The sequence below is a fragment of the Sminthopsis crassicaudata genome, chromosome X (genome assembly GCF_048593235.1).
Source record: "Sminthopsis crassicaudata isolate SCR6 chromosome X, ASM4859323v1, whole genome shotgun sequence".
Taxonomy (NCBI): Eukaryota; Metazoa; Chordata; class Mammalia; order Dasyuromorphia; family Dasyuridae; genus Sminthopsis; species Sminthopsis crassicaudata.
The window spans coordinates 14,339,491-14,411,579 of NC_133623.1; the positions used below are offsets into that span (position 1 = coordinate 14,339,491).

Sequence of the window (72,089 nt, forward strand, 5' to 3'; positions counted from 1 at the left end):
GGGAACCGTAATCAGGAATTTTCATGACTTGTCTTGTGTGATCACAAATTTAATGCTGTAGGAGGATTGTGTTGTTGTTTTTTTTCTTCGTTTTGAGGATAATTTATTTGTGAATAATCATTATTGGATCACGCTTAGATGTGACCTGAATCTGCCCAAACTGGAAGGTTCCTTGGTCCTATAGGAAGTTAAAGAAACAAATGCAGAGGAGGAAGAGCACTTGGAAAGTACATGAACACAGGACATGGCAAGTTTTAAGGAACAGAAGGAAGGAAAGTTTTGCAACTCCCTTTGCCTCAACTTTGAAGGCAAAATCTTCCCCAAGTTTTCTTCAACATAATCCCATGGCCTAACCCAAATGCAAGCAGCAGGACCAACAGCATGAGGAGCATTGCTTCTTTGGCCGAATGGACTGCAGCAAACTGAAGATGGTGACATTTCCCTGTAGTCATCTGAAAGGGAGCTGCAGCTTCAAGGAGTGGTTTGGGGTAAGACAAACAGGAAGGCTCCATTGGGAGGAAAGGTTTAGAGCTTCTCAGGAATTGGAATCTTCATTCAGTCACATGAGGTCATGTTTATAAAACACTAACAATCTAGATGAAGCCAAGGTAATGATGATACAGGGTACTGAACAGCTGGATGATTTGAATGGTTCCAAATATCTAGATATTGAATGCTCTATAAATGTCCAGCTCTTCAGTATTCTACAGAAGACTAAATATCCAAATAATTGCCTAAACATTTGTGGCTTCCTTTTGTTTCAGAGAACAATAGGCTGGGATACTATGTCAATAAAAGCTATGTTTTTAAGCCATTGGGCAGCCTTCACATCCATATATGTGACATGGACTCAGTTTCTTAAACTGTGGGTCATGACCCCATATGAGAGCTTACAACTGAATCTGAGGGCCAAGAAATTATGATTTAGTAACATTAAAAGTTTGGTCTTTATATCTGTTTTATATATCTATATAGGGTATATATATAGGGTAGAGGTTGCCCATTACATTTTTTTAGAATTCTGGCTATACCTGGGTAGCTCTGAGCCCACAGGTATGTCATTCTGGGCTGATGGAACTGTAGAAACTTAGAAGTGGACTTCTATTACTCAGGCATTTATACATATGAATTAAAAATTCTTGGTATTATATATGTAGGTGGTTCCAAACCACAAAGCCTGAGTGGGGATGCTCCTATTCTTTCACCCCTTCCAATGAGCCATGTGCTCTGAGACCCACTTACTTTAAGGACAAACACAAACAGTAGCTGCTGGCTAGTCTTCATGTGCTTCTGAGCCTAGAGACTAACTGTCCAGAGTGCTAATGTCTAGGTAGCCTTTTCTACCACAAAATGAAGATGGAAAGATCCAAGCCATTTGGTGCTCTATTTGAGGAATACAGCAGTGAAACATATCTATGTTTTCAAGATGTCACATTTGTGCCATACAGGAAATCTGTTGATTTGTGTTACTTCTTTGGGATCTATTTGTTGAAGTGCAATCAAAAGATGACATTGTCTTAATGGTAAAACCATCCAAAATCACTCTGGGAAAAGGCTTTTCACATTATGTGCACTCTGTGGTGTTCCTTGAGTTACAGAAAGTATGGCAATTTTCACAGTATTTAAAAAATTATACCCTCAGGTGAGAAGGAAAGGTTAAAGATGCATTTATAAAGATGTTCTTTTAATTTTATTTTTATATATACATTTAGTTGAAATAATGGACTACAGTACAAAAAGCAATCTACATTTCTAGCGAGGTTTAGCACACTCCCATCTTCTTTTCTAGACCCACCTATATATAAACTGTCCTAGTAAGAAGAGAATTTCTTTTGAAAATCTTCAGGGAAAACTACGTGGATGCTCATCAATTGGAGAATGGCTGAATAAATTGTGGTATATGAATATTATGGAATATTATTGTTCTGTAAGAAATGACCAGCAGGAGGATTTCAGAAAGGCCTGGAGAGACTTACTTACATCAGTTTATACTGATGCTGAGTGAAATGAGCAGAACCAGGACATCATTGTATACTTCAACAACAATACTATATGATGATCAATTCTGATGGACGAGGCCCTCTCCAACAATGAGATGAACCAAATCAATTCCAATAGAACAGTAATGAACTGAACCAGCTACACCCAGCGAAAGAACTCTGGGAGATGACTATGAACCACTACATAGACTTCCCAATCCCTCTATTTTTGTCCTCCTGCATTTTGGATTTCCTTCAAAGGCTAATTGTACACTATTTCAAAGTCTGGTTCTTTTTGTACAACAAAGCAACTGTTTGGACATGTATACATATATGTATTTAATTTATACTTTCACATATTTAACATGTATTGGTCAACCTGCCATCTGGGGTGGGGGGAAGGAGGGGAAAAATTAGAACAAAAGGTTTGGCCATTGTCAATGTTGTAAAATTACCCATGCATATATCTGGTAAATAAAAACTATTTTTTAAAAAAGATATTTTAGATAGAATAGTACTGTGCTATAAGAAATGATGAACTGATTGATTTTAGAAAAATATGGAAAGCTCTGCATGAAATAATGAAAAGTGAAATGAGCAGAGAATCAAGAGAATGTTGTATATAGTAACAGCAATATTGTTTAAAGAATATTGTGAAGCCTAAGTTATTCTGAGTATTATAAATATTAAAATCAACCAAAAAGGAACTATGAAGGAAGATGCTAGCCATCGCTAAAGAACTGATGAATAGAATTACACACACTATGGTTTTTACATATATTTAGAAATCTGCATCGTGGGGGAAGGGGGGAATTGGAACACAAGGTTTTACAAGAGCTAATGTTGAAGAATTGTCTATGTATATGCTTTGAAAAATAAAAAGCTTTATTAAAGAAAAAAAGAAAAAAAAAAAGAAAATCTTCAGTGAAAGAAAATTCCCAACCTCCCTGGTTTTTTTTTCCCACTGAATCTAACCTCTTTGCTTCTTGTCATCCACATTACGAAAGCTTTATACTCTTATTATAAACTCATAAAGTCATTATTCAGCTTGTCTATTATCTGGGCACTTTGCTTTCATTTCTCTCCTTTTACCTCCTTCTCAGATGTTTTCCTGTTAATTAGCAAAAAGCAGACAACGGAAGGGGCATCAAGAGAAACTCAAATAAATTTAACTTTTGTTACTTGTTAATAACTGGTAAAAAAAAAAAAAAAAACACATGGAAAGTGGGTCAGAAGCCTTGGGTTGAATAAGAGAGTGAAAATCAGGACCAGAATCAGGAGAATAAATTCAAGTGAAGCTTGGCACTAGGCCAAAGGCCAAACCCAGAAACCATGGTCATCTATTCAAGCAAGGACAAAAAATTACGATTAGTCCAAAACTCTAAAGTGAAATGTGTGTGTGTGTGTGTGCGCGTGTGTGTGCGTGTGTGTGTGTGTGTGTGTGTGTGTGTGTGTGTGTGTGTGTGTGTGTGTAGGAAATTAAATTAACAAACCAAATAATTCTCAAAGATATTGTGTTGTAAATAGCTAAATTTGGGAGTCCTTTGACATTTAACTAGCTGGACAAGTCACTTCCTCTCTCCTATTGTCAATTCCCTGATCTGCAAAGTGGAGATAAAAAGACACTTAGTACCTCTCTTACAGGCTAGTTGTGAGGGTTCTAGTAATATATATATAAAATGCCTCAAAATCACATCTTACAGTGCTTTAGAAGTGTCAGCCATCAATATAAGACATCTTGCAAAGTGTAATACAGCATGTGCAGAACATGGGAGAGACTTTGGACAGAATTCAGAGCCTAAGCCATAAATAAATCTTCCTGGGGCACTGAGTTGAGGGGTGGAATGGGCATGGTAGAACAAACCAAGAATTTGAGAAGGGAATAGGATCCTTCTAGGCTTTCCTAGAACCTGATCGAGTATAGAGTGTATATTTGGCTCCAGTAGATGGGTTCCATAGTGGGTTTCAGACCCAACAACAGTTCTAATTGTTAGACAAGGAAAGAATAAACCAAGCAGTTGTTGGGAATTTTCCTAGGCCCCAGCAACTAATGGAATCTCTCTAGAGATTAGTTGCTGTAGCTTTGTCTTCAAAAACATTACTAAGCAATGGTCAGAGGCTTTGAGTGGAAAGGAGAGTGAAAATTGAGACCTTCTGGCCTAAGGGACTTAAGAATCCAGAATTCTTCTCAGGGCTGAAAAGGAATGCTTGTCCCTCAAAACTACAAATGTCAGGATGTCGGTCAATTCTAAAACTCTTGTTATTATTATGTAAGTAGATTTAGAACATATATCAACAGAATATACAAATACCAGGCAGTCAAGGAAGGAGGATAATAGCAGTTGGACAAAAGATGGGAGAAACTATATCTGGGAAGAGGAAGGTGAGAGAAGAGGGTATAACAGGCATGGGTATAGTATGTTAATAAAATAAGCCCATTTATGGGTACAAAGGTATAGGGGATAAAGATTTGAACTTGGAGTTATAAAGACTTGACTTTGTGTCTTGCTTTGGAAAACCATTGGGTGTATGGCCACAGACAAATTACTGAGCTTATGCAAGCCTCACTTTCATCATCTGTAAAGTGGAGATAATACCTATAGGACCCTTATCTCATGGACCTTGTGAGCTTCAAATAAGATGAAGGAAGGCTCTAGATCAATCTTAAAGATCTCTAGATATGTCCTGTTATACATGTAAGTGTATATACAGATACATACACACATACACACACATATAAGATCTTTAAAATAAAGTTAAAAATAAAATCTCAATACCACACAACACAAGTCTCTAGAGTTAATATACTCTGGACAAATTAACGCATATAAATTAGGATATTTTCATATGCTGTTTCTAGCACATGTTGCTATGGTATTTAATAACCATTTTAGCTGGCATGTAAACACTAGAACAGCTTCATGATTCAATTCTGAACACTAACACCCACATAAACCTATGCAATTTTCCTGCACACAAAAAGATGTCTGGGACTCATGAATAACTAAACAGTAGGATATGTTTTCTTTGTGTCATTTTTCTAGGTAAATAATAAAAAAAAGCTTCAGTTAGTCAACAAGATTTTATTAAGCACCTACTATGCATCAGGCAATGCACTGATACTGCACTGGGGATACAAGGAGAGGCAAAACACAGTTTCTGCTCTCAGTACAGTAGAATGAGCATTGGACTTCAAGTCATGAGGGGTGTGAGTTTGAATTTCCCCTTTAATGCCTGGGTTTTCTGTCTGGGAGATAAGCCTCTTAGCACCTACCTGTGAGTCTGTTGCCTCATTTGTAAAATGGGAGCAATACCATTATAGTGTTTTACATTAGAATATCTATATCCTAGGTTTGATAACCTTTAATTTTGAGAAAGTATTTTGTAAACCCTCAAAACACAATCAAAATGCCATCATACTTGAGGATAACAAAATGGTTTTAAGGCCTAATCACATACTTTAATGTCAGAGAGAGCCAACTAAATATTTATCCCACTTTGGCTTGTCACAAAATCTGAAGTTTTGTTTTGTTTTGTTTTTTTTACCATTATTTGTTTCTTTAGGTCAGGTCCCACATGTCTTGAAGGCTTCTGTTGAAGTGTGATCATTAGAGTTGGTGATGAAAATATACCACAGCATAGAATACTTTCTTGATGAGCTAAATGTCATTGAGCACAAAGGGAATTGGAGCCAGAGGGACAGGCCCAAGGCATGCCACTGCTATGGTGCTGTTCAGGATCCAGGGGAACGGGACTGTTGTGAAGAAAAAAATGGGGCAACTAGGTGATGTTCAGGCATGGAGTTAGGAAGATTTGAGTTCAAATCCAGTCTTAGACACTTACTAGCTATGTGACCTTGGGCAAGTCATAATCCTATTTGCCTCAGATTCTTTTTTTCCAGATGAATTTTGTGATCTTCTAGCTTTATAAAATAATATTTTGGCAGTTTGATTAGTATGGTACTATATAAGTAGACTAATTTAGGTAGAATTGTCATTTTCATTATATTTGCTCAGCCTACCCATGAGAAACTGATGTTTTCCAATTGTTTAGATCTGACTATTTGTGTGAAATATTTTATAAGTGTATTCGTATAGTTCCTGGATTGGTCTTGGCATGTAGATTCCCAAATATTTTACATCATCTATAGCTATTTCAAAGAGAATTTCTCTTTTATCTCTTGCTGCTGGGCTTTGTTGGTTACATAGAGAAATGCTAATGATTTATGTGGGGTTATTTTATATCTTGCAACTTTGCTAAAGTTGTTAATTGTTTTGAGTAGTTTTGAGTTGATTCTCTAGGATTCTATAAATAATATCATTTGCAAAAAAATGACAGTTTGGTTTCTCATTACTTGCTCTAATTCCTTCAATTTCTTTTTTCTTTTATTGATAAAGCTAACGTTCCTACTATAGTATTGAATAATAGTGCTAATAATGAGCATCCTTGTTTTACTCCCTGATCTTATTGGGAATGCATCTAGCTTCTCCCTACTATAAATAATGCTTGCTAATGGTGTTAGATAGATAGTGCTTAAAATTTTAAGGAAAACTCCATTTATTCCTTTGCTCTCTGGTGTTTTAATAGGAAAGGGTGCTGTGTTTTCTAAAAAGCATTTTCTGCATCTATTGAGATAATCATAAGATTTCTGTTACTATTGTTATTGATATGGTCAATTATGCTAAGAGTTTTCCTGATATTGAACCAACCCTGCATTCTAGGTATAAATCCCACTTGATCACAGTATATTATCCTGGTGATACCTTGCTGTAATCTCTTTGCTAATATTTTATTTAAAATTTTTGTACTGGGACAGCTATGTGGCACAGTGGATGGAGCACCAGCCCTGGAGTCAGGAGGGCCTGAGTTCAAATGTGAACTTACACACAATACTTCTTACCTGTGTGACCCTAGACAAGCCACTTAACCCCAAATGCTTCAGAAAAAAAGAAAGTTAACATTTTTTGCATTGATATTCATTAGGGAGATTGGTTTATAATTTCCTTTCTTTATTTTGGCTCTTCCTGTTTTAGATATCAGCACCATATTTGCAGCATAAAAGGAATTTCCGGGACTCCTACTTCACCTATTTTTCCAAATACTTTATACAGTATTAGAATTAATTGTTCTATTATACACAGCAACAAGAAGATCATGTGATGATCAATTCTGATGGACTTGGCTCTCTTCAACAATAAGATGATTCAGGGCAATTCCAAAAGACTTGTGATGGAGAGAGTCATCTGACTCCAGAGAGAGTACTTTGGGGACTGAATGTGAATCACAATATAGTATTTTCATCTTTTTGTAGTTGCTTGCTTGCTTTTTGTTCCTCATTGTTTTTCCATTTTGATCTGATTTTTCTTGTGCAACATGATAATTGTGGAAATATGTATAGAACTGCACATGTTTAACATATATTGGATTATTTGCTGCCTAGGGGAGAGGGTGGGGAAAAGGGAGAAAGAAAAATTAGAAATACAAGATTTTGCAAGGGTGAATGTTGAAAATCTATCATGCATATATCTTGAAAATAAAAAGCTATTATTTAAAATAAAGAATTAATTGTTCTTTTAGTATTGTTGTGATATAAAAATGAGGTAATATATGGGACATAATTCAGTCATCAGTTGCTTCTTTCTTAAAAAGGAAATGACCTTCTTTAGATTGTGAAGGACAAAGGAGGTAACATATTACAGTACCTCATAACTTTGGTTTCTGTTTTTGAAAAATGAAAAATGGGGGCAGAGCCAAGGTGGTGGAAAAAGCACACATGACTTTCTAGGCTCCTCTCATACCCTCACGACCAATTATTAAATTTAGCCTCAAAAATAATACTTGACTGGTAAAATTCACGAAGATTAGAAGTACAACAACTCACCAGCCGAAGATAATCTGGAAGTTCACCAGAACAGCTTTGTCCTGAGAGGCTGGAGCAGATCAGCACAAGCAGAGAGATAGGAGAGGCTAGCTTCCAGAGAGGACCAGGGGTGGGAGTAGCAGATGCATTTACATGTGAATTCTACCAAACATTTAAAGAACAATTAGCCCCAATCTATATAAACTACTTGAAAAAATTGGGAATGAAGGAGTCCTACCAAATTCCTTTTATGACACAGATATTGTACTGATATCTAAACCAGGTAGGTTGAAAACAGAGAAAGAAAATTATAGACCAATCTCCCTAATAAATATTGATTCTAAAATCTTAAACAAGATATTAGCAAAAAGACTACAGAAAATTATCCCCAGGATAATACACCATGATCAAGTAGGATTTATACCAGGAATGCAGGGCTGGTTCAATATTAGGAAAACTATTAGTATAATTGACCATATTAATAACCAAATTAACAAAAACCATATGATCATCTCAATAGATGCAGAAAAAGCATTTGATAAAATCCAACATCAATTCCTATTAAAAACACTTGAGAGTACAGGAATAAATTTTCCTTAAATTAAACAGTAGCATCTATTTAAAACCATCAGTAAGCATCATATGTAATGGGGATAAACTGGAACCATTCCCAACAAGATCAGGAGTGAAACAAGGTTGCCCACTATCACCATTACTATTCAGTATTGTATTAGAAATGCTAGCTTCGTCAAAAAGCTATTAGAAATAATCCACACCTTTAGCAAAGTTGCAGGATACCAAATAAACCCAATAAGTCATTGGCATTCCTATATATCACTAACAAAATCCAACAGTTACAAAGAGAAATTCCATTTAAAATAACTACCAATAGTATAAAATATTTAGGAATATATATGCCAAGGGAAAATCAGAAACTATATGAGCAAAACTACAAAACACTTTCCACACAAATAAAGTCAGAGCTAACCAATTGGAAAAATATTGAATGCTCTTGGATAGGACGAGGAAATATAATAAAGATGACAATACTACCTAAACTAATCTATTTATTTAGTGCTATACCAATCAGACTCTCAAAAAATGATTTTAGTGACCTAGAAAAAATAACAACAAAGTTCATATGGAAAAACAAAAGGTCAAGAATTTCAAGGGAATTAATGAAAAAAAAAATCAAATGAAGGTGGCCTAGCCATACCAGATCTAAAATTATAGGATTACAAGGTGAGAATTCAGGTTGTCTAAACAATTCTCTAGCTCAGAGTTCACACCTTTAGGAATTTACACCTTTAGATTTCTGAAAAGGAGCTTACATCTTTACATCTTTACACCTTATACCTTACACCTTACATTTAAAGGAGTTTACATCTTTAAAAAGGAGTTCTGAAAAGGAGTTTACACAACCTTTAAAGGGAGCAAGTTCATTGCTTGAAGGAGTTCCCACAAGCTCCTGAGTTCTCGCATGCCCATTCTCTGGGAGAATAAAAGAAGACAACATTGGGCCTGGAGAGTTAGTCTAGATTGGGGAAGGACAAGAGCTGGAGGAGATTCAGAGCTCCCAAGAAACCTGCTCACAGAGAAAAGATTTTACAGAAAAGAGATCCTCTCCCAGAGAAGGATTATAATGAAGAGACAACAGGACCTTTACAAGCAGCGGTTACCAAAACTATTTGGTATTGGCTAAGAAATAGACTAGTTGATCAGTGGAATAGGTTAGGTTCAAAGGACAAAACAGCCAATAACTTCCATAATCTAGTGTTTGACAAACCCAAAGACCCCAGCTTTTGGGATAAGAACCCACTGTTTGACAAAAATTGCTGGGAAAATTGGAAATTAATATGGCAGAAACTAGGCATTGGCCCACACTTAACACCATACATCACGATAAGTTCAAAATGGGTTCATGACCTAGGCATAAAGAATGAGATTATAAATAAATTAGAAGAACATGGGATAATTTACTTCTCAGACCTGTGGAAGAGGAAGGACTTTATGACCAAAGAAGAACTAGAGATCATTATTGATCACAAAATAGAAAATGTTGATTATATCAAATTGAAAAATTTTTGTACAAACAAAACTAATATACACAAGATTAGAATGGAAGCAATAAACTGGGAACACATTTTTATAGTCAAAGGTTCTGATAAAGGCCTCATTTCCAAAATATATAGAGAATTGACTCTAATTTATAAGAAATCAAGCCATTCTCCAATTGATAAATGGTCAAAGGATATGAACAGACAATTCTCAGATGAAGAAATTGAAACTATTTCTAGCCATATGAAAAGGTGCTCCAAGTCATTATTAATCAGAGAAATGCAAATTAAGACAACTCTGAGATACCTCTACACCTGTCAGATTGGCTAGAATAACAGGGAAAGATAATGCGCAATGTTGGAGGGCATGTGGGAAATCTGGGACACTGATACTTTGTTGATGGAATTGTGAATACATCCAGCCATTCTGGAGGGCAATTTGGAACTATGCTCAAAAAGTTATCAAACTTGCATACCTTTGATCCAGCAGCATTACTACTGGGCTTATAGACCAAAGAGATTTTAAAGAAAGTGAAAGGGACCTGTATGTGCAAGAATGTTCGTGACAGCCCTCTTTGTAGTGGCCAGAAACTGGAAACTGAGTGAATGTCCATCAATTGGAGAATGGCCGAATAAATTGTGATATATGAATATTATGGAATATTATTGTTCTGTAAGAAATGACCAGCAGGAGGATTTCAGAAAGGCCTGGAGAGACTTACATGAACTGATGCTGAGTGAAATGAGCAGGACTAGGAGATCATTATATACTTCAATAACAATACTATATGATAATCAATTCTGATGGACATGGCCCTCTTCAATGATGAAATGAACCAAATCAGTTCCAACAGAGCAGTAATGAATTGAACCAGCTACACCCAGTGAAAGAATTCTGGGAGATGACTATGAACCACTACATAGAATTCCCAATCCCTCTATTTTTGTCCACCTCATTTTTGATTTCCTTCACAGGCTAATTACACTATTTCAAAGTCTGATTCTTTTTGTACAGCAAAATAACTGTTTGGACATATATACATATATTGTATTTAACTTATACTTTAACATATTTAACTTGTATTGGTCAACCTGCCATCTGGGGGAAAGGGTGGAGTGAAGGAGGGGAAAGTTGGAACAAAAGGTTTTGCAATTGTCAATACTGAATATATCTTATATATATATATATGCATATATCTTGTAAATAAGAAGCAATAATAAAAAAAGAAAAATGAAAAATATATAAAAAGCACCTTTAGAACTGGATTATTATGAAGTAAAAATGATGACAAAATAGTACTGACCACTGGCTTCAGTGTCCTCTTTTTTAAAAAGGACGTGACAACAATAGCCCTCTCACAGAATTACTGAGGTAAAAATGAGATAATATATAGAAATTACATCAGAGCATGAGTTTTTTTCCTTCTTGAAAAGGAAAAGACTTCAGTGATCCCTTGTACAAAGAATACAAGTAGAACCAATGAGGTAGTCTATGAAATACATTTCAGAAGTTTAGTTTTCCACTTCTGTAAAATGGACATGAAAATAATGATCCCTTCCTCATGTGATTATTTGAATATAAACATAGGGTGTTATATGGAAAGTAACTAAAACTTTATTTACTCTTCAAGAAAAGAGACATAACAACATAGGCATTTTCATAACAAGATTGCTCTGAAGTAAAAATGAGGCAATCCTGTTATGAAACTGCCTATTTTGTCACATCTTTGTGAAATAAAAAGGGCAAATATTTGGATGGAATCCTTATGAATATATTTTTCTCATTAGACAAATTTACATGACAATAATGGCACATCCTGACAAGAATGATGTAGAATAAAAATAACGAAATAAATGAAAAAAAATAACTTTAGTTTTCTCTATTGAGAAAAATTATCCCTTCCTAAAAGGACTTGAAAATGAGGTAATATTTCAAAAGTACCTTAAAGTATTAGTTGTTTCTTTACTAAAAGGAAAATGACTTAGTGGCCCCTCTCTCAGAGGTGATTTGTGAGGTAATGATGAGATAATATGTAAAAAGAACTTCAGAACTTTTTTTTTTTTTTTTTTTGTAAAACGGACATCAAAGAAAAAGTCATTCACATGAAGATTAAAAGTGCTCTGAGGTAAAAGTAATGTAACATATGAAAGACGTTTCTTTGTTTCCACTTTAAAACAGACAGAAGAACAATATGTCTTCCTCAGATAGTTTTTGAGAAGTAAAGATGAGGAAATCTATGAAAAGCACCTCAAGTGCTTCTTTTTCCTCTTTTGTAAATGGACATGGCAACAAGAGCCCTTCCCCAGAGGATTTTTGTGAGGTCACAATGATATAAAAAATGTGAAGTACCTGAGAGCTTCAGTATATTCTTTCTTAAAATAGAGCTAACAAGCACTTTCACAGGGTATTTTTGGGAACCAACTTGAAAACATACCTTCTTCAGATAGTTTCAGGAGGTTAAAATAATCTTGGAAAAGTACCTCAAGTACTTCAGGTTCCTCTTTTGTAAAATGGACATGAAAATAGTGGGCCCGTACTCACAGGCCATTCATGAGGTAAAAATCAGTGATATTGGAAAACAGTTTCCATAGCAACTTTCCTCATTTGAAAATTACTTCAGGACTTTCTTTTTTTGTAAAACTGACATAAAAAACACCAGTTATTCCTTCACATAGGAAGGCTAGGATTGCTCTGAGGTCAGAATAGGTTAATGTATGAAAATACTTTAGAAGTTTATTTTCTTAATTACAAAGTGGACAGAAAAATGAACAGGCCTGCCCCAGATAGTTTTGGGGAGGTAAAAATAATATTTGAAAAGTGCTTCAATATCCTCTTTTTATAAAAGGGAAAGGACAACAATGCTTCCCCAGAGGATTTTTGTGAGTTAATACTAAGGTACCAAATTTGAAATATCTGAGATTTTCAAGAATTTTTTTCTGGAAATACCCAAGTTCCACCCCTTCCTTAGGGTGTTTTAGTGAAGTAATAAAAAAAAAAGGTAACATAAAAATTATTGTAGAACTTCAGTTTCCTCTTTTGAAAATTGAACAGGAAAATAATGAACCCTTCCCAATGAACCTTTTCTTATGGGATTTTTGTGAGGTAAAAATGTAATACTGGGAATCTGTTTTTTTCTTTCTTCAGAAAAAAATGATACAGTGAGCCTTTCCCTAGAGATTCTTTGTGAGGTAACATTGAGGAGGGAGATGTGAGAAAAGTCTCTCAAAACTTTTCTTCCTCATCAGTAAAACTAGCTTGAAAACTGAATATTTTAGTGAGGTAAAACATGAAATTTTCTTCACAGCTTCATTTTTATACTTCATAAAATGGCTATGACAACACTGGCTTCTTCCTCAGAGTATTTCTGTGGTAAAAAATGTGTTAATATATAAAAAATATCAGGATCTCAGTGTCTTCCTTTATAAAATTTAAATGACTACAGCAATCTCTTCCTTACATTAGATTGTCATGAGATAAAAATGGGATAACATAAGGAAAACATATTAGTGTTTTTGTTATCTCATTCATAAAATGAACATGACAACAGTGATCCCTTTCTCAGAGTATTTGAGGTAAAAATCAGATAAGATGGGAAAAGTACCTCAGCTCTTCTCAGTTTCCTCTCTGGTTAAAAAGAAGAAAGAAAAAAAAATTGCCCCTTCCTCACAACATTGTGGTAAAGATAAAAATCTGCTAAGGTATATAACTCCTCAAATGTGAGCTATTATTGTGCTTCATGGAATATATTTTATTCCTGGCTTGTTGATAAACTTAGTCTGTACAAAATCCAGATTGCCTCATTTATCTTAGATAAATATACCCACCTTCCTGTCTAATTCTCCACTAATCATTTTTGTTCTACTCATCCCCATCCAATGCTTATTTTGCTTGCAGGAGAGATGGGATATCAGATGAGTTTAGGAAGTATTTTGTATCCCTATGTTCTATTCTCTGAAGCCTATTTACTCATATTTCCCCTGTGGGGGTCTTTTTTACAGTGATCGTTTTAAAGCCTCCTCTTTATTTCTTTCTTTTGTATGGGAAAGTAGGGATAAAACTTCCCTAACTTTGCATGATCCCGTTAAAATGTTTCCTATAGGTCATTTTCTACGCTTCAGCCATTTTATTATAGCCCCAGGTTGAGGCATAAACCCTTCAAGAACGCGCCACAAACCAAGCCGGTGATTGGTGGAACTTGGACTCTGAGAGCTTCTGATTTCTAGCCACTGGGAACGCCCTCGCGCGCGCACCAATCAGAATCGAGCAAAGGCAGTTGGTGGCCTCAGAGAGCACGAGCATTTGAAGGAGTAGGAGCTCAATCTTCTGGTTCCGTCTCTTAGGTTTTTTTCCCTTCTATTAACTCTTTTTCTCCTCAAAAACCATTTTTAACTGCTCGATTCCTATTTCATAACCTCTGCTGACTCTATAACTGCCTTAACTTTGGGAAATTATTTGAAGTTTTCTGAGGTGATTTTCGCCATGGCCTCTACTAGTTCCCACAGGCAACCGTTGATTGTGGGAGGAAAATATAAAGTAATTAGAAAGATCGGTTCTGGGGCTTTTGGGGATATCTATCTCGCAACCAATCTGTTAACTGGTCAGGATGTAGCCGTGAAGTTTGAATCTCTGAGGACCTCGCACCCTCAGCTAATGTATGAAAGCAGGCTCTATAGGATCCTCGAGGGTGGCGTGGGGATTCCTCATACCCGTTGGTTTGGTCAAGAGAAAAATTACAGTGCTCTTGTTATGGATTTACTGGGGCCCAGCTTAGAAGACCTTTTTAATTACTGCTCCCGTAAATTCAGTTTAAAGACCATCTTGTTGTTAGCTGACCAGATGCTTACCAGAATTGAATATATACATAGCAAAGATTTCATACATAGAGATATCAAACCTAATAATTTCGTGATGGGCTTGGGGCGTCACCGCAATAAGTTGTTCCTGATTGATTTTGGTTTAGCCAAAAAGTATCGCGATGACAAGAACAATAGGCACTATCCCTTCCGTTCAGATAAAAATCTAACAGGCACTGCTAGGTACGCCAGTATCAATGCCCACCTAGGTTTTGAACAAAGCCGCAGAGATGACCTTGAGGCACTTGGCTATGTATTGATATATTTCAAGAAATCAGTCCTTCCCTGGCAAGGAATAACAGCACCAGACAGGGAGCAGAAATATGATAAGATTCGTGAAATAAAAATGAATATGCCTATTGAGACATTATGCAAGGGCTTTCCACCGGAATTTGTCACATACATGAAGTACTGCCGCGCCCTTCAATTTAATGAAACTCCAAATTATGCATATCTCAAGCAATTATTCAGCAATCTTTTCAATGCCATGACCCCACCACACAAGGAGGGTGATCGTACCTTTGATTGGAGCATCGTGAAGCAGAGATCACTGCAGGCAGGTAATTATAGAAATCCCTTCGCGGTAGATTTCTAAGCAAAAAAGAGCAGATTACACATCAACTGATCTGATAAGGAATTATTTTCCTTCAAAAAATGTTATTATATATAAACTTTTACAAATTGTTAGGCAACTCTTGATTATTAAAAACAAAGAGAAAGAAAAAGAAGAAAAAAAGCCAAAACTCCCCTTTCCCCCCAAAAAAGCCAGAAAAAACCTAAAATCAAAAAAAGAAAAAAAGAAAAAAACAAACAAAAAAAAAAAAAAGAAAAAAAGGCAAAAAAAAAGAAAGAAAAAGAAAGAAAGAAAAGAAAAGAAAAGGAGAAAACACCCTAATTTCAAAAAGAACACAATTGCAGAAAATAATTTGATTTCAATATGAACTGGTGTGGTAGATAGACAAGATTTCTAAACTTGGCACTGATAAAACAAAAGAGCATAAGTTATTACTCTCCAATTCTAGAAATACCAGAACATCATGGACATTTGCCAATGGTTAGGGCAATCTTTTACAACTTAATTTTAATATTAACTGTCTGTGGCATGGAGCATGTGAGGTTCAGGGTTTTGGGGGGATTTGGGTTTTTTTTGTATTTCTTTAAAGTGTTAAGGTTTACTAAGTGGTTTTCACAGGCCATTTTTGAAATATATTGCTTTTTGGGCACAACTAAGCAGACTCAGATTTTTCTTCTTCCTAGAAGTTTAGAAGTCAACCTCCTTTAACATACTAAATTATATATGCAAGGCAACAGCTAGAGAAGCCTTTTTTTTTTAAGTTCTGAAAGACTGCCCACTTATCGTGCTAGAAATAACATTGTCTTAGATGAAGATTTAATAAAAGGACTTGTTGACTTCTTCTGAGAACTCCAACTCTACAATGCCCTTGGAATACAAAAGAAAAATAGCATATTTGCCTCAGGAATTTACAAAGCATTGCAAAATTGAACCTCCAGGTAAGTTGCTTAATAAATGTAATCTTTTTAAAAATTATTATATTTGAAATGGAAACTTGTTTTTAAAAGTTAATTTAAAAATTAATTTTGTATAAGAAAAAAACCTGCTTGCTAATTTATGAGAGGAGCAATAGCTCCTTAATTCTTAATAGGTTGTTTTAGAGATATTGACATTTTCCTTTGAAGATACTTTTAGATTTAGTGTTGCTACTCTTTCCTTTTGGGAGACATGGTTTTTTCCCTGCCTCAATAGAGAATGCATACTTGCTTTACATATATATACGAATAGGTCTTGCTGTATCTCAGCACCTAGTATTGCACCTGTCAGGATTTGATATAGGCAGTTCATGTTGTTATTGACTAAACAGCAATACTGATTTGTTGTGGTCTTTTAGAAAATTATAACAGAAGTGTTGAAAGGCTTTTGAACAAAGAAGATTTCCACATCCTTGTGAAATGATTGTGATCCAACTGATATGGGCTCTTAATTTCATGTGTTCAGAGCTACCCCTAGCCCCTTAACGCTGAGTGCTCTTAATTTCTTTCTGGTCATTTATCTATCGGTAACTCATCAGAAAGAGGGATAAAAGAAGCCCACAGTTCTGATTGCTGGTAATACACTGAACAGATCAACTTATGCATTTTATAGCATGTCAGCTTAAATGTAAAAAAAAAAAAAAAAAGCAACAACAAAAACCCTACTGTCTGAAAATGCTACCAGGTGCCTCATGTGAAAACTTGGAGTCCTGGGCATTAAATCTCTGAAATCCTGAAATATGTAGAGATTTGTTTGGTGTCACTTAATTCCATATTATATTGTTTTTAATTTGAAAAAAAAAGTGTTCTGCAATAATTTCATGATTTCTGTATTCAGCCATTTAAGTTTTATTTCGGAACTCTAGTTTTAAAAAATAAATGAGCTTTTGGAAACAAGCAGTGTTTTAGGGATTATTTTTTTTCTGCCTGGTTAAAGTATTAATTAGCTTGGTTCCTTAATAGGAAATTAGTCTCTTTTTAAAAGTTCCTTTTTACATATGATTTATGTAAAAGGGGAAAAAAGAGTTTGACTTTGGTAATAGCTAGAAAAATATTTTACAGGGTTTATACTTTTATTCACTATGCACCTAGAAGATGTACTTTTTCTAAAATATATTTGTTCTGGGTTTGTCATTTGTTTTTAATTTAATTTTAATCAAAGTTTTTTTATTTAATATTCTAACATTTTAAAGCAAGATGCGAGTATATATTCTGAATGTTTTGCTGTTTCATCTGCAGCTACAAGTGGAATTGCATTTATCATCGGACCTTTGGACCTTCGGACCTTTTCTTCAGTTTGACAAGAGAAGAATCAGAAATTTGGTGAATTTGCTAACATCACAACTGGAGACAAAAGCTCATCTAGACAAAATGCAAACTACATCCTTCCACAAAAATGATGGTTCCAGTTGAAAAGACAACATTTCACAATTAGATAATCTGGACACTTGTACTGTGGTTTATTTTGCTGAATTCTAATGTAACCAAGGGCATAGTCGGGGAAGAGATTGGGAAGGTTAATACTATTGCTGCTATGTTGACCTGATGGAGAGGTTATTTTTTTGAAATGTTGGAGATTTGCCATTTCAATTTGTTTATATGTCTGTATTTGGAAAAATAATAGCAAGCAAGTGTAAGCATAGGGGGAAACTAGTTTAATCTCATAGTATTGTATAAATGTTCTGATGGTCTGTACATTTATTCTACAGGGTTTTATGTGTATTTTTATTTATCACTTGCTAAGAAAAAGGAGATCTAGAAGAGTGTGTTGAAAACTGAGCTTTTCTTCTTCGAGGGGGCTCATTTTCATTTTTCTTATTTCAAGTGTTTAGTGGGATTCTCAAAGTCGCAAAGGTTTTCCTTGGGAATAAGATCTGTTCTTCAGTGAAAGTGACCATTTTATGGCCAAAAGGATTCACTAATGCTGTTCTTTCTATTTGTTTCATTGCTTCAGTTGCTATGATGATAAAGTAAATCTGCATCTATCACCAAGTCTCCAAGTGACAAGCCTGGAATATTTTTTCCATCTTGTCATCTGCTCCTCAGCCCATGCCCAGTGTACACATCTGCCCTGTTAGGCATATAATGAAGCCTCATTAATACAGAAAGTAATAGTCATTTGGATTAGTCCAAAAGTGACTTGTATGAAAGACAACTGAAATGGGCTTGAATATAAAACTAGGTTAGAGTATAAGCTAAGAGTGCCATGCCTACCTAACTTTTAAGAAACCCAGTCATATAGGAACCCATTCAATATTTTAAAATGTTTTGTTATTATCAACAGCTTTGGGAAGGCTTTGAGTATTAAGATGGTGTCCTAAGTTCAATGTATGATTTGTCTTCCCTCACTTAGAGATAAGACATTACATGAAAATTTCTTTGGTAACATCAGTCTAGCATGCCACAAACTCCTGGAACACACTGTGGTTCCACTGTCATGCCATTTATTACATAAAACTTTATAACTTTAAGTACATTCAGATAAACATTCTGTATGTGCAAAACATTATGTAAATTTCCATGAAAGAGATCTAAAACAAGTTAAACATGATAATAAAAGGATTCGTGCTAAAATATATTATGGAAAAGTCAGCTTTTCATACCTTGTAAGGTAGCTATTTCTAAGAACAAGCATCTACTTTTTTGTTAACAAATGTAAATTAAAACTATATAAATAGACATTCTAAATTGACAAAAATAAAAATCTAAACTTGAGTACTTTAATCTCTCTTATTCATGAGTTCACTGATGTGGGTATGCCTCTAACGTGACAACTTGTAATCTTTCCATGGTCTTTTATTGTATTTCTGGCCCAAATCTAAATTTGAGGGGAGTGGGCAGAAGCAGGTAAGGAGTAATCCAGCCTTTTTCTCATTTTCTTAATGTTACAGGGATCCCAATGGAGCATGAAAAGTCTACATAGGTTATCCCAATTCCTGATTATTACCTAGGCCACTTTTTCCACTGGGGTATCTCTGAAATGACATCTTTTGCACTGCTGCTGTATACACTTCCATGACTATCAAATAATGTGGTGATTTGATCTGTATATTTACTGTGTTGTTCAAAAATTTCCCTACTTCCTCTTCTATAACAAGAGTATAAGCTACCATAATTTTCATTGTTGTCTTCTTGCAAATGCAAAATGAAATAGCCAAATGTTTCATGAAATATTTCTTGTTGTCCCACTAGTAATTCAGTCAATAAATATTAAGCACCTAACATAAGCCAGGCACTGTGCTAAGTGCTGGGAATAAAAAAAAAAAGAGAGAGGGAGAGAGAGACAAAAGACAATCTCTGCCCTCAAAGAGATCACAGTCTAATGGGGCTGACATAAGGCAAACTATAGATAAACAAGCTACATGCATAATCAAGAGTGGGAAGTGGGAAAACATCTGAAGTAACAAGGTTTTTTTTCTCTCCCTTACCTTCCCTATATTTTACTTTTTAAAAAATTTATTTTATTTTAAGAAACAGAATAAGCAAAAAGAAAAACAGAAAAGTAACACAAAACAAAATGAAACAAAACAAAAGAGAACATTATCAAAACATCAGGGAGGATTCAAAATATATGACAACGAATACCAATTTAAGAAAGCATATATATATATATAAGTAAAAGAAATTATATTCACAAGTGTTCATCTTTTCTTTACTTCCTTGTAAATTGTTCTTTTGTTCTCTGCTGCACACCTTATTTACTTTATTCTTTTTTCCCCCTTTCACTCTCCCCTATCACCCCCAAGCAGGCTATAGTTAAGAAAGGATACATTTCGATATATATCTACATACAGATGGATACATACATACATATCTCTCATTCCTCCCATCACCACACTCAAGCAAGCTAGTTAAGAAAAGATATATTTATGTATAGATATGTAAATATATACATACATACACACACATACATACACACACACATACCCAAATACACATATGTCTTTCCTATCCCTGCTGACTCATTAAATTCTGCTGCAAAACCTGCCACACTATTACTTAACCTCCCCCCACCCAAGGATCCTTCCCTTGTCTTCTTCCCTCACCCTTTGCTTCCCCATCCACCTATCCTTGCCCGTTTATTTCTTTATAGATTTTGGAGGGTGTTATAGCCTTCATAGTGTTATGTTCATACGTGTAGTGCTGCCTAATGAATCCATTCCTGATGTGAGTAGGTTTTCAGAACTATGTGCCCTCCTCCCCCTTATAATGCCTCTGTATCTATTCTTCCACTGCACCTCCTTTCTATAACATGGTTACTATTTTTAGCTATGTCTACCAATCTTTCTTTGGAGCTTACCCTGTTGATGTAAATCTTAAACATAAAGTATATATTTCCCATGTTAAAAAACATAGATAACTTGTCCATGTTTAAACAGTTTGTCCATGTTGAGTTCCTTAAAACTAATCTTTGATATTGGCTCTTATATGTTCAATTTTCTGTAAAATCCTGGTTTGGTTGATAGAAAGTCCTGAAAATCTGCAAGTTTGTTGAATGTTTGTTTTTTTCTCAATGAAAATTTTAGATAATTTTGCTGGATATATTTTTGACCACAGGCCTAATTCTTTTTGCTTATCTACAGATATGATTTGAAGACCTGCAGTTTTTTATTGTAGTTGCTGATAAGCTTGTACAATTCTAATTGTAACTCCAGCATATTTGAATTGTTCTTTTCTTGTTTCTTGCAAAATGTTCTCTTTGATCTGGTGGTTTCAAAATTTGGCAATAATATTCTTATGTGTTTTCCACAAAGAATCTCTTTGAGGTGGTGACTCGATTTTTTTCTATTTCTACTTTTCCTCAGGTTCTATCACCCCAGGACAATTTTCTGGATTATTTCCTACATTGTTGTTTCAAGGTTCTCTTCTTGGTCACAAGTTTCTGGCAGTACAATTATTATTTTATTTTCTCTTTTTGATCTGTTTTCCAGATATCTTAGTTTTTTATGAGATATTTCATCTCATATTTGAAATATTTTCATTTTCTCATTCTTTATAATGTTTTGTTTTTTGTTGGTCTCTCATAGCTTCACTGGCTTTCCCTTCCAATTTTAATTTTCAGAGAATTATTTTTCATGTTTGAGACTCTATAGCTCCTTTTCTATTGGTTAGCTTTTTTCCATAATCTTCTTGTTTTTCTTGGATGGTCTTAATTTTTTTCTTTAGTTTTTCCTCAATGTCTCATTTTATTGTTTAATTCTTTTTTGAATTATTCTATAAATTCTTTCTAGGGAAGGGAGCCATTTCACGTTACTCTTTGGGGTAGAAACTTTTTTTTTATTAAAATGTTTTCCTCTGAAGATGAACCTCCATCTTCCTTGTTCCCAAAATATGTTTCAATGGTGGGGTTCTTTCTTCTTTGCCGGTTCAAATTTTTTTTAATAAGAGGTATTAGTGTAAGCACCTGTAATCGTGGGGTTGGAGAATGGTGCCTCAAGCTTCCCTTCAGCTCTCCACTCTGACCAGGAACCCCAAACCAAGATCTACCCCCTCCCGCAAATGCCCACAGTCATCAGTGCCCCTGCCCTGTTGCTTCTGCACTCACTTGCTGCTGGTTCCTTCTCACTCAGGATCGCATCTCAGCAGCATAGATGGCCTGGTGTTTGAAGCTGACAGCCCCAACAATAGGCTTTTTACTACAAACATGGTATGAGGTAATGAGGACTAGTACCAGAAGAGTATCAGCGTCAGGGGAGAAAAGAGGGTATGTTTGAGTGATCTTTAAAGGATGAAATTGGCAGGCTTTGGCAAGAACTTAGGGGGTTGGATGATAGTGGGGAGTCCAGGTTCAAGCCCGTGTAGTGAGCTTAAGAGCCTGGAAGGATGGCGCCCCCCTCTACAGTAATAGGAAAAGAGGTTAGGAGAAAAGATCATGAGTTATGTTTTGAACATATTGAGTTTAAAATGTTTAGTGGACATCAATTCTAGATATCTGAAAGGCAATTAGAGATGGAAGATGGGAAGTTAGGAGAGAAGTCAGAGCTGATTAAATAGAATAAAAGTAAAAAGTAAAATCCATGAAAATTGATAAAATACAGTGATATGTATATGTTTTATATACATACAATATACTTACTTATATACATACAATCTCATTGAATTTTAACAATCACCTTTTCAGTTAAGTTCTGTCATTATTAATTCCATTTTAAAGATGGGAAAACTGAAGCTGGGAAAATAAGTGGCTTCGCCCATAGAATGCTCTATCCACCTTATTACAAAGCCATATTATTCAATTCTCTCCTGAATTAACTCTGCCAGCTCCTTTATTTGCCTCTCCATGGTGGAAGTATCAATCAGTCTTTCACTTCTCCTTGTATCTCTAAATATAGTTGTATTTAGATACAATTGCTCTTTGTCTTATTTCTCTGTTTCATTTATAATATAGTCAAGACATACCTTTAATTTTTTCCCCCTGAAGTATGTCTCTTTGGCCACTGGGGAAGAATCTCCTATTTTGAGAACAGCTAAATGAATATTTGCATTTGGTTTTTATACTAATTCTGACCTTTTTTACACCACTTTCCCATAGAAGCCAATGGAGGCCATATACTGAGGACCATGTTTTATTTTCTTTATTGCATGGGTTGCTGTGAGCAAAGAATTTATTACCAGGTAGCCAATCTACTGTTGAAACTCTCTATACTAAAACTGGTCTTACAAACAGATATGTCTCTTACTGGTCCATACTCAAAGCCTTTCCTACATTACAGAGCCTTCCAGAGCTTGTGCCCTAATGATATAGATTTAAAGAACATAGGGTGACACATGCCCACCATGCTGAGTGATCATTATAGAACCTTTGTGAAGAATAATTCGGAATAGAAGAGCTGAAAGGGTGACAAACTTTAAGCATTTACGCAAGCAAAACACTTTGCAATTAAAGGGACTTCTGATGATTTGTAAGATGGATGAAATGAAAGGTCTAGAAGGTGTTTTTTAAAGCTAAAGTGGTCCTATTTTAAGGCATTTTAAATAGTAGTGTGAAATTCATGGAGTGGATATGAATCTTAACTAGAAAAATAATTGAGAACCTTAATGCATCTCAAATATTTGTCCCAAGATTAAATTAAAGAATATGGTATTAAAAGTTGCATTAATAGTTAACATCCCTTCCTCTCACACTTCCTAGCCTAGTGAAAAATGTGGGGATTTTTATGAGATGATCCCAAAGCTCCTTAAGAGCTTTATATTCCGGGAGACTTTTCCTTCCAAATAGAGAAAACCTTACCTAGACACAGATCAACCATTTTCCTCAATCATAATTTATGTAAGATCCAGCAAATGAAATGGAAGCAAGACACAGATTCCCAATAGGCCAAAAGCATACAAGAAATTCCCAGCATTCAGTTACCAGCCTCCTCCTCCTCCATTTTAAGGAGAAGGTTTAGTGTTAAATAATATACCCCAAAGGCCTAAATTTGTACTAAATTTGCATTAAGCTGAGTTGGTTATACAGTTAGATAGTGTTATAGAAATGTAATTTATGATTGGTGTATTAACTTGACACATTAAAAGAAGACACCTTAAGACTGATTGATGAGAACATACTTAAGAAAACCTTGCAAAAAATTAAGGAGTAAAACCCAAAGTAAAGGAAATATTTGACTGTTCTGTAATAAACATTCTTACTCAGAGGCACTTCATTTGGAATACAGGATATTTCTTCAGACTGACAATCAGCTACCTTCACAGAATTAGTTCACAATACATTGTTTTAGAGCTTATAACTTTTCTCCCTATTAATCTTTTATTGCAAAATCTATTCTTCTTTCCATCATATGCCCTCTCATTATTCTATTAATTGACCATTGTTTGATTTGACACTCTTCACATAATTATTTGGCAAGAGTCCTCACATGGATTGAAAATTGACTTGAGTATGCAAAAATGTTTGTGGCAGCCCTTTTGGTAGTGGTAAGAAACTGGAAACTGAGTGGGTACCCATCAGTTGGAGAATGGCTGAATAAATTATGGTATATGAATGTTATGGAATATTACTGTTCTGTAAGAACTGACCAGCAGGATGATTTCAGGGAGGCCTGGAGAGACTTACATGAAGTGATGCTAAGTGAAATAAGCAGAACCAGGAGATCATTATATAAGACAACAATAAGATTTTACAATAATGAATTCTGATGAACATGACTCTTTTCAACAAGGAGATGATATCAGGCCAATTCCAATGATCTTATGATGAAGACAGCCATCTACACCCAGAGAGAGAACTATAGGAACTGAGTATGGATCACAATGTAGCATTTTCACTCTTTTTGTTATTTGCTCGCATTTTATTTTCTTTCTCATTTTTTTATTTTTGTTTTTTCTTGTGCAGCATGATAATTGTATAAATATGTATACATATATTGGATTTAACTACATTTTTAACATGTTTAACATATATTGGATTACTTGCCATCTAGGGGAGGGGATGGGGGAAAGGGGAAAATTGGAACACAAGGTTTTGCAAGGAACAATGTTGAAAAATTATCCATGCATATATTTTGAAAATAAAAAAGCTTTAATTAAAAAAAGAAAACTTAAAAAAAAGAAAAGTGGCTTGAAGATGAGAGACAAGATCTGGTCTAAGAATTATTGATAGATTGGATAAGAAACCAATTGGTGGATCAAGTTTGCCGGGAGCCCAGCCAGACAGGAGATTAGAGGTAGGGGGCATTCTAGCAATTTTTTCTCAATTCATTCATCCTTTTTCTAGCCCACAGACAATGAGAAATTGGGCTGAGGGTGAATCCACAAAGTTAAAATCCCAGTTATTCATCCACCTTTGAATCATACATTGGATATGCACAGAAATATCCTGTTTGGCTGGCAAAAAACAAGACAGATGGTGGAAGGAATGCAGCATGTAGAGATAAGTTTTAGAAGTTTGCAATTTTTGATGTAATGGCTCCTTTCTCACTTGTCCCATAATGTTCACTTTTTTACATTCTACATTGTATTATGATCATTTATGAGCATATCTTTTCTCTTATTAGGCTATGAACTTCATATAGGCAAGACTTCATCTTACTCATATCTCTGCAACCCAAAGTACTCCTGACACAGTCTTTGGACCACAGTTAACTACTTGGTAAGTAGTTTTTGAATTGAATATAGTTATCATGGTATAGAGTGGTAGTATACTTTACAGAATTATTAGCATAATTTTAGAAAAGTAAATGATGGCTAAATGTTTGTAGAGAGGAACAAATGTTTTTATGAGGAACAAAAATGTATAGACACATGGGTTGTTCCAAAAGTAAGTCATTACAAATTTGAATTCTTAAGGAACTGCACTGAAACTTTAGGGGTATCCTGAATTTAAGGCAGAACACTGGGCCAACTATATGGAGTATTCACAGTAAGGAATAGAGGATAGCAGCATAGGGACTAAGCCTATGATTTCAGTACACCTTTTGTATTATAGCTTTTTATTTACAAGATATATGCATGGGCAATTTTTCAGCATTGACCCTTGCAAAACCTTCTGTTCCAACTTTTCCCCTCCTTCCCCCCACTCCCTACCCCAGAGGGCAGGTAGATCAATACACGTTAAATATGTTAAAGTATATGTTAAACACAATATATGTGTGTATATATATATATGTATATATATATATATATATATATACACATATATATATATATATCCATACAGTTATTTTGCTGCACAAGAAAAATCGGACTTAGACATAAGGTAAAAATAACCTGAGAAGGAAATAAAAAATGCAAGCGGACAAAAACAGAAGGAGTGGAAATGCTATGTAGTGGTTCATGCTCATTTCCCATTGTTCTTTCTCTGGTTGTAGCTGGTTCTCTTCATTATTGAACAAATGGAACTAATTTGGTTCATCTCATTGTTGAAGAAAGTCCATCAGAGATAAAGAGATCCATAAGAATTGATCATCATATAGTATTGTTGTTGAAGTATATAATGATCTCCTGGTCCTGCTCATTTCACTCAGCATCAGTTCATGTAAGTCTCTCCAGGACTCTCTGAAATCATCCTGCTGGACATTTCTTACACAACAATAATATTCCCTAATATTCATATAACACAGTTTATTTAGCCATTCTCCAATTGATGGGCATCCATTCAATTTCCAGTTTTTAGCCACTACAAAAATAGCTGCTACAAACATTTTTGCCCATGTGGGTCCCTTTCCGTCCTTTAAGATCTCTTTGGGATATAAGCCCAGTAGTAGCACTGCTGGATCAAAGGGTATGCACAGTTTGATAACTTTTTGATCATAGTTCCAAATTGCTCTCCAAAATGATTGGATGCATTCACAATGTATCAGTGTCCCAGTTTTCCCACATTCCCTCCAACATTCAGCATTATCTTTTCATGTCATCCTAGCCAATCTGAGAGGTCACCACACCTTCTAGATGAGGAAATGCCCACCACTGCTGGTGATTCTTGATTCCACAAATTTTAGTCTTAAAGAGTTGCCTGGAGGCACTAAGGTTATAGTGAGAGGCAGATAAAGAATTATTTTTAGAGTCAAGCCCCATGTCAGCCATGTAATGGCTGTGTGACCCAGGGCAAGCCACTTAACTTTCCAGTATCTCAAGCATAACTCTGCATTGGAAGGGTGAAGTTCCTCACTGGAAGTTCCCTACAACAATAAAATGACAGGTCCAGGCCAAAACAAAAATAGTCTCATTAGACTTGGTTGCAAAAGATCAATTTCCCACATGCAATACTGGCAACTCAAAGTTAGAAACCAATTTGTCTGAAAAAGATCTGAGAGTTTTAGTAGACCACAAATGGACAACAGAACACACCAGGGCAATGTGGCAGCCCATAAAAATTTAATGCAATTTTAGCCCTACAACTTTTCCAAGAATGATAATGAGAGTGGACAGTAAGAGTATTAGTGTGCAATCTATCGAGATGTCAGACTGCATCTAGTCTGCACTGAGAGTTATGGGACACCCTGTATTTAAGAGAGAATGTTAGGATAGAATGTTCTGGCCAGGGTGAGGCAATCCTTTTAGAAAGAACATAGGTAAGCTTGAGAGTACCCATAGAGCAAGGGGGTGGGAAAGAGTCAGTCTGAAAATCATGTCATATAGAATTGATTATTTTTAGCCTGGAGAGATAGCTGGAGATAGAGAGAAGATTTGATGAGCTGTGAAGTGGAGGAGTAATTAGACTTGTTGGATAAACCTAGGGCTTATCAATAGAAGTTGCAAAAAGACAAATTTCTCAGCAATAAGAGCTACCTATTACTGGCATGGACAGCCTCTTGTGGCAAGTGGGTTCCTAGTCAGTAAAGAAATGCAAGAAAGGTCTGGATGGCCACTTTGGGGGCATGTTATCTAGCGGATTCTTTGTCAGGTAAGGTTTAGACCAGGGAAATCCTCTTCCAAATTCAAGATGTTGTGATGCAATGATTCCCTAATGAAAGGAGTAGTGTATGCTCCTTAAGGTGGTGCCAGTGTGATAAATGATTATTTAACAGAATTATAAGCAAAACAGCCTCTTCTCTTTGAAGCCCCCTCATGTTGTCCCTGGCTGCCAAGGCCCCCTAACCAGGGCAAGATTCCTAAATTTGGAGCCGGAAGATTATCTAGTCTCATCATACACATAAAATTGAGGCCCTGAGTGCCTTGCCCTAAGCTATTAATTTTAGTAAGTGACAGTGCTGGGGTGGAAACAGAATTAGGACAAAGCAATTTTAAGGGATGTTAGAAATTTTCTAATTTAGATTGGTGAAGGCTTGATAGTGGGGTTTCTATGCTTTAGTGAAGCTGGGATGAGAGCAGGGAGATTCACTGGAAATTTACTGATGCCAGATCATAGTCAAACATTTATTTGTGACAGTGAAAAAGGTTTGCAAAATGGCTGAGGTATGGGAATGGCTCAGTTCAAAGGGCTTCATCTGCAATATACTATTGGTAATGATCTGCCATCCTGATTTCAAAGTGATCAAAGTGGTTTTCCCTTAATTGATTGACTTTCTCTGAATGGCTCCGAACTCTTTTACTATGTGGTTGAGTGGGAGGAGATGTGAGCTAGATGGAAGAAGTTGGGGTGACAGAGACAGGCTGAATGAAACAAGACAGAGTTGAAGAGCAATGGTGATGGCTTTCTTATTTTTAAAGACAGAGAACTATAGTGATTTAAAAAAAAAAACAACTCTAGAGCAACTTGTTTATTGAAAACTAGCACCTTTATTCCACCAATGAATTATCTATCATCTTGTATCATCCAAGTGCTGATGTCTTATCATCTTGGCTGGAAATATTTGCAAACAGTAAATATTGTCATTCTTTGTTTCTGTGCATTTCGCTTTTTTATGAGCCATTTTTATTGACAATATGTCATGCGGTTTTGCTGTGACATTGTAATGTATCATTATATCTGCAATTGGCCACTGAAATATTGATTTAGGAGCCAAAGGCCTAAGAACTATGTAGAAGTTATGTACGCTATTATCCCTTTCCTTGTCTTCTTACTGTTTAAAGGACAGTCTTTTACATAATTACTGTTATTGCATGTTGATTGAAGCTTTTCCCCTCCCTCTAAGCAACAAATCAACTTGTCCTGACCTGCAAGATTTTTACTCTGAAACATAACAATATATTCTAAATTTAGAAGAAGTGAGATTCCTCACAGCTTGTTGGTCAAGATTCTGTCTATCTTTCTATAACTATCACCAAGATATCTCTTTCTCTTCCCTCCCTCCCTTCCTTACCCCCCGCCTCCTCTCTCCTCTCTTTTTCTCTCTTTTGCTTTCTGTTTTCCCTCCTCTGTCTCTCTATTAATTCCCTTTCTTTTCCCCCTCCCTCTCTTCCTTTTTTCTGCAAGTGAGTGAATAAATGAATAAAAAGCATTTGTTAACAACTTATTCTATACCAACATTGTGTTAAAGTCCTGGGGATACAAATCTAAAAGCGACATATTGTTTAGGGTTAGAGAGGGCATTCTTTGATTATAGAGCTGAGAAGTGAGGCCATGTGAACACCTCTTTCAGGATCAATGGCAGAGTTGATTTGATCATGGTTCCAGAACTGGAGGGAAGGGAGGGAGAAAGCAAGGCAGCTATCTTGGTTGGTGAGGCCAGAGAATAGGGGGTGAAGTGAGGCAGTCACTAGCCAAAGACAGCCAGACCCAGGACAGAAATGGGACTAGAGCCAATTTTTGGTTTGCTCTTTCTCGTTAGCTTTATTAATATTGGTCTTGAATTTGTAGCCAAATAGATCTTACTAGCACTATGCTTCTCTTACTAAAAGACTCCTTCCTTGGCAAAATCTGCTGATAATAGAAATGACACTTTCATTTCTTGAGCAGAGGGACCAGGAGCAAGAATTCAGATATTCTCATTAGGCTTCATCATTAGAGTAGAAGGAAATGGCAAATCACTTGAGTATTTTTGCCACGAAAACCCCAAACAGGGTCACAAAAAGTCAAACAATCGAAACAATTGAACAAAAACAACAATGATTACACAGTTGAAACCTCTACTCTCTTGTTCACTGCCAAAGATGACAACTTGATTCCAGGAAGAGATTCTTTAACCGTATTGTTTTGAGGACCCCTTGAGGCTGTCTTACCTTGTTTCATCTGAGGATCATACAATCATTTATAGCTCAACAGCTACTAACAAAAAGGTCCCCAATTAGCAGATAAGAGAGATGGGAGAGAGCTCAGAGAGTCCAATTCATTTTTTTTTTCCAGATGAGGAAACGGGTTCCCGAAGATGAATCAGTCTGCTCAGGGCCATCCAGCTATTAAGTTTTGGATGGAGGATTTGAAACCAGGCCTTTAGTGAGCTAGATTCCGCTGCAGCTTCTGAATTCCTCTTTGCCCTATGCTTAGATCACACTCGCTGGCATTTCTGGTTTCCCTACCATCCTCACCTTTGGTTGGATTTACTCTGGTGCCCAAAGGGAAGGGAAGCCAGTTCAACTGGAATTCATGTTGGGGAAGATAGCAAGTAAGACTAACAACACTCTTGGTATATGTTCTGGGAACAATATGAATGACATAAATAGGCAAGGCCCAGATAAATAGATGCTTTGTACGTTTTTTGGATGTGAGTTGGGACAAGATAATCTCTGAGGTTTCTTTCTAAAGAAGCAGAATGTCTTATAGCAGTTGCAGTGTTCTTGGACATGTAATAATGACATTAATGGTGAGAAGATACTAGGTAGGGGGAAGTCCTTAGTAATCTTCTCTCCACAGAAAGTAATAGCCTATTCCTTTTTGAAAAATGAAAAGAAGGAAAAAGGTTTATAATGATTTTCTTCAGCATAACTTTGAGCAAGTTATTTTCTCAAGGACTCCTGCTGCTGTGAGTACTGTCATCCTAGCATATACACAGTGATACTTCCTACATTTGGAAAGAAAAAAAAACCTTAATTGTATAATATTTTTAAGTACATTAATGTGACTAGGCCACAGCAAAATACTTCATAAAATTCCTTTATAAGCTACCAGTATTAAATTGTCTATGAGAAAAGTAGAATTATCTGCCTCTTTTTAAGGAGAGTCATTGAATTTGATGTCAAGGAAAAAAAATTGGGGTCAGATCCTGCTGGGATTTTGACTATGACGTTCCTGATTGAAGTCAGTGGGAGTTTGGTGTGTGTGTAGAATGATGACAGCATATTCACTTTGATGACTTGGCTAGATTCAACATTGGCTTTTGAAGTGCCTAGCAAGAGTGATATCTGAGAGAACTTTTCAGTGGAAGACCCTTTGTCAAAATAAATTGTGCTTTGCACATCTCTGTAAGAAGATTATTACTCAACTCATCTTTCCTTTGATCGATCTGGAGAACACTGGGAATAGACAGTATTCTTTAGCTTCTCCTGCCATATTGAGAGAACTAGATACTGCATTTAATTCTACTTATTGTGTAAACATTCTTGTATTCCTCATTGATGGTATTATGTATCAGAGTTCAGAGTGGTTATCTCTAGCAAACAGAAAGCTATTTCCCTAGCTATGGTTATGCTTAATGGTTCATAAATGTCTGCATAATAATGCTCTCATTTACTTACCCTTCTCGTTTATTTTCATCACTACTAGTTATTCTTTAAGGTCTCTTGTACAATGCAAATTAGTTATACAATTTTCCCCATTCTCAGAGTACTGAATTGAGATTAGATGATCTGGCTGCTTTAAACTAGAATTCCATGTCAGAGGTTTCTTAGAAAAGCGTCTTACTGTTTGAAAGCTGTTTGTCCTTTGTCAGCCCCCAACAAGCCATATTATCATCATTTCTGTCATTAGTCCATATGTATGGGAAATAAATAAAAAATGGAAAAGGGTTGAATTTTGAGTCTAAGACTAAGGATGGAATTCTGCCTCAATCACCAGTGTGACCTTGACAAAGCCTCAATTGCCTCCCGACACTGAATCAAGATAGCTTCGAGGATTCTTTCCAGCTCTAAATATATAATCCAATAAATTCATGTCAAGGGAAACACAGCATACCACTAACTCTCAAACACTTAACTTGATTCGACTAATTTAGGGATGACGGACACTAATAGTTAAGGGAAGCAACTTGAAGACTTTCTACCTTAGTCCTTTGTCATTGGGGAGTGAAGCTCTGTCAAGATTAAGAATAGCTCATTAGAAAACAGGAACAGTGAGTTTGTTATTAAGGATCGAAAGTCCAGAAGAAGTGGTGTCAGGGGAGAAACCTGAGCCAGGAATATGAAGCAAGGTATTATAGTGGTTGGGCTCAAAACTAGGAGAAGTAGAGTTCCTCTTTGCAACTGAAGTACTCCAGGCATAGTGTTTCTTCAAGGAAGCAGCAAAGATATCTCAGGGGATAAACAGCAAGTCTGCAATCACATGTGCTTTTGTCTTTGAACTCACAATTCACTGATACTCAGACAGGTGCCATAAATTGGTAAGGACAAATATTTGGAAACAAAAAGAATGGTAGGTTTCCGAGATATAGGTTAAACTGATTAATGGAAACCTAGTTGAAGCATTAAAATGACTGAAATAATTGAACTAACGAGCTGTGACCCGTTTCATTTTTGGTCTTCTTAACCACAGGTTGTGGTTCAAGTTCTGGATTCAGTAAAAAAGACCTGGGTTCGAATCTGCTTCTGACACACAATATTCTCCAGAATGAATAATAGATTTCTGCCTTCCCTGTCTCCTTGGTTTTCCCTTCTCCTACTGCTTCACATATGCCCAAGACACCCTCATACTTAAAAAAAACCTTCACTAGATTTGTTCTCCTTATATTATTGTCCTACATCTTTTCCTTTTCTCAAACTTGGAGAAAAACTGGGTCCTCACTGCCTCTACTTTCTCTCCATTTACTTACTCACTCCCCCACCCTTTGCAATTTGACTTCTATCATTATCATTCAATTGAAACTATTCTTTTCAAAGTTACTAATAATCTTTGTCTTTTTTATTAAAGCTTTTAAATTTTCAAAACATTTGTATGGATAATTTTTCAACATTAACCCTTGAAAAACCTTGTGTTCCAATTTTTTACCTGTCTTCCCCCCACTCTCTCCCCAGATTGCAAGTAATCCAATATATGTTAACCATGGTAAAAATATATGTTAAATCCAATATAAGTATACATATTTATACAATTATCTTGCTGCACAAGAAAAATCCAATCAAAAAAATGAGAAAGAAAATAAAATGCAAGCAAACAACAACAAAAGGAGTGAAAATGCTATGTTGTGAACCACACTCAGTTGTTCCCACAGTTCTCTCTCTGGGTGTACATGGCTCCTTTCATCACAAGACCTTTGGAACTGGCCGGGATCATCTCATTGTTGAAGAGAGCCACACCCATCAGAATTGATCATCATATAGTATTGTTGTTGAAGTATATAATGATCTCATGGTCCTGCTCATTTCACTCAGCATCAGTTCATGTAAGTCTCTCCAGGCCTTTTTAAAATCCTCCTGCTGATCATTTCTTACAAAACAATAATATTCCATAACATTCATATACCTTAATTTACCCAACCATTCCCCTGCTGATGGGCATCCAGTCAGTTTCCAGTTTCTGGCCGCTACATATTTGCACATGTGGGTCCTTTTCCCTTCTTTAAGCTCTCTTTGGTATATTAGCCCAGTACTACCACTGCTGGATCAAAGGGTATGCACAGTTTGATAATTTTTTGAGCATAGTTCCAAACTGCTCTTCAGAATGGCTGGATCCATTCACAACTCCACCAACAATGTAATTAATAATCGTTCAATTTCCAAATCTGATAGTTTTCCTCAGTCCTCATAGTTCTTGTATAGTATATGTTCAAGATTGACATCAGCAATAGGGTAGCTCAAAAGAAAGACTGAGATAGATAAAAATAGTCATGTTATACAAATGAGGTGCAGAGGAAGAATAGATATAGAGGCATTAAAGGTGGTGAGGAAGGCTCATAATTCTGAAGACCTACTCACATTGGAAATGAGTTCAACAGGCTACTCTACAAATATACCATGAACGGCACAGCACCCTCCAAAATCTATAAAGAAATAAGGAGGGAGGGAGGGAGGAATGGGTGGATGGATGAGAAACCAAAGGGTGAGGGAAGAAGACAAGGGAGGGATCCATGGATGGGGGGAAGTTAAGTAATAGGAAGGCAAGTTAAGAAGCAGAATTAAAGCAGAGATGACTCTCTTTGCATAGGGATAAGGAAGATATGTGGGGGAGAAATGGCTGTGTGTGTGTGTATGTGTATCTGTATGTATATATCTACATAAATATGTCCTTTCTTAATTATAGCTTGCTTAAGGGTGGAGGGGGAATAAAAGGGGAAAATAAGAATAAAGTTTAAAAGGTACACAGCAGAAAACAAAAAGAATGATTTACAAGGAAGTAAAGATGGATTCTCACTAATATAATTCCTTCTACTAATACATATACTTTCTTGAACTGGTAATTTGTTGTTACACATTTTGAATCTTCCCTGATGTTCTGCTGGGCATGTGACAATGTTCTCTTTTATTTTATTTTGTTTTGTATTTCCTTTCTCTTTTCCTTTTTTTTTCTTATTCTCTTTTTTAAAAAACAAGGTTCTTGACCTGCCTGCTGCATTTGACACTTCTGACTCTATTCTTCCTGAATTCTCTCACTTTTCTAGTTTTTTTGACTTTTACTTTTCAGTCTTCTGTTGTGGTTCACTATCCATCTCATGCTTCCTAAGTATGAGTATTCCCCAAGCTCTCACATGGATTCCCTTTTCTCTGAGTACATGCACTCTTGGTGAACCTTCTCCACTTCCATGGGTTTAATTATCATCTAAATGCAGATGACTCTCAGATCTATATAACTAGCTCCACTCTCTCCTGAGATTCCATCCCACATCACCAGTTGTGGAATTTCACCAGTTGGAAATTTCAAACTAGACATCTTAGAGGCTTTCCAAGCTCAACATTTCCAAAATAAAATTCATTAGCTTTTCCACAAAATCTCTCCCTTTTCCATCCTTCTCTATTTCTGGCAATACTACCAGTTGGGATCTTCCAGGTTCATTGTTTTAGATGCCTCACTCTCACTTCCAGAGTCAATCAGTTGCCAAATTTTGCCATTTTACCCTTCACATCATCTCTCACATTTACTTAGGTGGCTGCTAACTTGGTTCAAACCTTCATTATGATGAGAATTAGATAAGGAGTACCCAAATGAAATTAGGGTTAATTGAGGTCTAGTGGCAGCTTTGGGGTACAGGGAGTCAAATAGAGCTCTCCTGCAGTCCCTTTGGATTCGGTGCAAGGATACAAAGTTAAATGAAGTCTAGTAGCAGTGCAAGAATTCTCTGTAAAGGAATTTACAGACCAGAAAACCTAGATTGATTTAAAAAAAAAAGGTTTATTATGGGGTTTGGAAGTAAGGTTGAAAGGTAGAAAAACACCAGGGCTAGGACTGGCACTGGCAGAAATCCTTAACATGGCCAGTGTAAGGATGCCATGTTTGGGACTCCTGCAAAGAGTGGACTTCAGGGTTCCCCTTTTAATCAAAAGGGGCTCGTGGGTGAAGTCCCAGATTGGCTCCTAGGTGGGTTTCAGCCACGGTTAGAATTTGAATAGAATTCAATGGGTTTTTAGATAAGGAGGAAGCTGTTTGTGCTTGGGGTGGGGGTTGGGAAACCTGAGCAGATCATTAGAATGGGGGCTGGGACAGCCCAAGTTAGCTCAGATCCGATGGGGGCTGGGAGAGTCTGGATATCTCCCGTTGGAATTCATGGGGGTTGGGAATTAGAAAGGAATCTTAACCTACATCAATTATCCCTCACTGAGACTACTGAAATGGCCTCCTTACTGGTTTTCCCACCTCACTTAGCTCCCTACTTCAATCTATCTTATCCTAGTGATGTTAAACTCAAATAGAAACTGGGCCATTAAACCATGCCCAAGGATCCCTGCAGGCCTCATACTGGCTTGGTTTTAAAATGTAATATTATCTGTGTTTTATTGTATTTTTATTTATTGTGTTAAGTATTTCCCAACTAGATTTTACTCTAGTTAGAGCCTTGTGCTTGGGTGTGTTGTGGGCTCTATGTGCTGCATCTGACATTTTCTTTAAGCCTACCTATGGCCATATCACTTCTCTACTCAGTCACTTTTAGTGGTTCTATATTACCTCCAGAATCAAATCTCAGCTCCTCTCTTTGGCTGTAAAATTTTTCCAGTCTCTGGATTACTCCCTTTCTCCACTCTACAATCCAACCAAATGGATCTTTCTTCTCTCCCTTGCACACAGCACTCTACCTCCCATATCCTTACCTTTGGCTTAGTCATCTCCCACTTCTCTACTTTCTCTTATAGAGCTTTTCTCTTCTTTCAAGCCCCAGATTAAGCATCACTATGTTATTTTTTTCCTGATTCCCTTAAATGCTAGTGCCCATCCTTCCTACCTTATGTGTATTTTTTGTTTATCCAGGATTTTTATATTTTATATATGTGTATATATATATATATATATGTGTGTGTGTGTGTGTGTGTGTGTGTGTGTGTGTGTGTGTGTATTTTGTCTCCACTGATAGGTGAGCTTCTTAAAAATAGAGATTAAAAATAGTGAAACAATCTTTTTTTTTTTTGAATTTGCATTCCCAGCACCTAGCACTAGCACAGTACCCAGCAAATAGTAGGCATTTAATAGATGCTTGTTGATTGGTTGATTGGCACTTCTTAGCTGTGTGATTATGGCTATGTCAAATTACTTCTTAGGGGCAGCTAGGTGGCGCAGTGGATAGAGCACCAGCCTTGAATTCAGGAGGACCGGAGTTCAAATCTGGTCTCAGACACTTAACACTTCCTGGCTGTGTGACCCTGGGCAAGTCACTTAACCCCAGCCTCAGGGGGAAAAAAAATTACTTCTTAGCCTGGGAAATCCTCTCTAACCCAACAGGTCTGGAGGGAATTCCCACTCAGGTGGCCTAAGGAAGAGGATTTTGTCTATTGATCTTGATCTAGCCTTTGAGAAAAGTCATTTCCTCTTCTAAGCAAAAAACAGGAAAATGAGTTCATGAAAAAATGTGCAAAATGGCACAACTGTTAATAAGCATTAGATTTTTCAATCGATATTCTGCTTATTAGAATCACTTTGGGCAATGGTGATTTAATCCTATTAACCAGTTGTTTAAATGAAAAGGAAACCTTTTGTTAAAGGACAAGGCTACAATTCTGTTTGTTGGCACCTGGTTGGGTCTCTGGTGATTGGAAAACCGAGGCTATAAAGAAGTCCTGGTTTAAAAAATAGATATCACCCCAAGGCCCTTTGAGGACTTTACCTTCCTTTTAAAATATCTTTTGGGGGGGGGAGGGTAAGAGGACCAGATCATAAGAAAAGAAGGAAGCAAAGGATTAAAGATGCCTTTAGAAATGGAAGCACGATTTAATGAGAAGAAAACTCAGGCCAAAAGAGATAGCTCATCTCCTCATCCCCTTACCCCCACCCTACCCTCTTCAGACCCCCTCTTCTGAGCTGTCCCTCCCTCCCCCCATTTTGCTCTCAAACTCCCTCTGCCAATTTTCCCCAGGTCTAGTAATCTTCATAAGCTCTGCCAAACAGCTTGACTATAGCTTAAGGAAAAGAAACTAGTGATTGCTATATAAGCTTTCTCAAAATTATATCCTCCCCCCAACAATATTTTTTTTTCTGATAAGGTCGATACTAACAAATGACGCTCTAGAAATAATTTGGGTCTTCTCAAGCTTATTTATCTAAGTAAATAATTATCTTAGCTCATAATTCTGTCAAACAAGGCACACCATAGCAGAAATAAAAATTGGGGAGGGGCTAAATTGGATGTTTTCCACACAGAGGAGAAAACACAATAGCAGCAGCAGCAACTAAACTACTCCCATTGCTGGAGATCCTGCACAATGATTCTCTTTAATTTTAATTAAAAATTTAAAAAATTAAAATCACTTTGAAAAGTGATTCCTTTTGAAGAATCAATAAGCACAGAAAAAAATCCCAGGCAATTGACCTAGCAGCTTATTTCTGGGAGAGACAAGTCAGGTGCTGCTGAGCCAAAAGACTGGGGGACTTGATCCTCCAGAGATCTGTTGAGCAACCCTTAGAAATTCACTGCCTCATATGATTTATAGTAATTGTGAAATAAATATTATGGGAAATGAAAATAATGCCAAAGATCATAGCTATGCATTTATTTAGAGTATTCTGTTGACAAGGTGTAACATAACTCACTTTTAATGAAGCGATAAGATGGTACAGCAGTTTAAGTCAGAAAGACAGGTTTCATCTTACTTCTTGTACAGTACATTAGAGTCATTATTCACAACATAATTATACCCCAGAGTATCATAATTATAAAATGAAGTGATGGAAAAGAAGTGTGATGCTAGACAAAAGAAATATTCGGTTGAAAAAAATTGTCACTTCTGATTTGACAAAGAAACCTTGAATGAGAACAAAAGAACATTTAACCTCACTTGGTGCCAAGTGTCAGAGTCATGTTCAATTCTGTGATGATGATGCAGGCCTAGCTCCCTTTAAGATTCCTTTCTGATCTCCAACTGACCTTTGATTTACAAGATCTGGTCAAAACCACCCTTTTGTATTCCAAGGGGAGAGATCAGTATCTGAGCTAATTTGGGCTGTACCTAGCCCCCACTCTAATGATTGCTCAGGTTTCCCAACCCCCACTTGGTGGGTTCTGGCCCTCGAGGAATCAACCTGGGACTCCACCCATAGGCCCCTTCAAGCAAATAAAAGAACCAAAATGGAATCATCTCTTTGCAGAGGGTCAAAACATGTAAGCACCATGCTTTGCATCACAGACTCTCTGTCTGCCGCTTTTGGTGTATTTCTTTCTCTATCTAATACCTTTTACTAACCAGACTTTAACCTTACTTCCAAACCCTACAATAAACCTTTTTATTTATCAATCTAGGTTTTCGGGCCTGTAAAATTCATTTACAGGGGACTCTTGCGCCGCCATTAGACCTCATTTAACTTTGTATCCTTGCGCCGAATCCAAAGGGATTGCAGGGGAGCTCCATTTGACTCCCTGTACCCCAAACCTGCCACTAGACCTCAATTAATCTTACTTTTATTTAAATAGCCCTTAGCTGGACCTCATCATTTGGTTATACCTCATCAATGACACTGCTATTGGTCCAATAACCTGAGAAGGCCTTGATGGTTGCCAAGTCTATTTAATATTGGAAGGAAGGAACTTGGGCCTCTAGGGAACTATGCTGAAGGCCATAATATTAATTAATTTAAACATTGAAGAATTAAAAATAAAAAAAAACTTCCTATTTAGATATGAGAGCTTTCTGGTTTTGATGAGATCTATCATCCCTCTTGTATAAGGATCCTTTTTCTAGGATCTATTTTTGTGATATATGACACTGGGAGATTTTGTCACAATTCAGATAGAGGGTTCCATCTATAGAAGTCCAGTTTTGATTTTCTCCCGGCTGCTGTCATTGTTCTCTTTACGTTTTTAGTTGTATATACCATTTATGGGGTCAAGTCCTTTTTATTGCTGTATTCCTTCAGGTAGAGATTTTCACGTGGGGCCTAAATAGCCACTTGCTAGAGATATTGGTGAGAGGTTTCTTGGTCAGGTTAATGGTTGGATTATATAGTCTCTAAGGGCCCTTTCAGCTCTGAGTGCAATGGGCAGCAATCACACATTTTAGGCTTCAAGTAAGGAAAAACTAGGAGCACCTAGGTGGCACTGCAATGGATAGAGAGCCAGGCCTAGAGTCAGGAAAATTCAATTTTCTGAGTTGAAATCTGTCCACACAAGGAACTAGAAATTGAGTGGCTGCCCATCAGTTGGGAAATGGCTGAATAAATTATGGTATATGAATGTACTGGAATATTATTGTTCTCTAAGAAATGAGTGGGTTCATTTCAGAAAAGCCTGGAAAGACTTAGATGAACTGATGCTGGGTGAAGTGAACAGAACCAAGAAAACATTGTACACAGTAACATAAAGATTATATGACAATCAACTGTGATGGACTTGGCTCTTTTCAACAATGAGGTGATTAAAGGTAATTCCAATAGACTTGTGATGGAGAGAGCCATCTGCATCCAGAGAGAGAACTACGGAGACTGAATGTGGATTAAAACATGGTATTTTCACCTTTTATTGTTGTTTGCTGGTTTTTTTCTCATATGTTCCCCCCCTCAATTTTTCTTGTGCAGCATGATGAATTTGGAAATTTATTTAGAAGAACTGCACATTTAACCTATACGGATTGCTTGCTATCTTGGGGAAGGGGGGCAGAAAGGAAGAAAAATTTGGAACACAAGGTTGTGCCAAGGTGAATGCTGAAAACTATCTTTGCATGTATTTTGAAAAATAAAAATACTATTAAAAAAAGAAATCTCCCCACAGACACTTACTAGCTGTGTCACCCTGGGCAAGTCACTTCAGTCTGTTTGCCTCAGTTTCCTCATCTGTAAAACCAGAGGGAGAAAAAATGGCAAACCACTTCAGTATCTTTGCCAAGGAAACCCAAATGGGGTCAAGAAGAGTTGGACATGACTAAAAATGACTGAACAGTAACAAAAAGGAAATGTTTCAAGCCAATAAGAACTATTCAAGGGATGCCTTGGGAGCCAGTAGTTCTCCTTTATCAGAGTTTCACAGATGAGAAATTGTTTGGATAGCTTAGAACTGAAGATTGTGCAAATATTTCAAATGCAGAATATTTAGTTTCACATTTGTCATTTTAATTCTGGTGATATTACCCTGGTTGTGCTTAAATGTATCTTTAAATGAAAAGTAAAATTATCAGCCTCTCATTCACATGAGTGGTTTATAGCACACTGATTATGTTGATATGTGTATACCCCTGATTGAATTTTCTCATTTTCACTTGTATGTGTGGTGTAGGATTGGTATAATTGCTTTGTGGCTTTGCTGGGGCAGGAAGGGAGGGATCAGGAAAGCAATATATTATCGAAAACTCCAAAGAAGGAATAATGTAAGAGACCTAACTCTACCTGTTCTTTAAAAGAGGATCTGTCCACATAGTATCAAATTAAGAGGGATTTGGCAATTATGTGCTTACTTTGCAAATATGAATAGAGAACCTAGTATCCTTAAGCTTTGGTTAATATGAAGCGGGGCAACTAGGTGACACTCGAGTGTCTAGAGTGCCAAGCCTAGAATCAGGAAGGCTCATTTTCCTGAGTTCAAATCCATCCTTGGACACTTACTAGCAGTATGACTCTACAAAGTCACAACCTTGTTTGCCTCAGTTCCTCATCTGTAAAATGAGCTGGAGAAGGAAATGGCAAACCACCCCGGTATCTCTGCCAAAAAACCAAGATAGAACAAAACTCCAGATGGGGTCATGAGTGAGACAGGATTGCAAAATGACTGAAGAGCAGTAACGTGAAACCAGAAAATGACTTAAATTGAATTTCCTTGGGTCAAGGTCTTTGCTAAGGTATATACAAATAAAGTCTTTACCTGAAAGATAAGTAGAAACATTAATAGTGGCATTTGGGGTATTGGAAGCAGAGAAGGAACAATTCCAATCGGAGCCAGCGAAAACCAAACTCCTTCCTCTAAGCCTGAAGAGCCCATTTTCCCATATGATCAGTGGGGATTACAATACCATCCTAGAAAATTTCCCAGAAACAAAGAGTTCCTTCCATTATTTTTTAAGTGTTATCTGCCAGAAGCATGCAAGAAAATGTCAGATCTGGCAGGGTCTGAATACACTACTGGCTTCATTTCATTGATTCTCTATTCAAACTAGAAATAAGAAGAAGGCATAAAGAGTGTTCTCTCTTGCTCAGCTTTGCCCTTTCAAGCCAGAAAAGGAGAAACAGGCTGAACAACGGAGTCTGCTCAAGATGAGAACTAATTTATGGTTTTCCATTGCCTCTTATGGCACCCTCAACTACTCCCTTCATTTCTTCAATAAATTACTTGTGGCATTACTTACTGACTCACCATGGAATAGTTTATGTATAGCAATAATTGTATATTTCAATAATGTATAATTGCTTATAGTAAGTAAAATCAACGAAGGAACCTTCTTGGGGAAGGCAGGAGCCAAAATATTATAGGAAGTTATTATGTTGATGAGTTACTTTGGGGAATGGGATTTATTAACTATTTATAATTGTTATTTACTTTGATCATTGTTCATAATGAATTAATTATTTATATATCCCACCCTTTATTCTTATTATTAATTAAAGTCACCTACTATAGTAATAAAATGTATTTAATATATAGCACCTGTGGTTAAATGTATAAAATCTGCTAATTGTTGAAATAATTCTTACTATACTATTAGCACCCTGCACTGAACATTATCGTTTCATTAATTAAGGAATTTGTTGCTCTTAACATCTCATTTACTTTTGCAGTTCAATCTGCACATCTTCTTAATTCATTGACATTTGCAATAAAGGAACTTGGTGGTAGCTCATAGCGTTGGATCACAGGTCTCTGGAACAAAAGGAAAATGAGCATATAGGATTCATGGGAGAAGGTTGCTTAAGCACTCTTTTTTCTCAGACTGAAAAGGAAACCTGGTTGCTGAGACAAAATGCCTTTATCCTTGCTAATTCCTACTATTGGGCAATTTCCTTAGTTAGACTTTTGGTGTGAAACTGTTTGAAAATTCAACCAAATAGCTGAATCAAGGGGAGGGTTTCACTATTGTTAATAGCTTTGAGAAAAATTCGAGAGAAATTTGGAATCGTTAGGCTCAGCATGCCCTTAGATAACTGTACAGTATATGATTTACAACAATGTGCTGTGATATTGCATTTTCTTATTTGAGATTTTTAAAAAGTGAGAATATGGAATTCAATCTATGGTGAATAATTGTATCATCACCTGAGATTATCTGGAGGGCAGATAAACAATCAAATCTCTAAATCACAAAGTTGGAAAGGCCTTCCCAGGTCATATTATCTGTTAGCTAATCTCTTAATAACATCCCTTAGAAGTGCCCATTCAGTTTTGGCTTGATTCCTCCAGTGATGAGGAACTCACTACTTGCCAAGACAATCTGTGAGTTAATTATTAAGAAGTTTTCCCTTTTATTTAACAAATCCCCACAATTACTTGGATAAATGAAGCAATACCCCTTGTTTCTGCCCAAATTTCTTGGACGCGCAAGTAAGATTTTGCCTGAATCACTGAATGATTATTTTATAATCCTTCGGATCAAATTTGCTCTGCCTTTTGAGAAAGCCCTTTGATTCTAAATCTAATCATTTGATGTTAATGGTGAAAGGATTAATTTACTTCAGATGGGTAATGTTTGGATTGGTTGGTTTGTTCTTGTGGGTCCTATTTATCCAAAGTGAAGGAGAAAATATAGGCAATTATTAGGAAGATGCTGGTTTTAGAAGGCTTCTATTTGAATTATTCAGGTGATCTAAGGCCGGCGGTTGGTTTTGTTACTAATACTTTGTATAGATCTGGTTATGTGACATCTCTACTCCAAAATCTTTAGTGGCTATCTATTGCCTACTGAATAAATTTCAAATTCCTTTGTTATTTGGTATTCAAGGTCCTCTATAATCTGTTGCCACCTTCACTTTCCAGCCTTATCTTATATCTTAGCCTTGTAGCTTGCAGCCAAACCAGCCAAATCACATTCCCTTGGATGTCCTTGCACTTTTCATTCACTGTACTTTTACTGTATACCCTAGGCTTGAAAGAATCTCCCTCCCCATGTTAAATTTCTCACCATTCTCTAGAGCAAAACTTCTTAAACTGTGGGTTGTGACCCCATAGAGGGTCACATAACTGAACGAGGGGTCAAGAAATTCTGATTTCTTCTTAATAAATGTTTGATTTGAGTATCTATTTTATATACCTACACTCAAAGGTGCATAAAAATTTCTCATGTGAAAAGGGGTCATGAGTGGAAAAAGTTTTAAGAAGCTGGGCTCTAGAGAAAGCCCAAGCCCAGGGGGCCCTCTTCTAACAAGGCTACTCTCATCTCACTTGCCGCTAACAACCTTACTCCTCTTAGGCTTCAGACAGCGCTTTGTGCCCTTCTAATGCACTTATAACAAACTAATGTGTATTTATTGTGTCACATCCTTTTTTTGGACTTCAGGGGGGTCAGGTGATGTAAGTATAAAAAGTATTGCCGTTCATTCCATAGCATATCTGGAGAAGCTGCAGTCCTAGATTTTAAAGTCTTACATTACCTGACTTCCCTAGTCTTAGGAAGATCCTTTATTTCCCTGGGAATTCATTTTTCTGTCTGTTAAATGAGGACTATACTTTGAAGATTCCTTTCAGCTTGAAAAGCCTATGTTTTTAAGGAAGTCACAGGGCTGAAAATAGCATGTGGTATACCAGGCTTTCACCCTATTGTTTCTCCAAGAGAAAACTGCTGATCTGGCACCCTCCAATCACAGGATACTTTTTTTGGTCCCCAAATAGCACAAATGCTACTATTCAAATGTGCATATTATTTGTTCTAAAAGAGTTGAATTGATTTGATTTTAAAATTTGTAAAAACATTTTCTATTGGGGTAGAATGAATGCCAAGTTTTGTCTGGAGAGAATTTTCCATTCAAGTTTCTGATTTCCAGTCCTCTAAATACTGTAATATATAATTAAGAAGATAGCAAGCCTTTCATAATAGCCCAGCAACATGGATGAATTCCACAAAATGAAAGATTTTATTAAAATCTCATTTTAATTGGGAGGTAGTTCTTTTATGCCGTCATTGTTGCTAAGACTTTGGTGGGTATATATAGGTCTATATGAAAGACATTGTGGCATAGTGGATAGAGGGCTAGCTTTGGATTCAGGAAAACTTGGGTTCTATTCCTTTAGTTGGGTGACCATAGATCAATCCTCTAATCTCTCAATGTCTCATGTACCATTCTGGGATTGAAAGCTATAGATGAGCTGTCTATTTGGATGAATGAAGTTCTTATTCTAATTCTAACAATAAAATTCACAGATAGGTCCTGACTTTTCCCGTCAAACAGCAGCAGCAGCAGCAACAACAACAATAGCAACAATGGTCCTATAAAGAGAAAATATTCTTAATAATTTATTTGATCAATTTATTTAATTGTAATGTAATCAAGGAAAGTTTGTAATTACAGTCTAGATTCCAGCTTCTTATGGGGTCTTAGAACAGAAGGTGGGGGCATGAAATTATGATTTATTACCAGTAAATACAAACAAAATGTATACATATGATTTGTATATCTATTTTATAAGCCGCTATACCAGGGATCACTTTAAAATTTCTCAGGTGAAAAGGGATTATGAGTGGAAAAAGTTAAGAAGCCCTGAGATAGAAAAATGTTTGCCCACCTATTCAATTCTGCTGCTGCTCTCTCTAGTATTGGAATACGGTTGCACTAGGGTAATCATAAAGGAAAGAAAGGTGTATCCTGAAGGTGGTACTGAGAGGAAAAGGTTAAACCCTGGGAAACAGAACAATGAGAAGAGGGGAGAGGAAGTCTGGGAGCCACTGACTTCAATGAAAAAAATTCATCAGTTCTTTTAGCTCATAACCTTACTGCTTTCATTATCACAACTGACCCTCATAAGGTACTCTAAGGTTTGCAAAGTATATTACATGTATTATTTCATTTGATCCTCCCAACAGCTCTCCATTATTATGAAGAATGAGCTGTTATCAGCCTTCATGACAATCAATATAGCAAGATAGCATTGAGTGAGATAGGAAACATTACATTTTTAGAAATGATAAAGTTTCAGTCAAGGCCTCAGCAGTAATGGAGGAGAGGAGGAAACCAGAAAGGAGTATTTAAATGTATCCTCTGGGCTATATGTCTTCTTTCTTTCCTCCATATTCACTGACAATGGATCTCTTGTGTTATGATGTTACACCTGGCATGGCAGCATATGCTGGTAATTCTTGCTATGGGAGAGGGCTAAAGTGCATAGATGGCTTGAATTTGGGACTTCTGAGCTACAGATGATCTAAAGCCAAGCAGTGCAGGATTTGCACTAAGTCCAGATTCAATATAATGAGCTTCTTTGGGATGGAAAGGAGAGAACCAGGCTATCTAGGTAAGGGAGAACTGGCCCAAATAAGAAATAAAGCAGGTCAAAGAAGCTGCTGTACCCAAAGAGCACTGGATTAATGAGTGGCTACTGTACTTCTAGCTTGAGTAAAATACGGAGACCCAGTCTATAAAAGAAAGAAATGTAGGTGGGGGAGGGGAGGGGAGGGGAGGGGAGGGGAGAGAAAGAGAGAGAGAGAGAGAGAGAGAGAGAGAGAGAGAGAGAGAGAGAGAGAGAGAGAGAGAGAGGGGAAGAGGAGGAGGAGAAGAAAAGACAGAGGAAGGAAGAAAGGAAGGAAGGAAGGAAGGGGGGAAAGAGAGATAACTATTCAGTTCTTCTCTAATGTATTAAGTCTATATGAAATCATAAAGTATTTAACATAATTCAAGTCTATAGATTGGTGGAGGGAATTCTCAGAAAAAGAAACTCCCTCTACCAATGCAAATCAGCACCTTCTCTGCAACTTAGAGTCTTAAGGAGTCATCTAGGCCAATGTTATCAAACGCAAATAGAAACAGGGCTACTAATTTCACATGAGGATCTCTGCAGGCTAAAGAATGGCTTGGAAATTGACACTAACATTATCTATATTCTATTGTACTTTTATGTATTTTGTTAAATATTTCCCAATTACATTCTTGTTTCCCAATTACATATGGTTCTGGTCCTGCTCAGGAGTATTGTGGTATGCAAGCTTTTGTGTTTGATATCTGATCTATAGATCAGGTCTATAGAATGAGATCTATTTCTGATCTATAGAATGAGAAGATAAATGACTTTCTTAGTCTATCTACAATTGAGGCCTCCACTTTTTCTCCTCCCACTCTCTTCTTAACTTTAAAATTCAGCTTCCAATCTCATCATTCCACTGAAACTGCTCCTCTCCAAATTACTGATTATCTCTTAGTTGGCAAACCTTGTGGTTTCTTCTCAATCCAAATGCTACCTGACCTCTCTGCAGGCTTTCCCACTGTGGCTCACTCCTCCTGAATATTTGTTTTTCTCTAGGTTCTTAGGATACTCCTCTCTCCTGGTTCTCCTATCTGACTGCTCCTTCTGTCTCCTTTGCTGCATTCTCCTCCAGATCATGTCCTCTAACCATAGGTTCCCCTCAAAGTCCCGAGTCGTCTTCTCTTCTCCCTCTGTACTACTTCATTTGATAATTTCATTAGTTCCCACGGATTTAAGTACCATTTCTGGGCTGATGATTTCAAATCTAACTATTATCCCTCAAACTCTCTGCTGACCTCCAATCTCGTTCTTTAACTGTCTTTCAGACATCTCAAACAGTAAATATCAATATGTCCAAAACAGAACTCGTCATCTTCCCCTTGCCCCCAACTCCATCCTTTCCTTATTATTATAGAGGGCAACATCATCCTTCCAGGCATACAACTTAGGAGTCATTCTGGATTCCTTACTATCTCTCATATCCCATCCTCACCCTCATATCCAAGCTATCATCAAGGCATGTTTATTTCACCTTTGTAATATCTCTTGAATACTTCTCCTTTTCTCTTTTGACACCGTCCCCAGCCTGGTGTTAGCCCCCACCCCTAGACCTCACTCTTAAATTCCTTAAATAGTCAGATGGTAGATCTACCTGACTCAGGTCTCTCCACACTCGAATCCACTATCCATCCAGCAATCAAAATGATTTTCCTAAAACACACATTCAACCATGTCACCCCACTGTTCAACAAACTCCAGTGGCTTCCTATCATCTTCAGGATCAAATACAAAATGCTCTGCTTGGCATTCAAAATCCTTTATAATCTAGCCCTCTCCTACCTGTCCAGTCTTCTTGCACCTTGCCCATTAGATCCAATGCCACTAGTCTCTTGGCTAGTTCACATACAACACACTTCATTTATCTTCCCTGGACATTTTCTCTAGCTGACTCCAGTGTTTGGAATGCTGTCCCTCCTTTGCTCTGACTACTGACCTCTTTGGCTTCCTTTAAGTCCCAACTAAGGGGTTCTCCAACCCTTCCCCCATTACATGCTCACATATGTCTATATTATAAACATATATATGTACATATTATATATATACATACAATATATGTATCTATACACAACAGAAGTCATGTTTCTAGTCAGTGTAGGAAACTTTGTAGCTACAGAATATGCATACATATATTATATATGTGGGTGTATGTATATATAATATATGTGTATATATATATGTGTATGTGTGCGTATATATGCATGTATATATATTTAGATATAGATAGATATAAATGTGTGTATTTCATTGACAGACAGTATGCTACTTTAGTCTCTCTCCCGTTCTGTAACTCTGGGGAAATTCAACACAGAAATAAGTCAATCTATCTCTATTACTGAATTGACTGGCTGTGTAGACAAAGCCTCAATATACTTTTCTTTCATTGCCTTGTCCTCAATTAAATAACTACTTTGCCCCTGACTATTAGAGAACTCCCCTAAATCTGTCAAATGTTTGATTCTGATTTTTTTGTTTCATGTCAGAGAGAATTTCAGCACGACCTCATATGCCATAATGTCAAGTACATTTTGTTTTGCATCCCAAGTTGTTTAGGATAAACACCAATAGTCCTCGGGTGACAATGTAGGGCTGTCATGGAATATCGCAGTCTCCAAATAACTGAAGCTGTAGGTCACCCAAAAGGCAATAAAGAGATGAACAGTGGGCTGGGACAGATTACAAACACATTCCAGCTGAGAGGTTTTTTTATAGGAGAAGTAGAGTTAAGGTTGTCTTTAGAGAAATATATGACCAGATAAAAGGATGGGTTATGAACAAGAGATAACCACTGGACAGTCCATATGAGTCAAGTGATATTCACATAAAGTCAAGAGATGCAGACGAAGGGCCCTGATGTTTTGGATTATCTCTCTGTTGTGGATTTATTGAAGGACAAAGACAAGAGTTACACAGGTTAGGTTGGAATTGGCTTTGTTGGATGGAGTAACTACATTGTTGAGATCATACTACCACTGAAGCACTAAGTATGTTTAGAAATAATGTCTGGAGCAGTTAGTGAATCTGAGCCTACTGTCAGTCTATAATTTCTGAGAACTATGCTGGGTTCCCATGTGAAGTTCCCATCCTTGGTGCCCTGGTTGTTGGGAAAATCAGACAATACCTACACATGGAACCAAAGGATATTAGCACGTGTTGGTATTATAGCTTAGCTATTGTATAGTCCAATTTCATTTTATAGAGGACCCAGAATGGGGTAGAAACGTCCATCATTAGTAATGACAACAGAACTGGGATTAGAATTCAGGTCTTCTGAATTACAGTCCTGCTGTTACTTCCACTAAACCACAATGATGCCTTTTAAGAATTCTCAGTTCTCTCTACCTGCCTATCTTAGCCTTCGAGTCTGACATCCCTGTCTATCCCTTTGGCTTGACTCTCTCCAGAATTAATGAGAAACAGGAATTTGGAGGGTATTAAGAAAAAAACCACATTGCCAACCTCATGCTTGTGGAAATTTTGGCCATGTTCTTTCTCTCTTTTTTTGTGCTCTGGCTGTTTTGTTTTGATTCGGTAAAACCTACCATGCCCTTGTCAAAATACCCAATGCTTTCTCATGATGGGGCAGAGATTCCCTGTAGCATCCTTCTTGCCATTTGTGCATCCAATTGATTGCAACTGTATCCAAAAGAAAGAGAACAAATGTTTAGTTGCTTCTCCTGCCAAATCGTAGATTAAATTTGGAAACATACCGTTGATGGACAATTAAAACTCAGAAACATGGGGCTTGCCAACCCAAAGCCAGGAGGCCAAGATAAGAAAGAGCAGAGTGAGATTTTTGGGTTTTTTCTGTTATTTTTTGATAAGATAACAAGAGGGCCAAAAATTTAGTTTTAATATTTAATGTGCTCTGTTGTTCTCTATATTCTTTTAGTTTTCTAAAAAGAGTTGATTCTTTCTGGTGGCAACCATCCCAAGCGTTAGGGTTTGTCAAAGCCATAATTTACCCACTTTCAAAGCAAGAGCCATCTGTTTGGAAAAGGTTTGAATCTGAAGCTTTTGTAACAAACAAAACAGTTGAATATGGGTACATTTTTTGCACGTGTGAAATGACAGTCGACAAGGAGATTTTCCCCAAATGTTTATAAAATAAAAATGAAAGCCCATTTTAATTGGAATGCATTTTGAGATGGTTTCTTTTAAAAAATGCCATCACTTGGCACCCTGAGCCACTTGAGTATCCCTGGGCCCAGGATAATTAATTGATCAAGTCTCAAAAATGGGAAAATCCTAGAAAATCTTTTCTTTTTGCTTCTGCCTTGATTTCCTTTCCCTCCCCCTAATGTTGGAGTCCTGATGCATTACAGGTAGAACTATTTGGTGGTGGTAATAGGGGGAGAGTGGGGTTCTTCTCTATACCAAAGAAATCTACTCAGGAGTCTTGTGCTGGTGAGTGCTTGTTATCTATTTATATCAGTGTCATGAAGATCTTTGTAGTATGGCTTCCTTGAAGGTCAATGGAAGCTGAACAGACTTCCTGAAGGTGTCTTGGAGAACTGAAATGACCACTTGGCAGACTCTTGGTCTCCTCTAACAAATTCCTCAGCGCTACTCTGAAAGACGGAAGAACATTTAACCAACAAACAATTATATTGAACAGAAAAGCTGGGAAGCTGGCAGTATCAGAGATATTTGTGAGAGAACATTGAGATGAACTTGTAACAATCATCAAACAGCTGCAATCAACACCATGTCATGGGAACACGTTTTCTTCCAGACTGCAGCATGTCAAAACAAAATCCAATTGCCAGAGGCCAATGGGAAAGCGGTTTAGATCCCAATTTAGAGAAAGCGCCCAAATGAAAAAGGTATTCAGTGCTATATGCATGCTCAGCCCTCAGCAGTTCTCTCCCTTAGAGTTTGGTGGATATCCTTTGTAGCTTGGTGCCTGCTTTTGTTCTCTTAACAGCTTGCTTCCCATAATTTCCTTCTTTTCCAACACTCCTGCTATACTTCAAGGCCAAATCACTAGAGTGGAATACCATTATCTGGATAATTCATATAAAAATTGCTTTTACTTGAATTCCACATTGTAATTGGCCTTCTTTGGTGGGACCCCAGTGCCAGGCTCGAATAGTAACAGGCCGACTTTGGTGGGGAAGTTCCTTATGTCAATCTATCACAGAGTATGGAAGAGAATAGATGCAATTATTTGGACAATTCAGGCAAAAAACAACAGCAACAGCCTGCAAATGACCCACTTCTGCCTGAATTACTTAAATAATCTTAAATCATATAATTGCCTCCATTCTCCACCTCACTTTAATCTATTTTCATCATGATTGTGGAAGAAAACACAAATCCTCTACTTGGGTGAAGATAGTACTTTCTCTCTCTCTCTCTCTCTCTCTGTGTGTGTGTGTGTGTGTGTGTGTGTGTGTGTGTGTGTGTGTGTGTGTGTGTCTCCCTCTCTCTTTTAACTTCCTTGTGAGTCACATAGAAAATACCATTAAAGCTATTCAAGTGTGAAGAGCTTGGATTTTATTGGCTTGTATCAAGCAGTGTGTTAATTACCTTTTGCAAAGTTAACTTCTCACTCAAGTGTTTGTTTGTTTCTTTTGGTCTCCTATGCCTGTGTTTTTGTCTTTGTTTTTGTTTTTTGGGGATTTTTTTAAACTATAGGATTCATCTAATTTTATGTGAATATTGTATTACACATGTGTTGGTGTCAACCTTTACCCATAAAATAAGTAAATACAAATTATAAATGTTATAATCCATAAGCGGAAGTAAGAGCAATAAAACCTACCAGGGCATTCCAGAAACCATGTTCCCAGTCCCTGGAGGAATAAATCAACCTAGCTTTGGCAGTCCTGTCCTAGGGCTCAGCTGTCAGTGAGTTATCAACTGAGTTAGTGAGCAACTGCAGACTTATCTAGTACCTGATACATAGGTGATCCTGGACCAGATCACACCTTACATTCCATCCAGCTAAATTACCATGTTCCATACTTCCATTCTCTTTCTCCATTCTTCCTCTTGCTCAGGGCACAATAATCTAATTGGTATTAATGTTGCTTCTGGAAAGTACCTAACTGCCCTTTGGATTGGATCATTTCAATATTGCTAAGATAGCCACAGAGTATCACTCTCTTTTAAGTGTTAAACTCCCTTATTAGAACTTCCTTGAGGACAGGAACTATTTCACTTTTATGTTATATTTTATTTTCACTATATATTATATTTCGTTTTCTCTCCAGCACCTAATATAATGTTGAGCACATGGTTAGCATTTAACAAATACTTTTTTTTTCATTCTTTCATTCATTCATTCATTTAAGAATGGCTAGAACACTTAGGTAATGTGAAATTTAATAGCACTTATATGGTACTTATACTCTCATTCTGCAAATCAATTTGGTCAGTATGAGATGGAGAAGGCACAGTTAACCAGTATAAACAAGTGGTGGTTAGCCAGCATAAATAAGTGGTTGTTCAAATTTTTTTTCTTAAATGATAAAGAACAATAATAAAAATTACACAGCACATTTAAGTTTTCAAAGGAATTTATGTACATTATCTGTGTCACTATTGTATGTCTGAATGGCAGAAGTATATAAAAAAAGAAATTATCCCTTTCATATAAAGGAGCATAGTCCTAAATAAGTCGATTCCCAAAATAGTAGAAAGACCAGTGAATTTGGAGGTAGAAGGCCTAAGGTTTAAATCACAGCTCTGATACATACTATATGTGTGATTTTGTACAAGTTCACAGATAGCATACTTGTGAAATGTACAGATGGCATGCATTTGGGAGGAAGAGCTAATACGAGATACTGGCGGGAGTCAGGATCCAAAAAAAAGATAAAAAAAAAAATCCTCCCTAAAACCAAACTTGATGAGCTAGAACAATGGTTATTATATGACATGTAATAGGAATAACTGTGTTCCAGTTCAGAAAATCCGTGTGCCTACTATGAGAAGGAAGAGGAACAGTTGTACAGTAATTTGAAAAAGATCTGGGAATTTTAATGCACTGCTAACTCATTATGAGCCAAAAGAGGCAAGAATGTTAATGCAATTTGGGGTTATATTAAAAGAAGCTTAGCTTCCAGGAATAAGGAAGTGGTGGTATTCTGTTCTCTGCCCAACAAATCAGATCATTTCTAGAGTATTGTGTTCTAAGTGCCACATTTACAGAAAGACATTGATAGGTTCCCTCACTTTGAGGGGAGCTGGTCTTCAAAAGAAAGGACACAACAGCCTTCTTCTATGCCATGTAGTCATAATAGGTGATTACAACCAATAGAAATCAAATATAGCCTGGAAGTCTGAGGGGCAAACTAAAAGAAAAATATTATTATTAATAATAATAATAAAGTGGTTTATTTATAGAGCGGTTTCAAGTTTGCAAAGCACTTTACATGTGAACTCATTTTGTCCTCAGGAGATAGGTGCTATACTTATCTTCATTTTTACAACTGGGCAAACCAGTTGTAATACAGCCAGAAGGTATCTGAGACAACACTTGAAATCAGGTTTTACCCACTCCAAGTCCAGCACTCTATCCACTTTCCCAACAGCTAGCTCAACTATTATAAACCATTTCTTGATCAAGCTAAATTTCAAAAAAATGGATTCTATTCAGAAAAACGAAAAGGAGGGCAATTGAACCATTAAAGGTTCTGATTTCTAGAAAACACTAGGAAATAAGTCAAGCAGAAAAATAAGGGGCCCCATAACTATTTCCTATATTAGAAACTGAGATGAAACATTAAAATGAAATATAGGGGTGAAATAACTTATAGAGAGCTATATTGTGGCATTCTAACACAGATAAGTCCATAAAAGAAGTATACGCACGTATATACATAAATATGTATCTCTCCCCTAATAAACTGTTAGCAATTTAAGAGGAAGGAGACCCCTTTGTTTCCTGTCACCCAGGGCAATCTCATACACATCAGATGCCTTTGTCCAGTTCTATCAAAGACCTAAGATAAAAGCAAAACCACACTTGGGGGGTCAGTGACTTCAGTGTGTACAAATAATTTAGGAAGATTGGGGGAACAGTTAAAAATGACTGGCTGTGAAATTGAGGAACAAATGAGTATGGTACGAGACCAGAGATTTCTTCAGCGAGGGAACTCCTGGAGTGCCAATTCCTTTCACCAAAGCAGATGCTTCTGTGACAAGGTAGGTAATCCTGAGAATGTGTTCTGAAGCACATAAAGGTTAAATGACTTTGTTAGGGTCACACAGATAATAAGCATCAGAGGTGGGATTTAAATGCAGGGCTTCCCAATTCTAATTTCAGCACCATATAGTGATTATAGTGGCAACACGCTGCCTCTAAAATCTGGGAAATGTGCCTCAGAAGGAGCACTTAAAAAATAAATCACCAGTGATTTGAATCAAAGCATTTCTTTCAGGAGTGAGCAGTTTGAAACAATGCCCTGCTATTTGTATGAAGCTAACCTCTAGATGCAATAAGCTCTTAGTGTACCAAAATTTCATGTACTGCCACAGAGTATGGCTTAGGGGGAAAATGAATACTTTTTTCTTGCTTGGATGGATGAAAGACATTTTTTTCAGAGATGGATGAAATATTTAAGGATTAAAATAACATAAAAAATACCTAGCAAGAATCTATGTAATATTAGCTAAGCATCTATAATAATAATTGATATTTATATAGCACTGCCTCAAAGTTTAGAAAACATTTTCTACATATTATCTCATTTAGTCACTAGTAGGCACTGCATTCATAGGATCAAAGATTTGCAGCTGGAAGGAACCTTAGAAATCATCTAGTTTCGTGATTCTCAAACTTTTGGGCCTCAGGCTTCTTTACCTTTAAAAACTTATGAAAGGGTAGGTTACGTGGGTTATGTGTAATAGTGGGCTTCCAGGTGCTGTTATGGTGAAGGGAGCTCCAGATTGGGAATCAGGAAAACCTGAGTTCCAAATCAACTTTAGGCAGTTAATAGCTGTGTGACCCTGGATAAGTCACTTCATCCTGCGTGCCTCAGTTTCTTCATCTGTATAATGAGAGGGAAAAGGGAATGGTAAAGCACCCATGTCTTTGCTAGGAAAATGTGAAGTGAGATCATGAAGAGTCAGACAGATCGAAAGGCCTGAACAATGACAAACTTACATAGAGAGTAAATGGCAGAGATGTCATTTGATCATCTGATTTTAAAAATCCTTTAATCTTTTCACTGCACCACAACAGTGGGGTTCAGAGAACAATGTGAAAAGGGAGGGATAGCAGAGGAAGATAGTGAATAGGAATAGTGAATAGGACTGTTTACTAGAAGAAGTGGGCTACGTTGAAGGTCTCCATAGCTCTTCCCGGTCCCACTATGTGGTATAAAGGAAAGGGCATCACATACTTAAATCAAGAAATCTTAAGTTCCACTCTCCTTCTGTAAGCACAAGTTTCTTAAGCCCCATGGCCTCTCCACATCTATAAAATATTAACATTACTATAACATGTCTCTAAACTTCAAGTTGCTCATTCAGACTCCATGACCTCTAAAGTTAGTTTTAACTTTAACATACTAAACTAAATGCAATGAAATAATGCATACAAAACTCTTAAGAAAATCCTGAAACATGATTACCTCAACTGTCCCAGATACCAGTATCTAGGAGTCTGACATTCAGTTCTGGGCATTTCTAATGATACCAATGGTCTCTTTCTGGGGGGGTGGGGGGGGCCCTCACTTGACAAGCCACATGGCCTGTGCACTGGGACCATAAGGATCCCTGGGGATCTATGCAGGATCACCACATCCCAGATCCAGAGCTGGCAGGGACCTCAGAGACCAACTTGGCCAACTTCATTTTACAGATGCATAGGATATGAACATATACACGCACACACCCAGATCATGAGCATGTAGACACACAGACATGCACACACATGCACAGACACATCCATACACATCCATAAATATATATTGAGCACATAACTATGTGCCAGACATTGTGACAAGTACTGAAATGCATGCAGCATAGGCATCCTATACACAGAACCACATCCCCATAATATACAGCTATACACACATGCACTCAGAACCACATATCCAAACATATGTCTGTATACAGCTGTGTGCATGCACATGCAGAAATGCTCATGCAAAGTAATCCATACATCGCATGTTTACACCGTTTCCCCATCTGTATTTATTTTATACACACACACACACACATACATACATACATACATAGGCCCGGGCACATCTCCATCCGGCAATGAGGCGGAATCAAGCGCTTTGTTCTGGGTTCTAGAACTGCTCCTGGCACGCAGAAGCCACATGGCCTACTTTATCTGGCTGCTTGGAGCTTCTCAATCCTGGTCAAATGTGCCGTTATTCTTCCTTCAGTCTTAAAGAGGGCTCATCACCAGGGTCAAGTCTGGGTTTACGGGACTGTCCGGAAGACCCGGAAGAGTGGGAGGCAGAGTTGATGAGGCGGGAGAGCCGGGACTCCAACCTCTATTCCTAATTGCCTCGCCAGCAGGCTTTCCCACACTATTTCAGAAATTGTATACTATAATCCCCTCTGCTTTTAAAATGCAGATTGGGTCCAGCGCTGTGGGCGGCCTTCTGCGCGCTCTCTTCCTCAAGAAACAGCGGAAGAAACCAACAACTGACCCTTCTGCTAAATTCGCTCAGAGTTCGAGGAGGACCCCGCGGAGGAGGACCCCGGTGAAGAAGAAGCCGCGGAGGAGGACCCCGGTGAAGAAGAAGCCGCGGAGGAGGACCCCGGTGAAGAAGAAGCCGCGGAGGAGGACCCCGCTGAGGAGGACCCCGCGGAGGAAGGACCCCGCGGAGGAGGACCCCGGTGAAGAAGAACCCGCTGAGGAGGACCCCGGTGAAGAAGAACCCGCTGAGGAGGACTCCGCTGAGGAAGACCCCGCGGAGGAAGGACCCCGCTGAGGAAGGACCCCGCGGAGGAGGACCCCGCTGAGGAAGGACCCCGCGGAGGAGGACCCCGCTGAGGAAGGACCCCGCGGAGGAGGACCCGGCGGCGGCGGAGGATTTCCGGGGACCGGCGTACTTGGTCGCTTCCAAAGGTTCCCGCGTAGGCTGCATCCGCGGCCTGGAGTTGAGGCTTGTCCGACCTTTGGTGACTCGGCCTGTGGGAACCTGAGGCGGGAGTCGGGAGCAAGGCGACCCTCTCTGCCGCAGTTACTTACGTAGTTCTTGACCATTTAAGGGGTGCTGTTGTTTTTATTAGGTTGCCATCGTTATTCTTATGTATTTTTGATGAAATTAAGTATTGTGCCTCTAACCCCATTTTCCCTTAAACCCTATGGGCTTTTTCTTTTTTATGGAATTTTGCACCGTAAGATGCTTTTTAGGAACACATGTGACACTGAAACAGAATTGACATGAATTAAATATAAGACCTAGTGACTTCATGACTTCAACAAGAGCTAACATACATACATTTTTATATATATATATATATATATATATATATATATATATATATATATATATATATATATATATATATATATATATATATATATAAGGATTACACATGAGAAACACATGTGGCAAACACATGTAGCCAGGTTACACATGAAACGGGGTAACACATCTCATGCTGCTGATAACATCCTTGAAGTGTTCTTGCTGGGTCTGCTCCTTCACTGGAGATGTCGCTGATGGGCATGTTGTTTAAACCAAGTGTGTTGTGAAAATAAGCATAAAGTACTTTACAAACTTGAAGGAACTATGTAAATGCTACTGCTGTTGTTCTGGTTACCTTTCAGGCCTCCAATCCCATGATGACCTCATTCCTGAACCTGAGTTCCTGCTGAGCCCAAGCCATGTTTTTAGAGGAATTCCAGGTGTTTTGGTAAATGATCAAGGGATATGTGTGTGTGTGAATTTATGTAAAACCCTTAAGTTTAATCTGTATTGTTAACACTTTCTTTAGTCATACAAGGAAACAATGATCTGTAGCTGATTTCTAAGGTCTAAATGCTCACATTGAAATTTTACCAATGGGCTTGTCCCAGTTTACCCTGGGCCTCTGGGCTTTTTATTGCTTAGGAACTTGGCTACTCAGTATATAACATTGCTCTCTGCTGCTGCTTCTTGGCCCATCTCTTCAGGTCCCCCTAAGCCATCTTAGCCTTTACGTGGCTAGGTAATTGTGACTAGAACCTCTCCCTGAATAAGGCAGGATAAGAACTCTTAATTCATATCCACCACATCCAGTCAAAAAACAGAATTTCCTCCAGCCTAACAGTCTTTGCTATCTAACACTGAGGAGGTGAGCAAGAATATTGGTTGAACTGTTCTACCCCCTCTTCTCTCTTGTCCGGGCTCAAATATCTTCCCTTTGAGATCAGAACTTGTAGAACCTTGGGCAGGGCATGACCTAGGAGGTCTCTGAGGTCCTTTCCAGCTCAAGATGTAGCATCCAGTGATCTTGTATCAAGTTTGGAATTCAAAGCCCTCTGTTACTGATAACTATTCAATTTAGGATTTAGGATTCCAAGGCTTTGCATGCAATTGCATGTGAATTAAAAAAAAAAAAAAAATTAAGGTAAGGAGACAAGGCCATCACTCTCTACTCACCTAGCCAGCATTCATGTTTTTATTATTTATATTTTTCAGCAGCAAAACCACATTGCTCTAATGCTATATTTTGACCAGGAACAAACCCCTGCCTCCATACTGTACATTTCCATTCTATCTTCTTCCTAGTTTTCTGTGACAAAGCATTGTGCACATGGACAGCAGCCTTCTGCCCACCCCCATTCAGCATATACCATCTGCTTCATTTTTACAATTTGCTACTAATAATAGTGTGATAGACTATGGAGACTCAGTTATACTGAAATGGAGCACCTGGGAAGGGCAGACCATCCGAGCTCAGCTCCATCAGTTGGAACAACTGGAGTTTGCCAAAAGGAGATCAGGCAGGGGCATGCAGTCTCTGCAAAGAGGGAGGAACCTCTGTTGCTCTCATGAATGTGATGAGATCCCGGCAAGGTTTGAAGCAAGACTTGCAAAGGGAAATGCATAATTTTGAGAAAATAAGGGCATGACTGAAAAAAAAAATTCCTACCCCCATCTTCTTCTGGCCTCTGCATAACGGTGAAGTCTTATCAAAGGGTTTTACAGAGATGCAGCTGCAAGGCACGAGTAGATAAGGCAGCCCTTATAGTTGGCATTTGAGAAATATGTGACCCATGGAGCAGGCATACTTAACTAAGGGGAGGGACATATGGGAAAGGAGTCTTTTGGAGATCGAGATGAAACAGAGCTATGTCTGCAGCTGTGTGGGGATTACCTGAGTATGTGTGAATGTTTTAATTTTTAAGAGGATGGAAGCCAATAGAGCACAGGTTCTTAACCTGGGGTCTGTGAATTTGTTTTTAAGAATATTCTGAGAACTGTATTTCAATATAATTGGTTTCCTTTGTAATCTTAAGTATTTGATTTGATGCATTATTCTGAGAGAGACTATAGTTTCACTAGACAGCCAAGGGGGTCCTTGGCACAGAAAAGGTTCGAAACTTCAGAAACAGAGGCTTTCCTAACATTCACTTAAGGGACTCTAAAGTGTGAGGCTCTGCAGACAGAATGTGATCAGGTAGATGGGGCTCCTATATCATATGCTATTCCCCTTGCTTAAGATTAAACTGAAAATGGAATCTACAAAGGCATATTAAAATGGAAAGAATGCTTCTTGGTAGTGGAAGACTAGTTTCACTTACTATCTGTATAACTTTAAGCCTGTCATATAGCCTCTCTAGACCTCAGTTTTTCCCACTTATAAAGAGAAATTGGATTAAAATCAGGGCTTCTTAAACTTTTTCCACTCACTCTCACTTTTTGCCCCAAAAAATTTTATGTGACCCTGGGTATAGATATATAGAAATAGATATACAAATCAAACATTTACTGATATGAAATCATAATTTCATGATTCCCACATAGTTACAAGATCCCACAATTTAAGAAACTGGGGCCTAGGTAAGCTCTCAGGGCCTTACCATTTCTAAACCTCTCTCTCTCTCTCTCTCTCTCTCTCTCTCTCTCTCTCTCTCTCTCTCTCTCTTTACATATATATATATATATATCCTATGACATATATATATATATATATATATATATACATATATATATATATATATCCTATGACAGTCAACTTTGTTAAATGCTGCCAATGGAATTGGGATGACTAGGAAGATGAAAATAAGGGCCCAATCCTGTGTTAATATATGTGCATTTTTGTATGTCTGTGGATGGAGCAGGGGGCATGATACCAAATAGAGATCATTCGTCTTTCTGAGCCTCACTTCAGATTGCCCAGCTTGGGCACCTGCAGGAAAGGTTCTCTGGCAGCTGAAAATGGTGGCAAGGTTATGTGAGGCATGAGAATTTCCACCATGCCAACCTTTCTACAGCTCCAAAGAAAATAACTCCATGGAAGCTCTGCTCACATCCCAGTGGGGGAATGTTGTTACAGCTGCTTGGCCTGTCAGAACCATACACACTCTCTAGTGATTCAGAACACTAGAAGCCATTGCAACACCATTTATAATTGGCAATATACCCTTGCAAATGAGGGGTGGGGCAAGCCTGCAGTGCTCTCTTTTTGTTTGGGTATATTAGTATGACTTGTGAACCTTGCTCATTCTGTGCTGCTCTAACAATTATCACATCTAATTTCTTCCATTTCTGTTCAAATTAGAAATCTTTTCCAGGAAATAGTTCAAAATGTTGACAAATGATAGAGCCATTTCGCACATGTACACACACACACCACCTCTAGTAGTCTACTGGAAGTATGTATGCTTCTAATTTACATATTCAATAACAACCTAAATCACAAATATGGAGAGACCATGCTTCTTATTTGACTCCCAACTTTTAAAGCCTACTTCTTTCTTACCCTACTTCCATCCCTGTTCCTTTCTCCCATTCTTTTGGAGAAGAGGCTGGAGGGAATCACTGCTGGGGTTTACAGGGACTCAGGGTAACTCTCTCTCTCCTCTGTGCTCAGTCATGCTATTTTGTATCAACCACATTGCTCTGGGCTTGTTTGAACTTCTCAATAGGGAAAACAGGCTGTCATTCTCACATTCATTGACTACTCACCTTTTCCTTGACTTCCCAAGGAAAGCTGAAAATTACAGTAATATTTTTGTCCAATATTTTTGTCTTTAGTTTAGGTTTTCCTCCAAGAAGAAGGGAATATATAAAAAGTTACAATTATGAATCGTGTATAGAGTAGTTTATTTATACTCAGAAAAAGGAGTGATAAGCAAGAAAGCATCATAGAAGGATTAGACCCTAATCCAGAAGCCTATCATTACTAGTACAGCCATTTAAGAGGTTTATAATCAAGCCTTGTTGGGACATAAGCAATTATTTGTTGCAAGACTGCTAAATTGCCACTTCACGTTTTACCTCAATCAAGATAATCTAATACCAAATCTAATCCAATACCAAACATGATCTAAATTTGATATCTTCTTTGAATGGCTCCTCTCTCTGTTTCTTTAGAGCTAAATCTTCCCTTAGTACCCAAACCACTCTGGTTACTGACAGCACATTGGACCACTCTGGTAGCCTTCAAGGACCTCATGACCTTGTAAAAATCATAAAGTTTTCTGGAATCATCTGTCTTGAAGTTCCCATCTTAGTCACCTAGTTGGGGGAGGAGGGAGGAAGTACAGTAGAAGAAAACCCAGGAAAAAAGAAGCAGCCCTATTTCAGCACAGAGCTTGCCTAAGCTCTGAGTAGGACATGATATCACAGTTATAAGAGACCAGTGAAAGATATTGTTCAGCCATTTCCCCTACTGGATCCTCCCAGATGCGGCCCTTTAAACTTGCTTTAAAGACAGAAAAGAAGAGCTGAGCCAAGTACTGGTTAGCTCATTTAAAATATCCTTGGAACTCTGGATCAGCAGTAAATTAGACTTTTCATCATCACATAGTACAAACTCCTGAGTCATCTTGAGTTATAGGAAGCAGTCAGAAGATATCTATTCATGCACTTGACTAAATTATTGACTGGACATCCCTTAGAGGGGATGCCATTGGGGCAGCTACACTTTTCTCATCTAAGTTATGCAAAAAACCAACAGCAGAAAACAGAAACATGAGGTAGAGTATGCATGGTGTCCTGTAAAGGTATGAAATAATCAAATTTGAAGTGCAGGAACTCTAATTATATATTGATTTTTAAATTAGTTCTCAAATACCACCTGTCTTGTTTCCAGACCAGTATGTATGTTTAGCAGCATTAACAAACTAATAGATGATAGATAAATAGATATCATTTATTGAGCACTTACCATGGGCCGGGAATTGTGCTAAATCTTAAGGATTAAAAAAAACAAAAACAAAAAAAAACTGCCTATAAGAAAGCATGTCACTCCCTGTCCTCAAGGAGCTAATTTTCTAATGAAGCTTCGAAGACATGGAATGGGAGGTGAAAATGGGCAGTCAGTGAGTAGCAACATGACGGGGCAAGGCAAATGATAAGTAGGAACAGATTGGAGAGTGTTCTGGGGAGAAGTGAACAACATGGCCAAGATACCTGATCATATATGATGGCCCTTGATATGTACTTGGAGCAGACTGGAGTATGTGCTAGGACAGAAGTGAGCGATGTGACGGAATTTTACTGAATGCTTACCATATGTATGCTGGGTGCCATCTGAGAGGGAGATAGAAGAAATACAATGTGTTCTCAAGGGTTTTCACAGTTATGGTAGATTTATGTTATCAATGTGCACTCCCTCAGTTTGGTGCAGCACATAACCTATATGTGCCTGCTCATGTAATTTTTATCCATGTTCTTCTATAAATCCTCAGAATATGGTCTCCTTGATACACTAAAGACCTTCCTTCAAATCCTCTTTTAACATTTCATGGATGCAATTGTACTCAGGTTGTCTGTCTTATTGCTATACTTGTTAGACATCCATACCTTCTTGTTACTGTATGCCTGGCCCACAGCTTTTCTAAGGATACATTTGCCCAGTGATACATTGTAATGCTGCTTCTTGCATCCAAGTCATTGTTGGGGAAATGCTATAGACTACTTACGCTCATCAAGCATCTCTCCATTGTCCTTTGGGTCAACTACAGTTTTGATTATTTGGAAATTGCAATCTTCCATGATTGGTTATATAGCATTTTAGCATTCCCTAAGAAAATATTGATGTTTTAAAAACAGTGGAAGTTTTGGTGTTAGGAAAAAGCTTGTGACTATTGAAAGCTTTGGGCAGTTCTTAAATGCTTCCAGCCTACTCTCTTCCTTCTGTCCACTTCTGGACCCAGCTTATGGTAGATTCACAGTGCCTATCAATCCAGATTATATGTCCATAGTAGCTCACGTTTACAAAGATTTCCCATAGATTTGTTTCATTTGAGCCTCATAATAGCACTGCATAATTGATAGAGCAGCATGACTAGCCCCCTTTTCCAATGAGCAAAGTCAGCTTTTGAGGAACAAAATGAATTATTCAAGGTCATATAGGAAATACAGAGCTGGGACCTAAATCTAAGGCTCTTTGTACTACTCTACACTGCCTGTCTTGGACATGCACATCAGCTAACTCTAATAGTAGTGATAATGACAATAGTGACACTGATTCTAATGTGAAGTAGTACCAAGGGCACTGAACTGTGATTACATAATTATAAGGAAGTCCAAATGAGGAACTTACAGTCTTAGAGTTTCTTTCTCTTATTTCTTATGCACTTAGCTGTTTGCATGTGGTCTCATTCATTAAATTGGAAGCTTCTTGAGGACAGGGGCCATTTTGTGCCTTTCTTTGTATCCTCAGCATTTAGTATGATGCCTGACACATAACAGGGGCTTCATGGCTTGTTGACTGAGTGTTGTTGGTTCATCATCATCCACACTGAGCTTTAGTCCTGTCCCACCTTTGACCTTTTATGCTTCCGTAGTTTTAGAAAATCTGTTTTCTTTTTCTTAGCTTTTGGCAGCAGCCTTTGAGCTCACTCTGTACCCAGGCGCTTTCACTGTTCTTATAATGCTATGTAATGCTTTCGTATTCATCCTCTCTTTCTTGCCCTTGCTTTCATCATTTTATCATCTAATTTGGTTGGCTAGCTCTCTGTGCACCAACATTTATCTTTCCAGACAACTCTCCTTATTTCTCTTCATTGGCAGTTTCCCTTTGAGCCTTCAGGATTTCATCCTGAGTTTCCCATCTCTCTTGGGGTGCTTTCGCTTGTATAATCTTAGTCCACAGGACCTAATCCATCCTTCCGCTGAACCCTTTTGAATCTGTCCTCAAATCAAGGACACATGTCAGACAATGTGAGTATATTTCCTTTCCTCTATTCCAAGAGAGGCAACATGGCATAATAGATAGTGAGTCAACCCCCAAACCAAGAAGACCCAAGTAGAAGTCTTGCCTGAGGTACATACTACTTGTGTGACCCTGAGCAAATCAATTATCCTCAGTACTCCAGGCATCTCCTTAAAACTAGAATTTTAAAACATGTTAAACTCTCTTGTGGGAGGTTCCTTTCCTCCCAGTATTCCTTACAGCCCTCTCTCCCTCCAGTCCAATTCACCTCCATGTCATGTCATCAACTCCCTGATGTTATGGTCCTCTTCAAGAACAAAGGACAAATAACAATAGCAACAATCTTTGGGCCAATGAAATTCCAGATCCATTTCCTATCATTGTCTTTCTATTACAAACTCAAGAAAATAATATTCCCTCCTCTGAAAGTCACCCCAGTGACCAGGTGTTCCTTCCTCTTGTAGAAAATCAGATCCAAAATAGAATTCACCCCCTCTCTCTCCCCATCTTTCCCCCACCCCCTTTGTCTCCTTCTTTCTCCCTTTCCCTCCCTCCCTCTCTCTCTCTTTCCCTTCCTCCATCTTCTACTTTTCCCTCCCCCCCCCGAGATTATACTTGGATGATCAAATCACTACTCTTTCTGATTTGATCTTTAACTCTATTTCTTCATATGAGCATGCTTTCTTAATATACTATACCTCTCCACTAGTCCCCTTTTCCTATCTAGTTTCTTCTGAGTAGCCTATATTGATCCAGAGCGATATTTTATCTATGGGTCTCAGGAGTAACTCTTGAGGGCAAATTTGACTGTTTGGATTAGGACCTCTACTTCATCCTACATAAACTGGTAGAAAACAAAGGAGCAGCAGCATGAATGCTTATGGAATATATTCTGAGAACCATAAATCACCCAAGTTCATTAGAAAGGAAGCCCAGTTTGGCCATCCAGTTCTTAGAACCAAACATGGGAGATGCAGTAAAATCAGAGTTTGAATAGAAGGAGAGTGCGCAAAATGAAGTGGGTCATTTGTGAGGTATATCGGGCCAGTATTGGCATTTCCACTAGAGGCATTCCCATTGGCATCTTTCAAATGGTTGTATCAATTCTGATTCAAATTAAGTGGCTCTTTCTCATTTGGCATCATTGTGGCTCTATTAATTGACCCTAAGAACCTTTGCATTTTAAGCAATTTTAGGTTAGTTTTTTTTTAACTTATTCAGGTTGAAATTATTAAAGCAACAGGGCATAATTGAAATTGCTTTTCCTCTTTATTGTGATTCTGATGTTGTTGCAATTTTATATGGCAACATTCAGAAGATATGTCTTTGGAAGTATAAGCCTAATTGTTAAATTAAGTATTTCAGATTAAATTAGAAATATACAGATCATAGTTCTTTGAAAGAGAGACTTTGGGAAGATGTGAATAATTGGCACTAGAGAGACAGCTAATTGGTGGTTTGGGGGCACAGCTTTAATATGCCATTTTTTTTCTTTAAAAGACCTTCAGTGAATGGCTGTTGGTAAGATGGAGATGATGCCAGAACCAAACATAATTGTGATGATGGTGGGGATTTGAAATTGATCCTAATAAGCACTCCATTTATGCCCCAAAGAAATGAATAGATTAAGAGCAATGGCCAATACTGGAGCCTCCTCCCAGCGGCCTTTGACTTTTTGTTTTTTCAACCAGCTGGTGGCAAAAGCCTTTTTCCAAAGGTTAAAATGTGCCTGCATGGTTAAGGTCTGTTTAAAGTCTACCCTCCAGAAGGAGGCAGAGAGATACCAAAGCTGAACTGTGAAAATAATTTAGAACAGTGATTTTTTTTTCCTCCTGGTTTGGTAGCCTTAGGAATAACAAGGCCTGTGATTGCAATGATATAGGGAACTCCCAGGTGCGGAAACTCCTTCTCTTAACACACCTTTTGTGCATCCTCTGTGTCTAAGAGAGATTCCTAGAGCATTAGGAGGTTAAATAATCTACTAATAGAAAATATTTTCAAAACTGAAAGAGGCTGTAAGTTAGATTAGAGGCAGAGAGATCATTCCAGCTTGGCTCTTCCCAGTTCAAAAGCCAGCTCTCTCTCCACTGTGCCCTAGCTCTTCCTATGGTCACCATGCAGTGAGCATGCTCCAGGATAACTCTGAATTTGACACTAAGTCAGGCCCTGCAATCTCCCTGACCCTCCAGTTAGAGGCCTCATTCCATTAGCTCATGTCTTGAGAGAGAAAGAGGCTAGACTTCAGCAAAAGTGGAAGTCTTGTTAATGAGCTGTTAATTGTTTACATGCAGTCTGAAGTTGCCTGATGATATTTCTTCTAATTTTACTAATGTATTCCCGGCCCTGCTGCTGTGATGGCCTCAGGCAAACTTGATCATAAAGATGCAGGTGTGCTTAGCAGGTATAATAAAAGTATAATAAAAGTGCAGATGTGCATAGCAGGGCTGTCAGTTGATATGCTCATATCAGCTTAAAAGAACATCACCTTGATATAAATTAAAAAATTTATCACTAGGACATGGAGTCCCTGATTGCCCTCCCTCCATCATGCTCTCCCCAGGCCCAGACTGATGGGGCCATTTTATAGGAGTTGGTATGACTGATTTCCTCACACTTTCTTCCTTCAATGGATGGCCTCGTTTTATTCTGAGCACTAAAGCACTGACAAGTAACATCATGGCAACAACTTCATTGTATCAGGCTGTTGTGACTATAGAATCTGGAGTTGACATTGCTTTGGAGCAGCATTGGGGGCTGGAGTTTTTGGAGTGGAGAGAGGAGTGATCAGATTAGCCAAAAAATAACAACTGACTGGAGTGCTTAGTCTTCTCATAGAGCCCTGATGTTGCTCTGTGGGGAGGGGGAGGTAGAAGAGACTAAAGGTGTGTGCTAGTGATTTGCTTTTTTGTTGTTGTTGTTTCAGACCTGGGATTTCATCAATATAGGCAAGTCCCTGGAGGGACATTTCCCTTTCAGTGTGGAATGACATTTTGTGATTTTAGAAAGCATATAAATTGTAGTCTTAGCTTCCGGGGACATTGAGAAAGGTACTAACTTCCTCATGGTCATAAAGATGGTGTTTGTGGGAGGCAGAACTTAACCAGAGGTCTTCCTTACTCCAAGAGTGTCTCTGTCTCCTTATTGCTCCACACTCCCTCTCATAGTGGTGACATTTGGATCCAAAAGCTCTGTCCATAGACATGCAAGATATTATTTTTAGATATACTAGGAAATGTAGCCATGGATATGGTTCATAGACTTATCTAGCCATTTGGCACAGAAAAGTAGTTTTAAAATGCTATAGAAACAATTGACCCATGGCTCTGCAATTCCTATCCACAGTACAGAGTTGCTGGTGATTTTTTGTTAAGCATTTATCTCAGGGACCTTGTGGGACTGAGGAGAATGACTGGCTTCTTGCCAAGGCTGAAATGATAGTACAGCATTTTTTTTTATCTCCACAAATTTCAGTAGGAAAGATAAAAGTCATCTAAAATGCTCATTCTTTCTTCTTAAATTTTCTGTTACTGGCACTTTTTCCTTGAGTGGTGGTCACTATGTGCTAGCTGTGGATAAAATATAGATGGTGGAGAATGAATCTTCATGGGTCACAGCATTGCAGACTTGGAAAGGGCCTCAGGGGCCACCAGCGTATTCTGACCCTGAGTAGAAATCCTTACTGCAATATAGTCAGTGACTCATCTGTAGAACGTAAGCTCCTTAAGGGCAGAGACCGTTTCATTTTTGTCTTTGTATCTTCAGCGCCAAGTCTAGAGCCTGGCCCATAGCAATGACTTAATTCATGAAATTTAGTAATTCAGCCTTTACTTGAAGACTTCTAGTGAGAGAGAACCTATTACCTCCCAAAGCAAAATATTACGTGTAAGAATATCTCTAATTATTAGGAAGTTTTTGGAAAGCCCATTTCTCTTATTGTCAATCTGTCTGTCTTTCCATCCATCCACACAGATCTTCATTAGTAGGTAAATAATTCAAGCATTTATTGAGAACCTAAAAGAGTATTAAGTAGAGACTGCTAGATACTGAGGATGTAAAGATGAGAGAAAGAATCTCAGGTCTGGAGCTTACATTTTATTGTCTGGGCAGTGAGTCTGCCAATAGGATATTGGACTGGGACCAGGAAGACCTGGATTTCAATATTCCTCTCAGACACTTCCTAGCTGTATCATCTTGGCTAAGTGCCTTCATCTCTGTCTTCGTCAGTGTAAAACAGCCTTCTTGATAGCACCTACTTCTGAGGTTAGGATAAAGGCCAAAAGAGATAGTGTCTGCAAAATCCTTCAAAACCTTCAAATGATATGCAAGTGTAAGTGATTATTAAAACAAAGTGATAGGAAAGAATTCCAGATCGGTCTGGCCTCTGTTGTCTGTGCCCTTCTTTGAAGGAAGTTGGGATTCTCCAAGCTGATGGCAGACAGATGACACCGAGGACTGGAGTTAGGAGCTGGAATCAGCCAGCTGGGCTAGAATGTTGAGTACAGGTTGGTGGTAGCCATATTTGTGAGTGGCTGTAAGGATTTAAGGCTGAGGATTTCTTGAAATGAATCAGATGTTTCTGTCCCTCCTCCAGCTCCTCAAATTGTGGGGAAAGTACAGGCCTAGCTTTTTTGTTCCTGGATTTTTCATTTGGAGTTTTCTTCATAATTCCCTTTGAAGTTTATAACTGCCAAGAATTGCTTTCCTTCCTTTGCCATGTTCCTGTGTGAGTTTTTTTTCCCAAACTTGGCCTAGGCGATAGAGAACTGTCCTTGGAGCTAGGGAGTCCTGGATTCAAGTTCTGCCTTTGGCCCAGCATGGCTATGTGACCCTAGGGAAGTCACTTAACTGCTCACTGTCCTGTTGAACTCTTTAAGACCATCAGTTGTAGAGAAGATGACTGTCTGCATTGGTAGCAGGAGTTGCTCCACCAACTAAACTCCAGGTCCTATCTCTTATACCTCTTATATTTAAATCATGAAGGTGAATTCAAAGGAGATGATTATATTAAATGTTTAGAGATCTGTGCAATTGGATGTAGCTTTTGTTGATTTATTCAATAAAAGTGACTCTAATATTTCTCCAAAAACTTTTAATTTATCTAAGTAATTAAAGCAAGCAAAGGGTCATTTATACCTCCTGTGCTTCTGTCATTGGCCACTGTACTCCAGTAGTTTTTATTGTCATTCACTTCTGACTACTCATGGAATCTCTTATGGGACCTTTGGATCTCCCAAATTCACAAGCTTGCATGGACTCTTCCATGTAAGAAAACTCATTTGTCTGAGATGAGGAAAGAAGAAACACAGAAAGATAGAGGGGGCCATGAGCTCACCATGGTCATGGTCTGATGGGAATCAGGCAGCTGCCCTTCCCTCATACAGGTCTCATGGCAGCAGTACAAAGCAAACCCCCTGCTGTAAAACTAAGAGGCAAAGAGTAAGAGATGGCGGAGTTACCCGTTTTGTATGCCTACTGAGTTCCAGTTTAGCAACTCCAGTCATCAGTCTCTCCCTGAGTTTCCCAATGGTCGTTTGGACTGTAACCAGGCAGGGAATATCTGAGCATGTTCCAAAGTTTAGTTATTATAGGCCAGGCTACCCCCATTACATGTAAAATGGATGGTGATGGTAGAGGAAGAGGGCTAGGTGGCTAGAAATTCTGACCTTTTTTTAGACTATCTTGAGCTGGAGAGTGGTTTCATTCCATCAGACTAAGAGGCTTGATTTCATGTGGTTTTTGAGGAGAAAACTCCTTAATAGGTACTTGTTGATTTGATGTAGACATGCCTTTCAGCAATGGATCACACCCATCCAAGCCTGCAGATGCTGTAACTCCTGTCCATATCCTCTTGTAAATCTGCCATAGAGGGTCCACTGAATGTTCTGGAGAACTTCTCATCTTGTTGGTCTGTTGTTTTTCAGTCATGACTGGCTCTTTGTGACCCCATTTGGAGTTTTCTTGGCAAAGATACTGGAGTGGTTTGCCATTTCCTTATCTAGCCCATTTTACAGGTGAGGAAACTGAGACGAATAGAGTGAAGTGACTTTCCCAGAGTCACTGTCTTCCTGACTCTAGGTCCAACACTCTGTCCTCTGAATCATCTAACCACCTCTCATCTTGACATTATATAAATGCCAGTAGAACATATGGTTAGCCTTTACTCTTGTTTCAGGACTGGCCCATCATTATATTCTGGACCTACATTTCTTTGACTACTTCCTTTATAGTAATTCTGCATTTCTCTGATTACTTTCTTTATACTATCTCTCCTGGGTAATTCCTCATTTGTATTGTATTACAGACTGCTCTCACCCATCATACACTTTTCCATTACCCTTTGAGTATTCTTTAATTTCAATTCATTGGAGACTGTAGTATTCCCTGCCTCAAAGTCATTCAATATCACCAGAAAAAAATTTCATATTAAACAGATTGACCTTAGTTTCAGGGAAAAGATTTGGATCACTAAAAAATTGTGCTGTTTCCCAAAGGTTGTGAAATCCTTGTAATTAAGTTATATCCAATCTCCCAATTACAAAGTTCTCTAAACAATTATTACAAGAGATCTATATTTTTTATACTGAAGCAGAACTTTGGGACAGAATTTGGAAACTAGATTTTTGAGCAGAGATTTAAACTCCATTAGGAACATTGAGCATGTGCCCAGGCGTTATTCTGGGCCCAGGTGTGAAATTCCATAAATAGGATGCTGGTCTTTGTTGCCCATTAAGGAGGAGTTTGTTCTGAGATTGATTGCTAGAGAGTTAATGCTCAAGCTATTCCTTTGGACTGACATCTTAAAGGAGGCCTAAAGGAGAGAGAGAGAGAGAGAGAGAGAGAGAGAGAGAGAGAGAGAGAGAGAGAGAGAGAGAGAGAGAGAGAGAGAGAGAGAGAGAGAGAAAGAGAAAGAGAGAGAAAGAAAGAAAGTAAATGTTTCTTATTGTGTTCCATAGGGTGAATTTTCATCCAATGGGCACATTGAGAATTTTTCCTCTCTTGAGGTAGGAGAACACCAGGATTGCAACAAACTGTGAGAGAGCCTCCTTTTGAGCTGGGGTAAAGCACTCTGCTCTTACATCTCAGATTTTCACACAATTAGCAGAGGTTCATTCTGATAGCTTTCACCCCATATGACAACTTGAAGATCACATGAGTAGCCACAACCACATATGATGCACCCTACCATGCTTTTTTCCTTTCTCTCATCATGGGAACGAGGCAGAAAGGGGAGAGTATAAGCCATTTATCAATCTGCCTTCTGACATTTATGACTTGGGCAAGTAACTTTGTCTGGGTCTAGATGGTTGGGCAGGGACTACAGAGCTACAGATCCACCTCTAGTTCACGTGCATGGGAATAGAGCCTGTAGGGAAATGTTTAGTGGATCTCAAGGTCAACATGTGTCCAGAGTATGATACAGCAACCCAAATCACGTGATGCTCGCTAAGTATCAAGTGAGACATGGTATCTGGAATGAGAGAGGTGCCAATTTGGCCATACTGTGCTTGGTTCTGGGTTTCAGATCTACATCTGTCCCCTACTCAACGAAGACCTAGGGTGGAAGCACATCACAGCCAGGGCCAGGAGAGAATTAGAGAAGATGTTGTACAAAGATCAGTCAAAAGAACATGGGGTGTTTAGCCTAGAGGAAAGAAGACATGCATGAGGGGAAGGGGTACTGATAACTAACTTTCAATATTTGAAGGATTGTCAAATGACTGGTTCGTCTCTAAGGGCAGGAATGGAAGTACTATGTAGTAATCATCGCAGAGAAATAGATTTAGACTATTAATATCAGGAAAAACTCCATCCAAAGGTGGAATAGGCTACTTCAGAAGGTGATGGACTCCTCTTCACCTCACTGAAGATCTTTTGGCAGAGGCTAGATATCAGCTTGTTAAGTATAAAAATGACAAACATAGAGATAGCTGTTTTAAGGGTTGCAATAGGCTTTACATCCTTTATCTCATTTGATCCTTACAACAATCCCACGAAGTTGTGCTATTATAAT

At 37.8% G+C, this 72,089-nt stretch overlaps 1 pseudogene; it reads left to right on the top strand.

Moving 5' to 3' along the window:
- Positions 1-14,376: 14,376 nt before the first annotated feature.
- LOC141548657 (casein kinase I pseudogene) lies at positions 14,377-56,691 on the top strand (annotated as a pseudogene).
- Positions 56,692-72,089: the final 15,398 nt, after the last annotated feature.